Source organism: Perognathus longimembris, chromosome 15 (genome assembly GCF_023159225.1).
Source record: "Perognathus longimembris pacificus isolate PPM17 chromosome 15, ASM2315922v1, whole genome shotgun sequence".
Classification (NCBI taxonomy): domain Eukaryota; kingdom Metazoa; phylum Chordata; class Mammalia; order Rodentia; family Heteromyidae; genus Perognathus; species Perognathus longimembris.
The window spans coordinates 41,755,300-41,826,490 of NC_063175.1; the positions used below are offsets into that span (position 1 = coordinate 41,755,300).

Sequence of the window (71,191 nt, forward strand, 5' to 3'; positions counted from 1 at the left end):
GGAGATAAGAGTCTCACAGACTTTTCTTCTCAGGCCAGTTTTGAACCATGATTCTGAGATCTCAACCTCCTGAGTAGCAAGGATTACAGGCATGAGCCATTGTCTTGACACTGATAGGTTTGAGTGTGTGTGTGTGTGTGTGTGTGTGTGTGTGTGTGTGTGTGTGTCCAAAGGCACCTAGCAAAGAAGGAAGAAAAAGGACCTATTTGGGAAAAGATTACTGAAGTTTTATTTTCTGTCTACAACTAGTTCTTTTGACTCTTCCCCCTTCCTAGCCAGTGCTGATGTGCTCGTGTGTGTGTGTGTGTGTGTGTGTGTGTGTGTGTATGTGTGTGTGTGTGTGTGTGTGTTTGAAAAGCATAACAGATTAATTTTGCAAAGGTCAGAAGAGATGACTCCCACCCACAGTTGGCAAGTGTTAACCTTGGGGGGAAGCGGGCATTGACATAAAAGCCCGGGATCTGATGATCTTATCAAATCAGCACAGCAGGAGGGTGGCTGAGCAGAGCAAAGCCGGAATCCCCTGAGCCAGCAGCCTTTCAGCTGGCTGGACAGCTCAAATAACACTTGGGCTAGTTAACAAAAGACGCCAAGTGGGAAGGTGTTAGAAGCTGGAGTGTGGAAATTTACCCAACATTGTTTCTTTGGCAGGGAAGGGGACTCCATCTGAAAGCTGCCACGTTTCTGGGGCTCCTCTGTGGACAGCTGAGCAATCTCAGTGGAGGCGGCATGGATACGTGGGAGAAAGAGGATGCTGTTCACGTCAAAGAGTCGGAAGGACCTGGCCCCGCAGCGGAGCTGCCCTTGGACTTGGGACAACAAGTGTAACTTGCTGTGGAGCTCTTGAGAGGCGTGTGGCTATCTCCATTTTTTTTTTCTCCTGATCTTCACCAGACTGGTTTGAGTTTTTCTAGAAAGACATACTGGCAGAATCTGAAAGAAACTCCTAGAAGTCTTTAGAATCCCTGGACTGATCCTTTCCTATGGCTTAGAGTACAGAAGGGGGCTGGGATAAGCAAGCACTGAAACCACTCAACTAATGCAACATCTCTGCAAACCACCCCAGCATTTCCGCCAGAAAGAGCCTTGGAACAAAGGATTCAACTGGGGAGGGGGACCGGAGGGGGCACTTTTGAATGCATATTTCACTCTGAAATTCTTGTTGATAGAAGATATCAACTTTCCCTAGATCTTGGCTTTTCCTTCTAAAATGCAAGCTTTGCAAGAAGCATGAGCCGTGCCAAGCACACAAGTCGGTGTCAGCCTTCTGGGTGCAGGTGAGGAAAACTGCTCTCACCACCAGCTGCACAGCTCGGTGAGCAAGAACCCATGCTGACCCCTCAGCTGTGGGACTGGACAGCATGAGGCATGCTGGGGAAGCCACTAGCTGGAGCTTGGCCATTCCTGACTGCCCCTTCATGACACGGGCAGCCACAGGCCACTGAGCCAACAATGGCCGAAAAAGGCGATTGTCTTGCCAGCATCTATGGGTATGACCTTGGTGGGCGCTTCACTGATTTCCAACCCCTGGGCTTTGGTGTCAACGGGCTGGTGTTGTCAGCCGTGGACAGCCAGGCCTGCCGGAAGGTGGCGGTGAAGAAGATCACGCTGAGTGACACTCGCAGCATGAAGCATGCCCTTCGGGAGATCAAGATCATCCGGCGCCTGGACCACGACAACATCGTGAAGGTGCATGAGGTACTGGGGCCCCAGGGCACCGACCTGCAGGGTGAACTATTCAAGTTCAGCGTGGCCTACATCGTACAGGAGTACATGGAGACCGACCTGGCACGTCTCTTAGAGCAGGGCACGTTGACGGAGGAGCACGCCAAGCTGTTCATGTACCAGCTGCTCCGCGGGCTCAAGTATATCCACTCTGCCAATGTGCTGCACCGCGATCTGAAGCCCGCCAATATCTTCATCAGCACCGAGGACCTTGTGCTCAAGATTGGGGATTTCGGGTTGGCAAGGATCGTGGATCAGCACTACTCCCACAAGGTATGTCTGATTGGAATGGCTACTGACACCGGCTCATACCCATACCCTCATACGCATGTCCATACCCTCCTCCCAGGATGTGTTCTCAGCTCCATATTAATGACCAGCCTATGGTCAATGTCTGGGGAAGGCTAGAAGGTGTTAGAAAGATTACTGGGCCTCAAAAGGTTTTGCTTGGGGGGGGAATCTGATTCCTATTGTTGGATGTATCACATGGCTATTATTGGTAATTTCAAGCTATCTGAGTGTAAGAAGAACTCTGTGTGTGTGTGTGTGTGTGTGTGTGTGTGTGTGTGTGTGTTTAGCTCTAAATTCTGTGGCTTTAAAATCGCATAGTTGGTGAATCTACCCCAGTGTCTTCTTCTCCCTGATGGCCACATGCTCATCTCCTTTTGGTGCTAGGATACTCTACACAGCTTCCTATTTTATCATTGCTCCTTTCATCAAAGGTGACCCATACTGCATCTCTCTCACTCCGTCTGTGGAGAGTGGGCACAGATGGCTAATCGGACACAGTAATGCTGGCTATGTTATCAACTAATGACTCAGCCCTCCCAGATCCCATGCAGCCCTTGATCCTCAGAGTGAGAGGGCAGCGGGGTTCTGCGAAGATTCCCCATGGTCAGGGATCTTCCAGCTACGCAGATCAGAGCTGACCCGGACACAATGGGGGCTGTGCGTGTCGTACGGACTTTTCCTTCTCAAGGCCCAGGCCTCCTCCGTCATGACCTCTTTAGGAACTCTGTGAGTCCTCTAACAATTTGTCACTTCCACACCCCTGCCACTCTAGAGTTCCTCTGAGACCCCCAAGGTGAACATATCACCAGGCACCACACAGTGAGCTGGGGTGAGAGTTGTAGCCTTCTAGTAAAAACTTTGTGTCTTTAGGTTTTTTGTTTTGTTTTGTTTTGTTTTATTTATTTACTTTTTGGTGCCAGTCCTGAGGTTTGAACTCAAGGCCTGGACACTATCCCTGAGCCTTTTCACTCTGTAGTAGCCTGGCATGCTACTACTGAAGTCACAGTTCTACATCCAGCTTTTTAGTGGTTAATTGGAGATAAGAGTCTTACAGATATTCCTGCCTGGGCTGGCTTTGAACTGCGATCCTAAGATCTCTGCCTCCCGAGAAGCTAGGATTAGAGGTGTGTGCCACTGATGCCTGGCCTTAATTTTTCTTTTTTTAATTAGAACAACAAGCACTAGGAAGCAGGTACAACATGAACCCATGGAAAGTGAGGGTGACTCTGACCTTGAGCATGCTTCGGCTCTTTCTGAGGCCCTGTTCTGCTGCTTTCTTCCCTTGGAGAAAGGACACAGATGCCCCGGATGCAGCAGAAGTGGGAAGAAATCACAGGCAGGCGAGGCACGGCGTTCTTCCTATCTTCACTGGCTGGAACTTGGGCTCCAGCCCACATTTCAGGCTCCACATCAGCCTCACTACCTCTGGCTCATCGGTGCCACAAATTACTTTGCCACCTTCACTGAGAGAGCTTGCCCTCTCCTGTGCACCTGCTCCTGCAGCCAGGCGCTCTATCAAAACTGACAGCCAACCCTGCAGGCAGGAATGTGCATGATTTAAAAAAAAAAAAAAAAAAAACCAATAGGGCACAGTGGTGCATGTCTTGGATATTTTGAGGAGATATAAATTGATCAATAGAATTTACCAAGACAGGAGAGAAGAGAAGAGAAGCAAAGGTTGATCAGGACACTGGTACGAGAGACACAGTAGGCAGCTGGGCTGAAGAGCGTAAGTGCTGCTGTTGCAGCTCCAGCTACTGCTACTGCACCAATATGGGCTTGGGGGCGGATTTTTAAGGGTTAGTGGGGTGTTTTGCTGATTGATCTCTCTCTCTCTCTCTCTCTCTCTCTCTCTCTCTCTCTCTCTCTCTCTCTCTCTCTCTCTCTCTCTCTTTGTGGACCCTAGTGACTGGCTGTCTCCTTCGTTTTTTTTTTTTCAGATTATGGTTTAAATTTTGCACACGTAGGAACAGCTTGAGAGCTTGGTTCTCATAGCTGCATTCCATCTTGCCCATTTCACGGGCTTAACTCACGTCCTCATTCACCTGGCCATTCGGCACCCTTGGCTCACCTATATTTTATCCAGATGTTGGTATTTCACCGTCTACCATGTCTCTTTAAAATGAGAGCTTCTTTCAGGGTGCCTACCTGGAATCCCAGACTCTCAAGAGGTGGAGGTAGGATGAGCAAGGTTTGGGACCAGCCTGGAAAAAGCACAGATTCTGTCTGGAAAATAAAAAGGAAAAGGACTAGCAGTGTGGCGCAAGTGATAGAACACTTGCCTGGCAAGTGAGGTCCATCCTTCATATCACAAATAAACAAAAAACACCAGTAAAGAACCAAGTAAAGATTTGGATCAACACAAAGTAATAAGTGGGAGAGATTGTAACTACTGGGTAAATATGAAAAGGATTTCCCCTTGTATTTTAACTCTCTTCAAACAGAATTTCATAAATGATTTGTTAATGTTAAAAAACAACAACACCAGTACCTTCTCTGTCTTCCTAATGCCCTGAGTTGTATCTTCCTTTCATCTTTCTTGTCAACCAATCCAAAGGCTTTAACAAAAATGAGTCCTTATTCAGTAGCCCACCACATTTATATCTGGGAAACATAAATACCACATTTTGCACCGGAGTAAACCAGTAATTTTGGGATTGTAACACTAGGGAATGATGCAGTACCTCTGTACTGCAAGTCAGGGATGTGGTATTCCTATTGACAGCGCTAGCACTGTCTTAGATGTCTACTCACCACCACCACCACCCCGCACAGCCTCAGTTTCCCCAGATAATAATCCATGCCCTCTGTGTCCTTCTTGGCTTGTGCTTCAGGATCCAAGTGGATCATGAATGTAGAATTCATTGGAAAGCAATAAGGACTACTTCATTCCTTTTCTGAGTGTTTGCTGAGCTCAAGCCCTGTGTGGGAGGGAGCTGGGGAGGGAAGAGGCTGTGTTTCCATTGTTACCCTGCCACTTCGGGGGGGGGGGGCACTTCTCATATACCCCAGTGCAGAAGAATTAGATGTTCTGATGCCCTCTTGTTGGGCTCTCTTCAATGGAATGAGCTGTGGAAGGTTAAGATGAAGAGAGACTACTTCTAATGCTGTAGATGTGCAGGTCATCCCCATGCCCATGGGAATGGCATCAACACCGGCTCCACCCTGCTTCCCTCCTCAGATACTTCCTGCTTTAGCTTCTTGCCCCCTTCTCCTTTCCCTCCCCCACCCGTGATGATGAAAAGGCTTTGTTTTTGGTGCTTTTATTTATCTTATGTGCATTTAAATCCATTCTCATTTAATCCTCTTAAAAAGTGCCAAGCACCTGGGGCAAATGGTCCCTTTGAAAAAGCAAGGAAAAGGTTTTCTCACACTTCCGCTGGCTGGCAGTGGCCGAGGGGGCCCTGAGAAACAGGGCCCCTCATGTCTCCCAGAGGGACTGTCCTGATGCCATCTTCTTCGTCAAGTCTGTCTGGATTCTGGATGGAAATCAATCCTCTCCACTCCTCTGTCACTTTTCCCCATCCCATAGCCTGGATCTCCTCACGTCAGTCATAACACCGTAACACCCCTGTCATTGGGGTATGTGTCTCTACGCCTTTTGTCTCCCTGGCAGAGAGTCCTTTGCTTTTTGAGGGTTTCATGTTGGCTTACCGTGGCTGGACCTCCCCCTCAATTGGTTTTGTGAACTTTCCTGAAAGATAGCAGATGGGAGGCCAGGTAAGGACTGGATGGGCCTCTTGGTCAGGCATGACCTGTCCAGGAGTAGGCAGCAGCCTAATTCTTACCCACCCCCCTCCTTATAGGTAGACAGTATCTCTCCTATGCTTCCCCCTTCCTCTTATCGGCAGATAAAATGTGGGGTGAAGAAGATGTCAAGAGAAATGGTCTTCTTGTCTCCGATGAGCCTCTGGCCTTATCGGGGCTGTAAGACATTGTCACAGGGGCTGGGAATATGGCCTAGTGGCAAGAGTGCTGCTTCGTATACATGAAGCCCTGGGTTCGATTCCCCAGCACCACATACATAGAAAATGGCCAGAAGTGGCGCTGTGGCTCAAGTCATAGAGTGCTAGCCTTGAGCGGGAAGAAGCCAGGGACAGTGCTCAGGCTCTGAGTTCAAGGCCCAGGACTGGAAAAAAAAAAAAAAAGACATTGTCACATAACCTTCTAGGTCTGTGTCCCTCTTCCTAACCATATTGGGAGGTCTTGGTTTGGGCAATAAAGGCTGTATAGGTGCAAACAGGGTATGGCATTGGGGTGGCAGCGGGGGGAGAAGCTCTGATGGTTCCTTCTCTGCAGAGGCAGCATGAGAAACACTGGCACCTGTGTCATCATCACTCAGCTCCCTGACTGCTGTGACCTTGGACAAGTCCTTTTCCTTATGTGGCCCCTTGCTGAAATAAGAAGTCTGCACAAAGACATCACAGCCATCTTGTCCATTTCCTGTATTTCCCAGGTGGTACAGCTGGAAAGGGAAGAGCCCTGCCCCAGGCCATGCAGCGAGCGCCGAGCGTGGGCTTTGATTGTGCCCCCACTTCTCAAGGGTCTTAGCTGCCTCCCAGGATGGCCAGTGCCTCTCTGCTACGTTCCTAGGCTTCTGGTTAGGATGACATGAAAAGGAGAACACCAACATGCTTTCAGATGTCCCAAGAGCTAAATCACTAGCAGAACCATTTGCCCAAGTCGATGTCATGGTAAGGGCAGGCAGACACCAGGCCATCAGCTTTCCCTCCACTGATTTGGGCCCAGCTCTCAATACCAGGGCCCCGGGTGAGCCTCAAGGCCCCTGCCTGAGGCTGACATCCTAGCCCTAAGCCCTGCTTTGAATCCCTTTCTTCCTACCTCCTCCGCAGGCACACTTATTAGTTTCTTTGTTGCTCATGTCAAGAAACGGTGGCTAGATGATCAGAGTGTGTGTTCCTTTGGGTTTAGTCCATTAGGAAGTACATAATCTTAAAAGAAAAAGAAATCACTGAAAATTTCACTCTGTAGCCAGATGCCAGTGGCTCATGCCTATAATCCTAGCTGCTTGGGAGGCTGGAATCTGAAGATTGCCATTTGAAGTCAGCCCAGGCAGGAAAGACCAGGAGACTCTTATTTCAGATTAACCACCAAAAAGTGGACTCATGGCCCAAGTGCAAGAGCACCAGCCTTGAGTTAAAGCTAAGGGACAACACCCAGTACAAGGTCCAATACTGGTACACAAACACATGAAAATCTTTCCTGTGTAAATGCTAAGAACCTTCAAGAACACTCTGAGGAGCAGACAGAGGGCCCAGGTTGTACACTGACATTCTGACGGGAAGTGCTCGCAGATGCCGTCTTCTGTTGTCCCATCCTAGACCTACAGATTCACAAGCTCTGAGGACACTTCACTGATTCTTAAGCTCTTGACCTCTTAAGGACCACTGATCTGAGGAAATGGGGAGGCTTGCCCGTGGGCAGAAAGCGGGGACTCCTGGTGTATTTGCTGCTGCCTGTAGTGTGGTCCTCACACTTGAGCACGGTGAAGATGCTGTGGGTGAATTTGGAGCAGGTGCTTTAACTGGAGGGCAGCTAATGAAAGGCTATGGAAGCACAGACTGCTTTGTAGGGCCTCCTTCACATCGCTATGGAAACTGCTTATTTCCCTGGCCCAGGTTTGGTGGAAAACTACACAAACCAGAGACCTACACAAAAGGAATGTTGGTTCCGTTTAGGTTCGATTTCAACAGATGTTTGAAACTCATTTTGAACAACATATCCTTTTTATTCTAGTATAAACGAGTGCACTAAGATATTATTTAAAAAGCAGAACATTGGTTTCACAGTTGAGTGAGAGGGAGCATCTGAGGGCTCAGCAATTGACTGTAGTTCATTCCGGCTGCAGTTTGATCTAAGGCCCCAGAGGAGGCAGAAGAGCACATGAGGCTGAGCGCAGACGACGGCTTGCAAAGTCTTGTGGGAACTCTGGCTAGCAAGGCTTATGCTAGTTTAATATGGAGTCCCCTCCCTTCTCCCTGCTGAGCCTGCCTTTCATGGCTCAGTAGGCCTGGAAAACTCTCCATCTGCCTGAGAAGGGCTACCTCCCCGCCCCCCAGTAAACCCAAATGCCTGTGAGGGTGGCCTAGAGGAAGCATGCTGATCTCTGTGGCTGAAGTAGAGTGTTGAGTTTATGATCTGGATGCTCTACACAGGGCAGCTGGCAAAGCCCAAAGTTCAGGGAGCGGGAGAGACTTATTCAGGACCTGGAAGATGACCCAGACCATCTTGTTGGAACTGTGAGCAGTCCAGCCACCCACAGAGGCCCTGAGAAAATGGACCCCTAGGAGGACACCTTGCTGACGGGCCAGCTAGCAGGAAAGGTCACTTTCTTCTTAAGCCGCTAAACGTCTTATTCCAAATCAGTGGAGCTGAAAAGATTTATTTATAACACTGTGAAATATCCCCTTTTAAGAGGGGGAGAAAATATGGCCTAAGGGATTAGAACTGAGGTTGTACTAGAGAGTCAGGTGTCCCTAACTTGGGCAGACTTGGAGACGCTAATTTCCTTGGCTTTCGGTGCCTCCCTGCCTGCTTCCCACTATAGAAGCAAGGCCCTGGGAAAGACAGCTCGCGTCGCCCTAGGCTTCATGGGTGCCTCCTCTACCAACTCTCAAACCACCGCACCCAGGCACCCATCCTGGGAAGCCCCTCTACTGAGCTCCGGGGCAATGTTATACATCTTTTTTGGTACTTTTGGTCAGAGACTGGAATTTGAACTTGGTACCTGATGCTTTTGCTCATTGGCTAGTGCTTTACCAACTGAGCCAGGCTTCCAGCCCTGATGTTATACACCTCTCACAACTGCTATGGGCCCTGGCACCAGCCAATTAGGACAGAAGCCAGCCAGAGTCCTCAGAGAGGGTCCTGGAGGTGGCTTGCTTGCCAGGAATGGACTCTTTATGCCCAGAACAAAGTGATGAGCCAGGGAGTCAGGAGCTAGGGGCAGTAGGTATTTGCCAACCTTACCCTAGGCCAGAACTGTTCCAGTACACACCAGCCCTGCATGGCTGCTGCCTCTCCAACAAAGCTCCCCCTTTCCACTGGATGCCTGGCTTTCCCTGGGGACCAGCACTGCTTAAATGCTTCAAAGGGCTGGATGGCTCTCTCCTTCCTGAGAACTCCTTCTTGTGAATGCCACCTGGTATTGATCTTTCAGCGTGGATGCCACTTGCTTTGTTCCGTTCTAGAACATACTGCATGCTGGGACTGAAGGGAGCTAGTATGTTACAGAGTGCAGGCTTGCTGGTCACAGATTCTTTGTTATCTGAGAGTATCTTGATTTTATTTATTCTCTCTCTCTCTCTCTCTCTTTCTCTTTCTCGCTCTTTCTCATGGTACTGGGCTTTGTTTGAACTCAGGGCCTCACTTGCTAGGCTGGTGTTTTACCACATCCCTAGTGTGGCTTTTTACTAGTTATTTTCCAGATAGCCTGATCTCAAACTGTGATCCTCCAGACCTTAGCCTCCCAAGTAGCTAAGATGACAGACAATGAGGCACTGGCATCCAGTTATCTCTCTCTTTAAAAAAAAAAAAAAGTTGTCTCCTCTGGATATGAAATTCTGAATTTATGAGACTTTTTTCCTCTGTTACTACTTGAAAAAAAATATTGCTTTATTTTCTGTCCCTGTTGAGAAGTTGGCTTTCATCTGTATTGTTTTCCTTTCAGGATAATGCATCTTTTTTCTCTGGCCATTTTCAGTTTTTCCCCTTCATCTCTAGCTGTTGATGGCACAGTAGTATAGAACAGAAGGCTTAGGCATTGAGGACCATACTGACAGGATTTTCCTGACTTCTGTGGCTCTCTTCTAGGTCAGAATCACACATCTTTGAATTCCAAGAGACCAGCCCTTTTCTCTCCCAGTCCATTTGCTGCCACCCCACTGGCCTTGTGAGATGACATCCCTGACTTGTCACCATTCCCTGAGGGATTCCCTAGCCATTGCCCGCTCTGGTCCACACACTGCTCCCTCTGTTCCCTCATCCCTGCGGATTCGAGGTCCTGATCTGATACGGCATGTTGATGATGCTTTCAGCTGTTCCCCAGGAGGTTGTAAACCACTGAGTATCCCTTGCTGTTGTTCCCATCCAGTTAAGATACAAGACTCATCCCATTCATCTCTATATTCCCAGCACCTAGCTTCCTATCTAACCCATAGTAAGTGCTCCATAAATGCTGATTGGCTCATGGACAAGCCCCGCCTCCAACTTCCTACTGAACACAGTATGGTTCCCCAGAGCCTCCAGGATAAAGCTTAATGCCCTGTCCTTGGTCAACTTTCACCCTGGATCTAGTCCTTCTAAACCTCTACTGGCTACAGCCCCTTTATCTCTCTATACAGTAATATTCAGGCACTGTTATTCAATGCTTGATAGACCTTAACCTACTTAATCTTCCTGACAGGAGTTAACCTACTTAATCCTCAAAACAAACTAGTGTATTAGCTGCTATTGTAACCCGGTAAAGCTCAGAGTCACTTACCCGCTGTTCACCCAACCAGTAAATGACAGAGCCAGCATGTCTGGCTTAGGAAGCCACAGTTTTCATCGTCCATTCTGCTGCTTTGGTGGCTATGTCGATGACAGTATTTCCAGGGCTCACACCACCTTGCCTGCTTGCCCATTGTCTTCCTTGTCTGATTGTTTTTGCAATGTGTTTTCCAGAAGGAATCCTCTGTGACCAGCAGTCCACAGTCAGTGGGAGTGTGGCATCTCTGCTGTGGAAATGACATGGTGTTCATGCTGTTGCAGAGCTTTGGGGCAGGATTTCACACGATGGGCTTGTAGTGAGCTTGTAGCCAGCTGACTTCTGTTGATTCTGTATCCCCTGGTTTTACATTTATATGCCTAATTTTTATGTATTTATTTTTAGCTCGAGTGCAGGGTTTTTTCTGTTCTTATCCCAGGAAAATGTCATCTTCTTGGTTTCAGACAAATTCCCGAGGAAATCCTTTATCTTTATCCAATCACATAACCTTGACCTTCCCAGCTTTGTAATTTATAAGACAGTCTTCTAAGACTTCGCCCAGATTGCTAGTTAGAATGAATGTACCAAGCCAGGAGTCAATGGCTTGGGTACTTACAATCTTTGCTACTTAGGAGGCTGAGATCTAGAAGACTGCATTTTGAGGTCAGACTAGGTTAAAAAAAATTCACTAGACTTTATCTCCAAAAATAAATAGCAAAAAAATAAATAGCAAAAAAATACTGTCATCGACATAGCCACCAAAGCAGCAGAATGGACGATGAAAACTGTGGCTTCCTAAGCCAGACATGCTGGCTCTGTCATTTACTGAACAGGGCTGAACGAGTGTCTATCAAATAATGTCTGTAGAATCTCCTTATTCCACATTGAGGTCAGCGGTCAGATGAAACAGAAGAAGGCCCATGAGCCTCATGGCCATGGAGAAGACCAGAGTTGAAAGCCAAGAGCGCCAGCAGAGGCAGGAACGTGCAGCGCAAGCACAGGACGCCACTGGGAGGCACTTACCAAGCCAGGAAGGACCTCCTGGCCCACCCAGAGACCCCAGATTGCAGATGCAAGGCCCTGGGAGAACAGAGAGCCTTTACTCAGAGTGTCCAGCCTTTGCCCAACATCCTTCCTTCCCACTGGAGGCTGGCACTGTCATTCCACACCTGCAGGCTTTGTTTGGGGAAGATGGCAGGTGTGAAGTCTGTTATCTTCTTGAGATAGATGATTACCCTTGGCACCCAGCTCGGGGGTGGGGTGGGGGGGTAACACCACTGTCTCAATGACAAGTGATTGCCACCTTTGTTCACAGTCAGACAGACAGGGGCCCACAAGTTTCGCAGTAAAAAAAAAAAGAGTGGCATCAGCAAATAGCAAAATGCCAATTAACAAGAACTTTTAATTATCTAGAGCAGATATTAATTATCAGACCCAAGGCTGAGACAGTCGAGGAATAACTCAGAAACCAGCCTGTCTACACACCCAGGCAGGGAAGCTCAAAGCAAGGAACAGGAGGCTATGAGGGAGGAAACAGAGAAGGAAGGGAGGTGGAAGAATGGCAAGTAGGCAACCGCAGAGGCCTGACAATACCGCCCCCCAACCTTGTGAGCCCCTTACACACGGCTCTCAACTCCCCCAAACAGGTAACTTTTCCTGAGGTGATAACACAATCTGTTTTTGGCTTCATGGGGAGCAGAAAAACACAGCAAAATAAGAACACATCAGGAATTTCTCTTGATCTCTGTTCTTTTTTTTTTTTTAACTTCAAATTAGTTTCTAGTCTGAACATTCTGTAGAGCAGCCTGCCAAATGTAATTCAAGGCTTCCACACTCCTACCTGTAGCCTTGTACCACAATAAAAAGTTAAGAAAGAAAGACTTGGTTCCTGAGGAAGCCATTCAGTCATCAAAAATTAAATTCTGTACCCTGGGTGCGATGTACCAAGAAGGCAGGAAATTGCATGAGGATGTTTTAGAGATATTTCCAGCAATAGGGGTTGAGATGCAACATTTTTTTCTGCTTAACTCTTAACTAGCCAGAGCACCATGATTCTTCCTGAGTGGTACCAACACCCATCTCTTCCTTACATTCTTTGCTACATTCTGCTTCCTCTTTTTCCTTCCTGTTCTTTCTCTGGACAATGGATTTTCTTTCAATGTGGCTCCTGGAGAAGGATGTAGAGCTCAGGAATGTGCAGTTTGTGGCAGCATGGAATGACTCTGCACCAGGAGAATCCCCTTCCTCTATCATGGCCTTCAAATCCCAACTACCAGGTGGCTCTGCTTCCTGGCACATCCATCTGCCCCAAACCTGCTCAGGCTCGCCACAGAATTCCTGCAATCACCATGTCCATCCTCTGAGTCTTACCACCCTGCCCTTCCTCCACTTTGCTGAAGCCTCTCTTCTAGCCAAACACAGCTTATGGAATCAACCATTCTTGGTGTTTACAGCAAACCTATCTCTAGAAAACCTATCTCCAGAAAAGGCACATGGAAAAGTGGACATGGGCAGAGCTCTCAGGGAAGTACCTGCCCAGCTTCTGACTCTTCTACAAAGACAAATGGAATAGTCTCTGCATGGATTTCCAGAATAGAAGGGAAAAACCTGAATGGATGCTACTGGAGAAAGATGGTGGGACCCTTTTTTTTGTACACAGTTGGCCTCCAACAAACTTCATTATCTGTTTGTCAAATCCACAGCAAGTCGGAGGCAGCAAACTAAGGACTAGACAGACACTCTTCCAGCAGAGAAGTGACAGCTGATTGCCTGAGCAGAAAGGAAATAGATAAGCATAAAAGTGGATGTAAAATTACCATCATAGTGCTCAATGGCACATATATTGTACTAAGGACAAGATGTGCTTGCATGGGTGGTGCATAAACCCCGGCAGTTTGATTTTATTATTTGATTCCTATGATATAGAAAGAGCGTATACTGTTCTCTCCTATTCTACAGATAAGGAACTAAGGCCTAGGGGCTGGTAGACTTTCTTTCTGGCCTTGGCCCCAGGGCTCTTTTCCTGAAGATATTTCCATGTTCCTAAGCACTCTGTGTCTATGCAGGGGCTTGAAGAACCCATGGCCAGATGTACCGGAGGTCTTTTGGGCCTCTGTGACCTTATCCTAAAGTTTGTGCTGTTTTCCTTGATTTGCATGCAAGGGTACCATCAGTCCCCATAGGGATCTTGACTGCTCCTCAGACCCACTGAGTTAGGATAGGCTGAGGCTCCCAGGCCTGAGTCACAGAGAACAGTGCAGAACATAGCTGCCCGGACCTTGAGTCTTGCAGTGCAGATCATGGCTGTGAGCTTCCTGGGAAAGCTGCTGCGGGTGAGCTTTGTAGCTGAATCCACAGATCTGAGAGGTGGAGGCTGGCCAGCCCTTGCCCTGCAGGCCATACACCGAATAAACCACCCAATCTTCTGGCCAGGAGCCAAAGCACCAGCTGTTGCGGCACCCATGACACAGCCTGAGAAATCAGGTACAGACACAACCCTTTTTAGTAGCTGAGCTTGTTTACCCAGGTTGTGAGTGAGAACCTGCTTAATGAGGGTAATTACACACATAGACACTTGTTGACAGCAGTAAACACCAATGCTAGCTGACAGCCTGGGGGTTAAGGACCTTGGGACTTGCATGGATATTGGTCTGGTATGGCGTCCCATGCACAAACATGGATTAGACTCATGATGTCCAAGCAGCTGGAAAGAAGAGAGTGGATGTGAAGGAAGCATGAAGGAAGGTTCAGACACCTGATTCTGCAGTGTCGAACAGGGCAGACTTACTTGGGAACGTGTCAGACGTGCAAGTTCTCAGATCTACCTGAGAACGGAAATCAGAAGGTCAGAAGCTCTGGGGGAGGAAACTCGGCCATCTGAGTTTCAGCAAGCTCAAGTTTGAGAATTCTTAAGGGGGTGCACACATGCCTGCTCAGACCTGAGAATGAGCCCAGTGGCTCAAGCCTGTAACCCTAGCTGCTTGGGAAGTAGAGATGAGGCAATGAGGTTTGAGAAGAGCCGAGAGGCTCCATCTCAACCGATAGCTGGGTGCCATGGTATGCTCCTGTCACCCCCCAGCAACATGGGGCATGACAGCCCGGGCCAGCCATGAATACAATGACCAAGGCAAAAGGGGCTGGAAGCATGGCTCAAGTCATAGAGTATCTGCCTAGCAAGTATAAGGCCCCGAATGCGGTCCCCAGTACTGCCCCCCAAAATAAGACCTGGATTTGTTTATAGCTTTAACACACTCAGTATCACTGTGTCTTCTTGAAGCTTTACCCATCTGGGAAACGGGAAGATGAATTATGATTAGACCAGGTGTGGTTGTCCCATGACTGTTTCCAATCCCAGCTTCTTGGGAGGTAGAAACAAGAGGATGATTTAAGGACAGCCTGGCACAATTTCTAAGGCAGCATCTCAACAACAAGCCAGGATTGGTGGCACACACATGTAAGCTCAGTCACTCAGGAGATAGGCATAGAAGGATCAAGATCTGAGTCTGGCTGAGGCACAAAAGCCTATCTGAAAAACAAACTAACAGCAAAAGCCCTGTTCATTAGAATATAAGATGCCCCATCCCTGGACACTTTCTGTCAGAAACTGGCAATAAATAAGTTTTTTCCTTTAAAAAAATTATCCTTATTATTATCTTTTAGTGGTTGTACAAAGAAATTGCCATTCAACAAAGCAATATATGAAAACAACAATGTCCACTCCTTTCAACAGTCTCACCTACCCTTCTCAATCCTCACTTTCTCTTCTCTCACTTTTCTTAATTTTGCAGGATATACAATGAATTCTTGATCGTATTCCCCTCCTTTTCCTCTTCATTCCTCTACTCTTTTCCCCTTCCCCACTCCCTACCCTTTTCAAATATCCATTTCCTGGAGTTTATTTTGTTGGACTTTGATGTTGCCTTTCTAAAGAATTACACTGTATGTAATTCTAAAGAATTACTCTATTACACTATTACTGCCCCTTGAGTCTGCCACATTTCAGTTAAAATATTTGGCTATACTTGCATAGCATCCAATGCATTTACTTGTATATTTATTTACTGTGGTGCCAACAGCTGGAAGAAAATCTACCCATAAAGATACCTGGCCCTTTACAGAGTCTCTGTAGGAATGCCTTGGGCTACTCCATCGCTGTGAAAATGGTTAAGCCACAGTTCAGACATGGATTGTTGTACGTATTATAGTTTGCAAATCCAAACTCATGGGCAGTACTGTGTGGGTAATGGAAAAGCTATGGTCACTACTCTTTGTGGAGCCATCTGTTGGGAGTGGGCAGGAATGACCACTTGGAATAGTGGAATGGGGAGCAAAAGGCCCAGCCCCTCTTCATAGCTTCCCCCTCCCCCCATCCCAGCATTCTCTCCTAGCAGCCTTGCAGATGTATTGCCAAGTGGGGAGATTGAAATCCCTGCCTGGTCTCAGAGATGGCTGGGAATGTGATTTCTTAGCTGTTTCTCTAGTTTGGGTGCTCAGTGAAGTCATCTATGGGAGCAAGATGGCCAGGGGAGGAAATCAGAGACTTGTCCCTGTGACCAAAATCTTACCAGCCATTTGTGTAAGGGGAAGAAAACACTTCAAAACCACATTGGCTTCTTGGGTCAACACAATGCACTTTAATGAGAGCAGTTCCATACACAGGCACTTGGTAACAGTTGTAAACACAAATGGTAGCTGACAGCCTGGGTGTCGAGGACCTTGGGACTTGCGAGGTGTTGGCCTGCTGTGTGCATCTTTTCTACTTAGGAAAGCCAAGATCTCCTCACAAAGCCTGGCATGATCTCCAGGAACTTTGCCTCTTCCTGTTAGATGTGCCCTGCTGTGGACAGCTTCTGAAAGTTTCTAGAACGCTCTCCTGGGTCTGCCTTGCCTTTTCCCTCTGGTCAGGGCCAGAGTTGCCGCTGAGTTCATGAGGCTGAACCTGGCTCCAGTCTTGTCACCAGTGCAGCCCTGCCAAGGGCCCTAGCCATGTGACGTAACAGTCATGTGACTGTGTCTCTATAATGTGTGCAAAGGTGTTACGTTGAGAGCAGTTTGGTAAAAAAAAGTAGTCTACTGCCATTTTCACGTCCCCCTCCCCTCATGAGGTAGAGGTGCTGGTATGGCCTGGAATTTGGGGGTTTTCACTAAGAGGAGGCAGCACTGGAGCTCATATAGTGTAGGAGCCAGATGTGTTTACACAAATTGCAATTAATGCTCTATACATTCAACTTCCTGCAGCAGTTTTGGGGTACCAGGAACTTGTAGGAATCTTCCTGTGGCCCATTGAGCCAGCTCACAGGGCTCATAACCCAACTAGGGCCAGCCCTACCACTCAGAGAGAGTGACTACAGCTAGGAACCATCAACAACCTGGGCCCTGTGTAACAATTCAAGGGGAGTTTAGTCACCACATACAAAAAGAGGAAATATCCCCCACACTACACAGCTCCCACACAAATAATATTCAACAAGATGCTCAAATTGGATGACAACCTTGCAAATATATATTAGCAATAACTCTTTTTGTCTGTGTATGTGTGTGGGTACTGGGGCCTGAACTCAGGACTTCATGCTCTTGCTTAGTGATTTCTTTTTCCTGCTCAGGACTGGTGCTCTCCCACTTGAGCCATACGTCCTCTAACATACTTTTGCTGGTTAACTGGAGTTAAGAATCTTGTGGGTTTGTCTGCCTGGGCCAGCTTGGAACTGTGATCCTCAGATCTCAGATTCTTGAATAACTAGGATTCCAGGCATGAGCCACCAGCCCACAACCCAAAAATGAATTTTGAACCTGAGAGAAACTTCTCAAATATCAATCATATTGAAGGATCAAACACACTGTGTATTATCTTTTCAGTTTTCTCCCAGTTATCTTTAAATTCTCTCTGCAGAAAATGCTATTACAGAATTGTCACAGGAGAGATGATCAAAAAGTATGCACTACGCTCACATGTGTTAACTTGCAGTTTGCCAGGCAGCTAATTAGTGAATATGTGATTTTGATGAATTCTGTGATGTTTGCAGTATTTGTTGGCTTTTTATGATTTTTGAACGTGCTGCCATTACTTTTCTGATTCAAAATACAAATTCACTCTGTGTTTACTATTTGGTTTTATGTGTGTGGCAGTGCTGGAGCTCGAACTCAGGGCCTGGGCTCTGTCCCTTAGCTTTTTTGCTCAAAGGTGGTGCTCTACTGCTTGAGCCTCGGTTCCACTCCCAGTATCTTTTTGGTGGTTAATTGGAGATAAGAGTCTCATAGCTTTCCTGCCTGGGCTGGCTTTGAACCTTGGTCCTCAGATCTCAGCCTCCAGAGTAGCTAGGATCTGGGATGTGAGCCGAGGGTGCATGACAACATTTGATGTTTTTAAAGAGGCCCTCAAGCCCAAATTGTCCCTGTCCTCCTTTCTCTGTCTTCATTCTGCGACTGCCTACCCTCCGCCAGTGAGGACTGTCACCCGGGTTATCCTGTCTTTGCAACTGAGTCACCGCAGCAGGTTCCTGACTTGTAGCACCATAGACAGGGCTGCACCCACTAAAAATACTTAATAAGTACCTGCATCAGAAAATAACAGAGCGTGGGGTTGGCGATTTCCTGGGACAGGTGGCCTGGGCAACCGCCCAGCATGTGGCCATTTAGAGGTGGTGCACATGTCAAGGCCTCTGTACCTTCTCCAGAAAGAGACAGGCTTTGTAGAGAGAATGTCGCCCCTGCTTAACAATATCCTGGCAGGTACTCGGTCACCATAGTGAAAAGACCCTTCTGGAGGTCAGCATCAGCCAGTGAGTGAGCCAAAAGCCTATGCCCTCCCAGCCGAGGAGGGGGGCAGGGAGGAGGGGGGCCTCAGAGCTGCTCCTCCAGTCAGCCGGCCCTCCTTCCCGTCACATGCAGTTCCCACCCTGCCCTGCCTCCTTTTCCCGACCCAAACGTTCCATCCTATCTCCAAACCTATGGTGAGCGTCGCTGGCCTTGCTGATGGTCTTCAGGGTGACAGCTGCCAGCCCTCGGCCTCCTCTGCTTGCAGGGCCCAGGCACACCGCGGCAGTGGACTCCTGCACACGGCGAGCGGAAGCCCTCATCCACAAGGGCTGCATGCACTACGCAGGCGCCTGCCCCCTGTTGACATGTAACTGGACTGTGTTATCCTTCATTTCCCATGGTCTGGCCTAAAGACATCTAGTCCCTACAGATGCTCCTATTTAAAAAAAAAAAAAAAAAAAAAAAAGAGGATATGTGGTCCAAGAGATTTGGTGAATGGCACAGGCTAAAGCCTCAACTAGGAGATCTTCAGACTTTATAAATAAATGCTGGTGCCAGCCTGTCCCAAGAGTATTTGAGATCACGCCCTATTGCTTATTAGCCTCTTTAGGGTACGGGCACACAGTGACCTGCAGGTGAGATTCCTGACCCAGGACAGCCAGGCAGCCAACATGAGGATGAGCAGAACTTTCTCTGGCTCTTTCTTCCACTCTGTGCAGACAGCTACTTCCTCCTGATTGGCGGGGCCTGCTCGGGCTATTCTCTACAGCAGCAGCCTCGTCCTCCCCCACATCCCAGGCTTTCCAGGCAGACTCTGCAGAGAAGGACCTCCCTGGGGCCCATGATGGTCCCCTCTCGCAGCCTCTGAACACATAAGCCACCTGAGGTCCTAAGATGTATGTCTCACCCCTTCCATGCCCAGGTTCCACCGGATTCTACTCAGGTATAAGAATGCCCTGATGAGGTGCCTCTCCTAGGCCACAGAAGCCATCTGGGCTGTCTTTGGGGAACGCTGCGGGTTAAACCCCAGAGCCTGCTGAGAAGTGGGGAGTCCAGAGGCGTGACTTCTGTTCCGAGTGGGCTCTGAGCTGAGGAGGAGAGGAAGGGAAGAGCAGTTGGGAAAGCTGCAATGTTGGGGGGCAGGGAGGTGTGCACTGGGGTGTGTCCCATGAGGCCTCAGTGAGATTGGTGGGACTGTCCAAGATCTAATGAACAAAAACAAATCAGCACATGGCAAAGAGTCCTTATTATCACACCATTGCAAGAAGGCTCTATGTATTTATGGTTTTGATGGTCCTGGGGCTTGAACTCAGGGATTGGGCACTGTCTCTGAGCTTTTGTGCTCAAAGCAGTGTTCTATCACTTGTGCCACGGCACCACTCTGGCTTTTTGGTAGTTTATTGGAGATGACAGTCTCAGGGACTTTCCTGCCCATGTTGGCTTTGGACTGGGATCCTCAGGTCTCTGCCTCCTGAGTAGCTAGGATTACAGGCATGAGCTGCTGACATTGGGCTGGCAAGAAGGCTTTTGGATAATATCGTCTGTCTCTCCACGGTGGCGGTGTCAGGGGGGAATCCATGTAAGACCTTGAGTCTGACCTCAAATTTGGCCCAGGACCCAAGCAGCCCAGAAGCCTCAGTTACCACAATTCCATTCTATGAGACAGAAATCCACACCCTGCCCCTGGTGAGCCTCTTGATTTCCAAGGACCTGAACAGAAACGCTGCCTTAGTCCTGTGGTGTTTTTTTTAAACCAATCAATTCAACTCGAAGATAATTTCGTCTTGACTAGAGGCCATTTCCTAACATTCCTGGGCATGCTGTTGAACAAGAACTTCAAGCAAACCATCATGGTATAGCAATCAGTTCTTTAGCTGGAGGTTTTGTTTTTGTTTTTTATGCTGGTACTGAAGTTCAAACTCATGGCCTTGTGCTCTCACTTGACTTTTTCACTCAAAGCTACCACTCTACCACTTGAGCCACAGCTCCATTTCTGGCTTTTTGATGGTTAATTGGAGATAAGAGTCTCACAGACTTACCTGCCTGGGCTCGCTTCAGACCTCGATCCTCATATCTCAGCCTCCTGAGTAGCTAAGATTGCAGGCATGAGCCACCTATGCTCACCTTGCTCTCAGCTTTTTGTTCCTACATTTTAATGAGATCTCTGAGAGGAAGATTATCTGGGTGGGAAAAGAAAAGTCAGATGCTGCCCTCTCCTTTGGAGGATGGAAAGGGGAGACTTATGGCTCAGATGAATTTCTCTCAGGTTCCCCATGGAGCCTCTTTGTACTCTCTCTCTCTCTCTCTCTCTCTCTCTCTCTCTCTCTCTCTCTCTCTCTCTCTCTCTCATCCCTCTTTGGAAGTATATGGCTCACATATACAGGGATCTGCCTTGTTCAATGCTAGAACCCAGTCTCAGCCCTGCCAAATCTGTGTTTCTTTTGGTTGTGTCATTGACTTCTCTGTATCTGTTCCTAGGTCTGTTTGATAAGTAAATGAGATAGAAACCCTCAGAACAGTGCCTGGATCATTGTTAGACCTCCATAAATATTAGATATTGTTTGATTTTTTTTTATTTTCCCTAGATCAGCTGTCTAGGAAAGACCTCCAAAGTTACTTAAAGATTCATCTCATCTTGAATACAACTAGAAATTGAAAACTTACAAGTTGGGGGTTATGGGATTTTTGTTTACCTTCTCAAAGCAGGGGAATGGAAGATCTCTGAGACGCAGGTTCTCTCTCAAGTGTGGAGTCACCTTGGGAATTCTAACAATGACTGGTGCCTGAGTCTCATCCCAGATGTTCTGGGGCAATTGGTGTGGTAGATGGTCAGGATTGTTCTGAATTCCAGCTTTCCCCTTGTCACTCAGCAAGACAACTGTGTTGATGGCCTGGTGGTGAGTACATCTTCCCAATAAGCGCCATTTGCTCATGCACTGACCCCTTCACCATTAAAATCTAAATCACTTTAACCAAGCAGACCTCCTCTCTTAATGATTGCTATTGAAGCTGGGCTTGGTGATAAGTATGTATAATCCCAGTTACTAGGGAGGCTGAGGTAGGAGGATCAGGAGTTTGAGGACAGCCTGGACTACATAGTAAGCCCCTGTATTTAAAATAAATTTTAAAAAGGAAAGGAAGATGCTGTTGACTGTGATATAGCACCCTAGGATGCAAATGGCCCACAACAGCCAAACCAAGCCTCTCCCTCCTTCACCTCCTTAACCAGCCCAGCCACTGGTCCTGTGAGGGTGGTGGCATTAGGATTGCTGATTCCGGTACAGCTCTTAAACAAACAAAAAACACGTGATCATGTCTCAGAACTGTCAGAGGATTTGGAGTGCGTGATGGGCTCAGGAAGGATGGGGGCTGGAGCTTTTATCTGTGCCTGTGATCTCTAGTTGAATTAGGAGACAACCACATTTCAACAAAGTGCTTTTTAAAAAGCAGCCCAACTCCATCACTCCCTGGCCCTGCTGTTTAAGAGGAAGGGGAATCGCATTATGCTAAGTGAAGCAAGCCAGACACAAAGGGATAAATCCAGTGTAACTGCATTTAATGGAGGGCTAGAGAGCAGTCAAGACTCGGAGAGGCAGGATGGTGGTGGCCCAGGTAGAGGCAGAGGGAGTGGGGAATTGACATTTACAAGGGACAGAGTTGAGTTTACATGACGAACAGCATCCTGGTGATGGATGGTGGTGACAGTGGACAGTATTGGGAGTATACTTAATGCCACCACCAAACCAGTAAAGGCCAGCTGTAGTGGCTCACACCTATAATCCTAGCTTCTTGAAATGCTTTAGATCACAGTTGGAGGCCAGCCAGGGCAAAAAAAAAAAAAAGTTTGTAAGACTCCATCTCAACCATTGGCTGTTCACAGTGACACATGTCTATCATCTCCAGTGACAGAAAAGCCAAAGTAGGAAGATCACAGGCCAAGCTGAGAATAAAGCAAACCCTACCCTGAAGATAACCAAAGCAAAGGAGCGGTGGGAGGTGTGGCTCAAGTGGTAGAGTGCCTGCCTGGCTAGCAGGAGGCCCTGAATTCAAATCTCAGTAATCTCCTCCCCCCCAAAAAAAAAATATATATTAAGATGGTAGCTGGACACCGGTAACCCAAGCCTGAAATCCTCACTACCTAGGAGGCTGAGAATAGAGGAGAGGGGACCTCTGTTCCAGGAGAGCCCAGGCAGAATGTCCTAAGGAGTCCGTCTCACTAGAAGCTACGTGTGGTGGCACATACCTGTCACCCCAATCACAGTGGGCAACAAAAGTTAGGAGGATTACAGTCCTACAGTCCTGCCTAGGCAGGAAGCATGAGTCTATCTTAAAAATAACAAGCACACAGAGAGAGAGAGAGAGAGAGAGAGAGCGCGTTTGGAAGCATGGCTCAGTGGTAGAGTGCCTGCCTAGTAAGCATGAGGCCCCAGTATTTCACACACACACACACACACACACACACACACACACACACACACACACACGGATCTGCCGGACTACAGGAACTTGCATGGTTTTTTGACTGGATGACTGGGAATGAAGTGGTGAATTTCAGTGGCAGGACCTCTTAGAGTGGGGAGTGGGGAGGATGGCCCTGGAAAAGAGACCAGCAGATCAGACCATGTGGGAAGTTCACGACAGGTCTGTGTAAATGATTTAGCTGAGCTATTTCTTTGCCTTTGCCTATTTGAGCTGCATATATAGACTGTGCCAGCTGATTTACTCTCGATTCTAGTATGAACTGTGCTTTTAAGATTGTGTTTTTGTCCTTTCATTGGACAGATTCCCTGCTATGTGCTTTTATGAAAATGAATTTAATAGACTGAGCTTGGAGTCAGCAAGAAGCAGGCTATTTGGCTGGGCTGTTATTCCTTTTCTAAAAGGTTTTTCGGGTACCTCAAATGTATATTGGCACGAATAAGCATTATATTCTCAGAGAGGGAGAAGATCGTGGAACAGGGGGCCATATATTTCTGCTTAAACTGGGCCTCTGGGAAGGTGATGCTGTTCTAAATGGTCTTTTGAGAAGTGTCTGTGATAGCAAGAATTAACCTTTGTGATTGGTCCATCTGCTGCTCCTCTGCCTGCCTCTCCTGTCTGCCAGGCTCCTCATAAATTCCTGGGCAAGCCAGCATATTAAAGCTCACCAATGGCCTTGTGGGTTCAAGACTGAGCCCCTCAAAAGGCAGCTTGATCAGATTAATAAATAGACTCTGAATTTAATCAATCAGGGTCCCCATCTTACAGTTTGAGATGCCATGCTTAGAACATGTAGGTACTAGGAACATGGTATTGACACCTGACCCCATGAAGCTGACGGTTCTGAACCTCTGCCTGCCTAGAGGAGCCAGTCCCCACCTTGGAGAGCCCTGGAGGTCTCTCCTAAGTGTGGGGTAGTAGAACTCCTTAGTTAGATCAAAGCCTGGTGTTCAATCCCAGACATGCCACTTGGAGCCTGTGTGAGCATGGGTGTATTGCTTACCCTCTGTGTGCCTCCATTTCTTTCCCGTAAGATGACTATAATAAAAGCCCTACCTCAGAGGGTCAGTTGAGGATCAACTGAGCTGATCTACCTAGAGCAGTGGGAGCAGTAGGCTGAGTGGCTCAGTATACGTTAGCCTGTCCTAATTCCATTGCGGGTTTCTGTCACATGTGTTGACTTTCATCCTCCCCAAATCTCAGCAACAAGCATAACCACTCCTGCACGTCTGAAGGCAGCTCTCCTGCCTGTCTGTCCCTCCGTGTTCTCCAGGCTAGTAGTACCATGTCTCCCCACTCCCTGCCTTTGTGCAGAGCCTTTGATTTCCAGGAGGTCTCCAGGGAGCCCAGACCCCATAAGAATCACAATATCCATGCCACAGCCCCATTGTAGGTGGGTGGGTGGCTGGGTAGATGGATGGATGGATGGATGGATGGATGGATGGATGGATGGATGGATAGATAGATAAGGGATGGGTGAATACATAAATGGATGGATGGATGGAGAAATGGATGAGTGGATAGATAAATGGATGGATGGATGGATGCCTGTGTGTATAAATGGATGGGTAAAGAGAACAGGCTGGGGGCAGGTGGGGACATGGAGGGGGAGAGCCTAACTGGTGTCCACCCACCCAGAAATGGGGCCCATCCTGTTGGAGTATCTTTGATCCAAGCCATTCTGAATCCTCTGGCAGGCAGCTGGGCTTGGGAACTGGCTCCCTGATTCCTCCGCAAAGGGAATGGGCAAGCTTTAATTATATCTTCTCCCAAGATCTGTTGGGGCCTTGATGATGCTGCACATGGGGAAACTACTGCTAGATTATTTCCCAAACACCTTTGAAGTCTTCCAAAGCACGGCTTCTTGTGGGGTCCACGCCACTGGAAAGAGGTAGCAAAAGTGGTGTAGTAGGAGCAATAACTACAGAAGGCCCCCCCAAGAACCCCATGGAAAGATCTAGAAAGAAAACTCAACTGTCTTTCATCCCCAGTGGTGATTCTAGAACCTTTCTGAGCAGGGAACACCATGGGGTGGGATGTTGAGGGACCAAAGACACTTGGAAGGAACAAGTCTAGTCCTACTGTCTGTTGCACACTGAGCAGAGGTCATGGAGAATTGCCTAAGTGTGGGAGGCTTCATGACTTCTACAAGCCTCACAGGATAATCCAGCCCCAGCTGCCTTCGGACACCTGCATCAAGGCAGTACCTGCCCTGTCCAGGTGGGTCAGCTCTGATCCCCGAGACGGAGTTGCAAACAGGATAGAACAGCTATTGGAGGATTTCCCCCTTGTGCTAACTTGTGATGAAATTGAGCCTGGATAGTAAAGTGTTTTCCTTTCCTAGAAAGCTCTGATTTCCACCCCATCGATCTGACTGAGACTTTTCCTCTGGTTGCAGACCACTAACATGGAGGGTGGGGTGCAGAGCTTCTCCCCCTCAGACCGTCAGGTCTCAGCTTCTCACTGGTCTCCCTCATCCCACTAGCCACCCTCGGACCCCAGAGGTGGAGCCTTTGGTTTATTTCCTCTCATCTGTCCTTCCCAGGGCTCCGCAAAAGACACTGCAACCTCCCAGACACTCCGCTGCCCTGTGGCTTCCAAAACAATCCCCTTTGCATTCTGTATAGGAGACAAGGAGCCACATAGAAATGGCCAGTGGCAGACACAAATTCAGCAGGTTCTTGGTCTTTCTTGAAAGGCAAGGTAGAGCCAGGAAGGAACTTACTTAGCTTATATCTCATCCTGGTCCATAATACTAGCCCAGAAGCATCCTCCAGGATAGGTGTTTCCAAAGGAAGCCCTGTGCCTTCACTTTTATCCAGTCATAGATCCTACAGACTCATTCTAGAACATTCCATTCCAGAAAAGTATTCATTGTTTTAGTTTTCCTCACACTATCTCACCCTCTAACTGGAACAAAAACAATAAGCCAAGCCCTTGTTTATAACCTGAGCACCTAGAAGTGATCTGCAGATAGTTTGGCTTGTCTCTATAGTTTTCAGAATCACATTTAGACTCCTAACCAAAGACTCTATGCACAGCATGGGTGAGTTGCATTGCTCTAAGTGAAGGAATTCAGACACAGAAGGCTATGTTTAGATGACATACTGCACAGGGTACAACTGGGGGACAGGTTGGGCATGGTGGTACATACCTAGAATCTCAGCACTCAGGAGGCTGAGGCAGGTAAATCCCCTTCTGCAAAGAACCACAAGGATCTCATGAGTTTCCCCCACTCATGCTCTTGAGCCCCACAATCCAGGCTCAGTCATCCTAACTAGACCTCTGTTCACACGAGTGCATCCTTGAAGGTCAACAGGAAAAGATCAAGAATGAATGGGACTCTGAAGGATGCCCTGTCTCTTTGGGAGAGACTATTGCAAGAAGCATTTGTAGGAAGAAGCATTGTATCTGGAAATAGTGAATCCATGGAACATGGCCTTTTGTTTTCCAGGGTTATCTGTCCGAGGGGTTGGTGACAAAGTGGTACCGTTCTCCACGACTGCTCCTGTCCCCCAACAATTACACGAAAGCCATTGACATGTGGGCAGCTGGCTGCATCCTGGCAGAGATGCTCACTGGGCGAATGCTCTTTGCTGGTAAGTTGCTAACTGTGCTCTTATGGGGTGGAGGGCTGAGCACAAGACACGTGGGAATCCCCACACAGGCCGACTTGTCTCTGCAACGATTTCTTTGGCTTTTTTGTGTTACTTCTCAGAAGCACATTACTATAATTGCAGGCAGAAATTCGGTAAAAGTTAACATAAGCCCTTTGAACACAGAACTTTTTCAATTAAGTAGCCACTTTGCTATGGTATGGATGTTTGTATCCCCGAAATCATATTCAGGAGCCCTAAATCTAACCCCAATCTAGGAGTATTAAGTGATTAGGCTTTAGGGACATGGTTTGATTATGAGGGCACCACCCTCATCAATAGGATTATACTCGTTAGCTACTCAGGAAGCTGAGATCTGAGGATCACAGTTTGAAACCAACCTGAGCGGGAAAGTCTACGAAACGCTTATCTTCAAATAACCACAAAAAAGCCAGAGGTGGAAATGTAGCTCAAATAGTAGAGCATCAGCCTTGATCAGAAAACCTAGGGACATTACTCAGGCTGAGTACAAACCCCAATACTGGCACGTGTGTACACACACACACACACACACACACACACACACACACACACACACAGAGCCCTTCATCCCTTCCACGATGTGAGGATGCAACAAGAAGACACTGCCTGTGGGGAACGAGCCCTTTACCATACATAGAATCCACTCGTGCCTCGATCTTGGACTTCTCAGCCTCCAGAACTGGAAGGAATAAATATTGGTTATTTATAAGCCGCCATATCTATGGTATTTTGTTATAACAGCTTCAATAGTCTAAGACACAATTATATTCTCACACCTTGAACTTGACAGCTGAAAACTGCCATCTTACATTTTTGGGCTCCATTCTCTCTCCTCTCTCCCTCCCCCCCCCCCCTTTCTACCCCTTTTCTCTCCCTGTCTCTTTCCCTCTCCCATCCTGCAATCACATTAAGTGACCTAACACATTCCTAGTCCATCAGGATGTTTTAGTCACTTTGTCACGAAAATCCTTTCTCTGCTTAGAGAGACTAAAAGGACCCCATCGGGGTGGACTTTGGTACTGTAGGTACCTGCTTGATAAGCAGTCACAGCATTTGAATAGATGTTGTATCATAGGGGACATTGCGGGAGACAGAAGAGAGCTCAACTTGGGATACCAGCTCCGGAAAGCCTTAGGTCCCCTAGGAGCCTGGGGTGGGGAAGGGCCTTCTGCAGGTGAAGGTGGCTCTGAAGGCTACACAGGAAGGAAAGGCATGGCTGAGGGTTTAACCTAGCAGAGGCGAGTGGAAAGGCTACTTGGCTAAGAAGAGGAACACAAGTAAGGATGTTCTGGCATCCAGGCGCAGGGAGACAGCTCTGGCTGGTACAAGCAATGGCAGATCACTAATGCTATGGGGGCCAGTGGTTGCCTAGAAGGTGCGATGAGTTACCAAGACACACAGCTCCTTAGGCACACAAACATGAACTGTCGCTCACTCCCACATCTAGCTCAGTGCTTGGTATGGAGAAGGCATTCAGTATATCATTACTGACTGAACAAATGAATGAACAAATGAGCGTATATATAAATGAACGAATGCTTGGCTTCATCCTATCCGACCACACTTCTCCCGCAGACCTGCTGACCTTCCTCCTTCATCACAAGGCAGTATGCTTATGGTATATCCCAAATCTAACATATTATTCCTGATTTTTCTTCCTCCTGAGCATTTTCTGGGTGGGACCTCCCCTTTGCAAACTTCGGGGGAAGGCTCCTTCCCAGCCTTCCATAGACAGCATGCAGAGGCATATGGGAAGCTTTGCCCAGGCGACGCCCATCTCCATAGCCCTGGCTGACTTCATCCACGCGAGAATGGCCAGTTCTGGAAGCACAGAATGCCAGGGGAGTGGCCGGGGCTTGGAGACAACTAAATTCAATTCATGCTTTCTACATTTGATAAAGTCAAGCCTCAGAGGCAACAGTCACACACAGAGTTAATGACAGAATGAAAACAACTGCACGGCTCCTGGATCTCAGCCAGGAACTGCTTTCTGGTGCCCCTCCCGGGCCAGCCAGAGGGACTTGGGATTTCTACAGATACAACCACTAGGGTGGCAAAGTTAACCATGCAACCTTTGCCTCCCCCAGGGGCTCACGAGCTGGAGCAGATGCAACTCATCCTGGAGACCATCCCTGTGATCCGGGAGGAAGACAAGAACGAGCTGCTCAGAGTGATGCCCTCATTCGTCAGCAGCACGTGGGAGGTGAAGCGGCCCCTGCGCAAGCTGCTCCCGGATGTGAACGCAGAAGGTACCCCAGCCTGACCACCCTGACCGCCCAGCCAGCTTCCCAGGACGAGCTGCGGCTTTGTCACGGGGCATGAGGCAGTGTGTGGTCTTTGGATAGACACCCCAAGTCTCATCCTCAAGAGCATGACTTTTCCCTAGCTAGAAACCATCACTTGGTGGTTGATTGGAGATAAGAATCTCATGGTGTTTTCTGAATAGGCTGGCTTTGAACTGAGATCCTCACATCTGCCTCTTTTGATATAGTTCCAAGATGGGCTGCTTAGGGGTGCTGTCAACTAGAGGTGAGCCCCATGAACCTCTGAGTACACAGCTGGGGAGATTGTGTGGCCTTTTTGTTCAGCAGAGAAGGTGAGGCTAAGGGCCACCAGGGGATCCTCTGGGAGGATGGGTTTGTGGCTCTTTTTCCCACTGATCGCTTTTTTTTTTTTTTGGCCAGTCCTGGGCCTTGGACTCAGGGCCTGAGCACTGTCCCTGGCTTCTTCCCGCTCAAGGCTAGCACTCTGCCACTTGAGCCACAGCGCCGCTTCTGGCCGTTTTCTGTATATGTGGTGCTGGGGAATCGAACCTAGGGCCTCGTGTATCTGAGGCAGGCACTCTTGCCACTAGGCTATATCCCCAGCCCCCCACTGATCGCTTTTTAAGTTGTGATGAAAAGAGAACGCGAGTTGAAGCTGACTGGTGAAAGGTAAGGCCACCTGGCTTGAGTGGATATTTGGTCAGCTCCAGGATGGAGTCTCAATGAAGCCACAGGGCACAGGAAGTCCCCAGTGCAGGCATCAAGCCACCCACACCTGGATTTTTGTTTTTAAGTAAGGATGATAGTAAAGATGGTGGCACCAATGCTCGGGACTTTAACTTTCTCTAATCCATCCAAAAGGTCTTGTGTAATATGAGGGGAAGAAAGAAAGGCCAGAAGCTCCAAGAATAAAAAAGACTTTCCCAGGGCCTGGAGCTAGGTACTGCCCTTGTGTGCCTGAATCTTCTAGGCCTGAGAAATCGTGAGGTAGAACCTCTTCCAGATCTGCAGCCTCCGATTTGGAAATTCCTGTGATCACCAGCAGTGATCGGAGCCTCTGCTACTTATCTAAGCTTTCAGCCTAGGGGCACCGGTCCGGTCCTCCTGGGGTGCCTATGACCTTCTGGAGCCATTGACTTCCTGAATCATTGATGACTTTGCCTGCAAAGAGATCCGAGGCTGGTATAAGGGGATACGTTAGCTTTGCAGGCTGGGGTCCACCGGGGAGCCCTGCGCTGAGGCTTTGAGATCAGCTTTATTTCTCCCTTGCTGTGTGAGCTGGAACATGAGCGGCCAAGTCATGGACTAAGTGGATCCTGCAGAGACTCCAGCAGCTGGAGACCCGGATGTACTATGCTATGACTTAGGACAGAAATCGCAAGACAGAGTGGCCTCCTGGGTCAGGAGAAAGAACTGTGGTCGCTGTGTTCAGCCAGCACACCCTGATACCTGTCTACCCCTCCACTCTTAATGCACTTCCATGCTGAATGGCAAGTGGCCACCACCCAAGGCGTCTGAGCGTCTCCCTCCCAGGTTGCCATGGCCCAAACATCACAGGATCTAGCCACTGAAGGGCTGTAGCACAGCCCTTCTTAGCACAGCAGGGAGCTTCCACCTGGCTGCTTAAGGTTGTTTTTGATTTTCACTTTTGTAGTACTCCCACTTGCCAGGCAAACAAATGTGAGCCACACCACCAGTCTTTGGGCTTTTTGTTTATTTCTCAGATAAGGCTGAGCTAACTTTGCCCAGACTGTCATCAAATCTTGATCCCCCTCTTTCCATCTCTGTCTCCCAAACAGCTGGAGGTTTGAATAGAGATCAAATTGTCCTGTCAACCCTCAAGCCACAGCAGGTGATGGAATGCGCTCTGGCCTTAGACAGATCCTATCCTTTCCCACCCTCCATCTTTTTGTTGTTGTTGTTGTTGTTGTTGTTGTTTTTGCCAGTCGTGGGCCTTGGACTCAGGGTCTGAGCACTGTCCCTGGCTTCTTTTTGCTCAAGGCTAGCACTCTGCCACTTGAGCCACAGCGCCACTTCTGGCCGTTTTCTGTATATGTGGTGCTGGGGAATTGAACCCAGGGCTTCATGTATGGGAGGCAAGCACTCTTGCCACTAGGCCATATTCCCAGCCCCCACCCTCCATCTTTATATTTATCACCAGGACTTCCTCGTGCAGGCTTCTCAGACCCACTCCAGTAGCCCTCAACCCCTGACAAAGGGAGTAGGATGTGAAGGACCCCGCAATGGTGCCACCTGTGAGCTTTGTCCCATGCCACCTCCAGGAGGTGTCCCAGGAGTACCCTGATTGTTAGTGGAGCTGGCACTGACTTCTCTCCCACTGTACTACTGCTTCTCACCATAGACACGAGCTGTCTGTTAGGCAGACTAGCCTGCCCCTCCTCTCACCAGCCTTGGGACCTTGCACAAATCATAGTATCCCTCTCCATCTCTCATTCATCTCCTCCTGCTGTCAAGGAGGGCAGCATCGGCTCCTCTCTGTCACCAAACTGTAGTGAGGATCCCATGAAGAAAATGAAGAAAATGGCTGGATGCTTTGGTAGGAACACAGAGGCCCACATGCCAGGCAATGTCACGAGGGTGAGAAATCTCAGCATGGCACAGGCCACAGGTAACCTTTGTATCTGGCTTTGCTCCTCACAGCCATCGACTTCCTGGAGAAGATCCTCACCTTTAACCCCATGGACCGCCTGACAGCCGAGATGGGGCTGCAGCACCCCTACATGAGCCCATATTCGTGCCCCGAGGATGAACCCACCTCACAACATCCCTTCCGAATCGAGGATGAGATCGACGACATTGTGTTGATGGCTGCCAACCAGAGCCAGCTCTCCAACTGGGACAGGTGTGTTTCCGGGGACTTCCAGGCCTGGTGTCCGGAGCTACTTCCTTCCGTCTGCCCATCTCCATTTGCCTTGATCCTCCATCACCTTTCTCTGTCCTGCAAATGGTATCTCCCCTCAGGTCCAGCCAAACTTCCTGCCTTTTTCCTGTCCCAGGACACTCCTTCAGGTCTGTATGTGTGCATTGGGAGCTTCCGCTGTGCAGCACAACTGCTCAGCTCTGTGCCCCAAGCCCACAGAACACAGGGTTTAGGGAGTACAATGAGCACGCATTCCTAAGGACCCACTCTAGGAGCTGGAATTTTTCCCTTGCTAAGTCACCTACAGCAATGCAGGGCAAGAAAATAATGCAGACGTTATCATTCCAAACCACATTCTCATCTGTCTCATCATTAGCACCTCCTGAAAGTGCCTGGAAGGGAATTAAAGCACAGAGAGGTTGAGAGACTGGCATCGTGTCACACATTGAACAGGTGGCCTATTGTGGGGCCCTTTCCAATCAAAATCCATGTCAGACACCACTGGATGATTATAGAAGTCTTTCCTGCTAAACTGGACATAGCCTCTTGATTTTCAACACTTAACAAGGGTCCCTGGAAACCACCAACGAATTAGTGTCATGTAGAAGACACATTCTTAGTTGATTTTTGCCTCACTACATAGTGATCTCATAGATCTGCTCCACTCCTCTGACGTTCTTAGCTGTCAGCTAATTCTCACAGGAAGTGCTGGCCAGCCCCTGGCGGCTCCAGTTAGAAACAGCAGTAGAGGGCGGCTCAGCCTCTGCCACTCCAGAGACCAAACTGGGAGCCCCGCAGCCGTGGGAATGTGACAGCTCATTACATAAGTGACAGATGAGCAATTTCTCCTTTTTAGTCACTTGACAGATGATAGGTTTCAGATTGAGGAGATGCCAAGGGAGGACCAGGACAGCATTGCTATTTCGGGGGCAGCTTTGCTAGCTTGTTTTTGTTGTCGTCGATTGTTGTTGTCAAGTGTTGCCAGCAAATAGAGATTAATGAAGACGCTTCCGCCACCCCCATGCTGGGCCTGCCCAACTGGGATCCCTGGGCTCACAGCCCCTCCTGCTCCACTGCACAGAATTTGGGGGCACAGGACATGGCTTACTTATCATGGCTGTGGCCTAGGGCTGGGGCCGGGGGAGACTGTCTCGGGGTTCCCTTGGTCACTGTCCATCAACCCTGTCTGTCACTGAACCTGCTTTGGTTTCCCATGAAGGACACGATGCCTGCATGAAGGACAAAGGCCGTGTTGCTGTGGGCACCCCTTTATCTCCTGCCCTGCTAGTGTCTATAAAGCCAGGCAAGCAAGGCAAAAGTTTGCTGCAAGAACAATGGATAATGGATATCCAGCTCTTGGCGTGTGTCAGCCAAAGGCTGTATTTTCACTCTTTCTTCCTCCTAGAAAAGTCTGGGAACCACTCCTGCTCTTCCAGGGCCTCTGGAAGATAGGAAGCCCCCAGGCCTCCCCCTGCCTCTCTCACTGCATTCTGGGAGCAGCAGCTGACCAGGGGCTGCTGCCTTCTCTGTGCTTCCTGATTCCCCTGTCCACTCTGCACATGGCGCCTGGCACAAGGAGGAAGCTCCAACAGAGCTGCCGCCCGCCTGCCCGCCCATCTGCCCTTGGTTTGTTCTTAGCTGACTGACTTCACTGCCCATTGCTGCAGGACACTTGGCCGGGGGCAGAATCCGAAGGATCTTTGGCCTTCTCAGATGGTGTCTGTGATGGGTTTGCAGGCCCTGCCCGCTTTACCTCAGTGTGCCAAGCTCTCCGCTGCTCCATATCTGGTGCCAGACCCTAGGTCCATTAGGGCACAGGTTCTCATCCCTATAGCTTAGGACCCCACCCTGGATCTAACTGAATCAGAACTGGGGTAGGAGACAGGCCTGGCACTTGACTTTGTAATTCCCCACGAGACTGGAAGCTGAGCGAGAGTTGAGAGCTCTTATTTCTGCCTTGCCACTCCACTTGGGGCAGAAGGTCCAGCCATGGTGTTAGAAGGCTGCCACCTCTCCTAATCATTTTAACCACATCCTCGGTGCTGTGTGTGGCCATGGAAGTTTGAGGAGCTGACTTAGATCAGATCCTCTAGAACGTTCCATGAGGGCCGAGATTCTTTGTTCTTAAGCACATGTCTAAAAATATTTGCGGGGGTCTGAATGGCTGCCAAAGGAATTCTAGGGTTTAGGTGAACAGTCAGAGCCCCCCCTAGCAGAGTCCCGAGGTTCAGCTACCCCTGCACCACCACCCTCCTCCCCGCCTGGATGGGTGCGGAGCCAGATGCGGGAGGAACTTTTGGGGGGGGCGGGTAGTGGGAAGCAGACTTGTCCGCGATCGCCTGGGATTAGGGGACCCCCTGAGGGCACCTAGTGTCGGCTAACCACAGCCTCTCCTTTGCTGCTTTGGCAGGTACCCCGTGAGCCTGTCCTCCGACCTGGAGTGGCGGCCGGACCGGTGCCAGGATGCCAGCGAGGTGCAGCGGGACCCGCGGGCCAGCTCGGCGCCGCTGGCGGAGGACGTGCAGGTGGACCCGCGCAAGGACTCGCAGAGCAGCTCCGAGCGCTTCCTGGAGCAGTCGCACTCGTCCATGGAGCGGGCCTTCGAGGCGGACTATGGGCGCTCCTGTGACTACAAGGTGGGGTCCCCGTCCTACCTGGACAAGCTGCTGTGGCGGGACAACAAGCCGCACCACTACTCGGAGCCCAAGCTCATCCTGGACCTGTCCCACTGGAAGCAGGCGGCCGGGGCGGCCCCGACAGCCGCCGCGGTGGCCGCGGAGCCGGGGTCCCGGGAGGACGAGCCGGCCAGCCTCTTTCTGGAGATCGCCCAGTGGGTCAAGAGCACTCAAGGTGGCCCCGAGCGGGCCAGCCCCACCCCGGACAGCCCTGAACATCATCGCCTGTCTGCCTCGCCCCGGGGCCGCCCAGCTCCCGTGGATGGGGGTGCCAGCCCCCAGTTTGACCTGGACGTGTTTATCTCGCGCGCCCTGAAGTTGTGCACCAAACCCGAGGACCTGCCGGATAATAAACTGGGCGACCTCAATGGTGCGTGCATCACCGAGCACCCTGGCGACCTCGTGCAGACCGAAGCCTTCTCGAAAGAAAGGTGGTGAGCGCAGAGGGGGTTGCTCTAGGCACTGCTAAAAGGAGAGGCCACCTCCAGAAAACCGGGCCTGGACACACACGGGAGGCCAGCCCTCTGGGAGCCTCCACCACCTTCTGCTCCCCCATCTCTCTGCTGCCTCGGGGTGAGCAGAACCTGTGAAGGATCTGAGGAGCGAGAGAAATGTCCATTTCTTAAACTGCCTTAATAACTAGCCTTTAACCTCTGGGAGTGGGTGGGACGGAGCCTGGGGGGAGGGGAGGGTTAACTGGTGGGGGGGGGCAGGGGAAAGGGAGATGGTGCATTTTCTAAGTGGCCCTTCACAAGGAAGAAGGGGTCCTAGACAGTCTGTGGCCCCCACCTGCCGTGGCAAGGTACAGAAGCAGCGTGCAGGCAAGAGTTCTGAAGCCACCTAGCCTCAAGTGACCGCCGAACGAGAACGACACTTGGGCCCAGTGGCACAGTGACTTGCCTGTGACCCCATGCTAGTCAGTGTCAGGCTGAGCTCCCCACCTCCTGGCCAGTGTCTGTACACATTACTATGTCTTCCTCTGCTGAGATCACTGGCATTTGGGTCAGAAAAATGTGGTCAGGTATTGATACATCTCTTCCCTTCCCACTGCCATCGGCCCACACCATAGTTCTTTTCTCCAGAGCAATGCCTGTATTCTGAAATTGGAGACTGAATGGGTTACGTTCTCCTAATGGCCAAGCACATTTCATCTGCTACTTCCTGTATCTGCCTCCTCCCTGCCAGCTCTGAAATCTTTGTTTCAGAGCAGAGCAGAGCAGTTTGGGGTCCATGGGTTATTAGTCATTTTCCCAGGTGTGCACAAACAACCCCCTCTAGTACGCCCTATGCACTTTCCTGACACGCGTGAAGACACAGCCCTTGTTCTTCAGTGGATATCCAATACGGGTGAGTCTGAAAACAGCAATTCCCCCAGCCCACCCCCAGTCCCCACCTAGCATACCACGCACACACACAGACAGACACACACACACACACACACACACACATACACACGCACACATCCTCTCCAAGCCTACCTCGGACTGAATGTTCTCGGCACAGATTGCTTATTTGGAAGAAAGCAATGAGGTGCCTGCCATAGACCAAATGTGTTAGAAGGGAAGGTTTCACCTCAGACCATCTTTAGTTAATACTAACCTTGGTTTTGAGCATCCATTTAGCCTTGACTAAGAGCAGGCTCTAACGAAAAGTGTTGGAGCGGGCACTGGTGGTTCATGCCTGTAATCCTAGCTACTCAGGAGGCTGAGATCTGAGGATCATAGTTCAAAGCCAGCTTGGGCAGGAAAGTCTGTGAGTCTCTTCTCTCCAGTTAACCACCAGAAAACCAGAAGTGGTGCTGTGGCTCAAAGTGGTAGACCACCATAGCCTTGAGCAAAAGAGCTCAGGGACAGCACCCAGGCCCAGAGTTCAAGCCCTACAACAGACACACAAAAAAAAATGTGTTGGATATGTAGCAAGTTTGGGACAAGAAACCCAGAACAATAGGTGGGTACAAAAGGAAGGGTGACAACTTCAGGGGTCAGCATCACCATGGAGACCCCATGACAGAGAAAGCAATGGTGTCCCTTTCAGCTTAGGCTAAGATGAGCTTGGAGCCTGCAGGCCTTCTGTGGTAGGCCTTCTGAGGTAGACACGGACAACCTGAACACTACCTAGACCCTGAACACTACCTTTTCTGCCACTAGTGTCCATGCCCTCCCCCAACACCCCAAAGATACCCACAGGAAGTCTGACGGATCTGTAGGGCGAAAATCCCCCGAGGTTGGGCTTGGGCTGTGTTCACTCTCATATCTCAGCACCTTAAATCTCATCAGCAAACTATGATTTGTACATTGAAAATGGCAACAGGTGAGAAACTTATATTTAAATACAAAATTAATCATGCTGACCAGTTTTTAAGTGAAAAATATGTAAATAGAAAATAGACATTTGCTTTTTTTTTTTAACACACCACTTCTCATGTGCCATTTTGTCTGCAGAAGGCAGCTTTACATTTTGGGTAAAGGAGCAGGCTGCTGACCTTGAGTTGGAGTTCATATGTAATTGTTATTACAGAGGAATTGTTATAACGACTTATGTTTTAAAAATATATTAAACATTAATAAACTTGATCAGGACAGGCCAAATAAACTATTGGAATAGATTCATTATATATTACTTGTTTTCTTTTTGTTGTTGTTTTTGTTTTGGTACTACAGCCAGCCACTATCCCTGAGCTTCTTTTGCTCCAGGTTAGTGTCTTACCACTTGAGCCACAGCTCCATTTCTGGCTTTTTGGTGGCTAATTGAAGGTAAGAGTCTCACAGATATTCCTGCCCAGGCTGGCTTTGAACCACAAGCCTCAAGATTATAGGGGTGAGCCACCAGCACCCAGTTCATTATATATGATCATCTTTATTTGTGTCTTAACTTATGCTGTGGATAATTGGTTGGAGCCAAACTAGCTTCTCTCTGCTGGGGTTATTCAAAGGGAGGAGAATGCAGACAAGAGAATGAAGAAGGAAATACCGTTATTTGTTAGAATTCTTTTCAACAACGTGGCAACCCTCCTCCTTGGTCTGAGAGGAAATTATACCAGGCATTAAATCAGACGTCAGCTGGAGTGGTCAGAACAAACCAAAGGAAAGCCAAGCTCCAAAGCTGTTTCTCTGTTGATCTAGAAAGCTCTGTATGAAGAGGAAAGAGGTCAGGTGACCCCACCTTTATAGTAGCAGTCATACCACACAGGTATGACTGCCAAACAGCATTTTCTCTCCTCAACACCAAATGTCTGGTAGAAATTTAGCCCAGTTAATACCTGACCATGTCATAGTTCTGCCTCCCTTTTATTCAATAAATATAAATATTGACTTCATTTTGAAGATGGAAACCCAGAGCAACACAGTCATTTCCCCCAAGCTATCCTGTTCGTTACTGGCAGAGCTGGAATTAAAACACACCCTTTTCTGGATCAAATTTATCTCCTGGAGTCTACCTGCAGCACAGATGCTGGGACTGAGATGAGAGGAAATAGATCCATCCACTCTGATCATGGGAGGAGATGGAGCACAAAGGTCAAGAGCTAGCCCACCGTGCTCCGTTCACTTTCATCTGGGGCCCCGTATCTTTGACCGCCTGGAGCCCTGGCACTGACCTTAGAAATGGTGTTCTGCCTCTCCAGACCACTTCTGCCTATCTGGGGAACTGATCTGTGTTGTGAGAAAAGAAATGAGCAAAGAGGGGCGAGGCAAAGTTCATTTGATTTCCTGGGGGGGTGGGGGGGAATCAAATCCTATGTTAAAGACTCAAACACAGAAGGAGGGAGGACAGACTCGGGAAAACACCCAAAGAGAAGAACAAGAAGCCACTGAAGGGCACAAGTTCGGGCTGGGGTCATCCTGTGGGGGCTGCAGGAGGCAGAGGGGGATGTATACCCCAGGTTCTTCCTCCTCCAGCAGGTCTTTGGTTGATGGCTGTTCCCCTGGAGTATTGCTTCCTGGGGGCCTCTAGGCTATTCTGCAGCACAGCAGACTCCAGTGACTCGGCAGAGAACACAGGTGTAGGCGAGCAGAAGCTAGCCTTGCATGCACCGAATGGCGAAAGATTCAGAAAGAGCACCCACCACTACAGGGGTCAGCAGTGGAATGGGATGTGAAGGGGGTCCAAATCCCAGGAAGAGAACACACACTTAACACTGCAGTGGTCTCCCTGTCCAGTCATGGTTTTCTTAAACCTTCCTAGTTCTTCCTCCCTGCAGGAATAAGAATTGATCACAGGGCAGGTAACCTTGCAGTGAGCACAGGTGAGAGGAGTTGGAGGTGGTTTTTGTATGTGTGGCACCTGGCTTTCCTTTTCCACTCCCCTAACTGCCTCGAGTTCTCCAGCCATCTCCTGGCCAAGACTCAACCACTCAGCTCTGGGATTAGCAGTCCCAGCCCCTTCTGAGAAGTATTGGTATCTAACCAATGGGGTCTTTGTATTCTGGCCTGCAAGTTGCCCTGAGCTTAAGTGAAAGGACTGTATGTTCTTCCTGGATTTGGGGGCTATGTTGATACTTGCGATAAGATTTTTTTTTTTGCCTCATTAAATTTCATTAAGAACTTCACTAACACCACTGAAAACCATTCCTCATCTCAACACTTGTGATCTTGGAGTTCACATTTACCTAGGGTTGACTGCTGTCTTTTTCTTAATCTGTGCAACCTCCAGTAACTGATCTACAACCCCAAAGCACCCAGACACACAAATCATGGCGCTACATCAGGTTTCTAAATACATCTCATGGTCAGGAACCCAAACACAATCTACCAGAGGGCTAGCCTGTGGCAGACGTCTCTTTCTGTGCTCCTTCACGAGGCTCAGCTACACTCTGGGCCGCAGTCCACTTCATCAAAAGGGATTAGCTATTTCCTCTTTGAAACCAGAGAGAGTCATCTCCGTGTTGGCATGGTACCAGTCTCAAAGTCCCTGCAGAGGGATTATCTGAGTCCTTAAGCTCACCTCTCCCCATCAGCCTGGCTTAGGCTTAGTTGAAGTTGACCCACGTGGAGCAAGGAGCCTCTATGGAAATTACTGAAGACCTGAGGCCATGTGGCTATTTATAATGGAGATACTAGGTTCACTGTGCCTCCATTTGTAAATATATGCTTCATTACTAAAAATATAGGACTAAAAATACATGCATGCTAGGGCAAGGCTTCTAACCCCTGAGAGTCCTTGTTTTTTTCTTTTGGGTTGTTGTTATTTTATTAAATCATGGTCTGCCTGGGAGAACTGAGCTGTCAACAAATTTGCAAGCTCGCCCATGGCTTGTTCTGTCAGCCTGGCTATTACCACTGGGACAATTGTGCCGCTTGCATGACAGATTGCTTTAGAAAGCAATTGTATCCAACTACCCCAGAATGTGTATAAAACAGAGCCAACAGCAATGGATTCTAAGGCCTAGAATGTTCTCTGGTTGGGTAGCTGCCTATGGAGGGCCATCTGAAGAAGAGCAAAGTAAGAGATGAAGATGTCAAGAGCCAGACTCCAACTACTCCAACCCTTCAGAAGATGGCAAAATGCCTTGCACCTGTAATCCTAGCTATGCAGGAGGCTGAGGCCTGAGGAATGAGCATAGTTCAAAGCCAGTACAAACAGACAAATCCCAGAGACTCTCATCTCCAATTATCCAGGAAAAAAAAAGGCTGAAAGTGGCAGTGTGGCTCAAGAGATAGAGCATCATCGTTGAGTGAAAAAGCTAAGCAAGAGTGTGAGGCCTCGGTGCAAGTCCCAGTACACACACACACACACACACACACACACACACACACACACACTTACAGAGAGAGACCAAGGATGCAAGGCTGTTGGTGTAATTAAATTTCCATCTAAATCTGAACAGAAGCATTTATCTAGCCAATATATGTCCCCTGGCCACAGGAAGAAAAGCCACAGCTGTTTCTAACTAACTGGGTCTCACTAAATTAATTATGTTACCACTGGATAGCTCATTCAATGCCTTCAAGAAGTTTTAATAAAATCAGGGGTATTAGAATGGGGAAAGCTCATATTAGGAATCTAATGCTTCCCTCTAGAGATAAAAGTCACAGGCTCAGAGAAGAGATGTGACAGGTACAGGGTCACTCAGCAAGCTGGTACCTCCCTGGTTTATCATCTCAGGCGTTTCCTTCTATAGCATCATTTTTCCATCTTTTCCTTAGGACCAGAAGCACTCACTGTGGTTGGCAGTCTGTTTCCCATCTTTCTTCTCCTCAGCACAAGGCGCAGAGGAGGCCTGCAAAATCACTCTCCATCCGCATGCTGGTGCCTAACCCACCCATCTCCATTGAGGATAACCATCTTTGAACTAGATGTATAAGTTGAAGAATATGGGGTTGTATGCATTGCTCAAGTGGTAGAGCACCAGTGTAACAGGCACAAAGCCTTGAGTTCAAAGTTCAAATCCCACTAAAACAGAGAGAGAGAGAGAGAGAGAGAGAGAAATAATCTGATATCTGCCATTCTTCTTAATCAAAACCTATCTACAGCCAGTCACTGGTATACTGTAATCCTAGCTTCTTAGGAGTCTGAGAACGGAATTGCACTTTGAGGCCACCCAGGCATACATAAGAGACCCCCTTCCTCAACCCATACCTGGGCCTGCCTCACATCCCAAGCTACACAGGAGACTGAGATCAAGAGGATCTCGATGCTAGGCCATCCTTGGCAGAAGTCTGAAAGATAACATCTCCATAGAAGGGCAGCTGGATGTAGCGGCACATGCCCATAATCCCACCAACAACAGGAAGCCTGAAGTAGGCAGACGGAAGCTCAGGCACAAGCTTGAGAGAGAACAAGAGCACAAGTTCAAACACTCAGAACTACTAACAAGATAACAAAAACAAAACCTTACAATACAATATTTTAAGTAACTAAAAGCATTTAATTACAATACCCTTTTGAGACAAGTCTGGAGGAAGCTCCCAATTGGAACCATCCAACCCAGTAATTAACAGCTGTACATGGTTGCCGGACAGGTGAAATGTAGCTAGTCAAAATTGAGATGTGTAATTTAGGGAAGCAAGGAAATTTTAAATCTCCCTCCTAGATTTTCTGAGTAGAGCCTTAGAAATTAAACTACTCAATTAACTACTCAAAAAAGCAGGAAGTGACACTGTGGCTCAAAGTGGTAGAGTGCTAGCCTTGACTAAAAGAGCTTAGGCATAGCATCCAGGCCCTAAATTCAAGCCCCACCACACACACACACACACACACACACACACACACACACACACACACACACACACAGAGAGAGAGAGAGAGAGAGAGAGAGAGAAAATAGCAAAATGCTAGAGAAGTGACAACAAAGGGAAAGGGAGTTTAGAGGTGCAAACTATGGTATGGTAAATAAATGGAGGAATAAGTGGAAGATAAAGTTGTTACTGTTCTGTAGGGTCCTCTTGATATTAAGAACTGAGAGATGTTTCTGCTGTTTTGGGGTGCACAGAAGGAAATTTTCATCCATCCACTCACTCTCAGTTGCCTTCAGCATCTTTATGCCAAAGTAGCCTACTTTGGAGTAGCATACTCAGATCTGCTTAAGCTAGAAATATAAAATATACACTGAGTTTCAGATTTAGCAACCTCTCCAAAATATAAAATACTTCATTCATAACCAAGTTCTAGCGGCTCATGCCTGTCATCCTAGCTTCTTCATGTAAGCCTGAGAGTTGAAGATCATGGTTTGAACCCAGCCTGGACAGAAAAGTCCAGGAGAGTCCATCTCCAATTAACCAGCAAAAAAGTAGACTGGAGGAATGGTTCAGCTGCTAGAACACTTAGAGTAAGACCCCAAGTTCAAGCCCATGTACTGGCACAAAAAGAAATTACCTTATTCATAGCTTTCATGTTGATTACATTTTGAAATGACAATACTTCCAATGTTATAAGTAAAATATTACAACTGCCTTCTACTATCTCCTTTCAGTGTGATGGGCTGGGATGAAAGGTAAATTTTACCTGTGGCTTGCATTATACTGTTACTGGGTGGCTTTGTTCAAGAATGGTATAGGCTGGCTACGGCTGGCTTCCTTTAGTCTCTCTTTTTTTTTTAAGGTCTGAGACTGGAAATCGAAATTGGTACTTGCTGCTTCATTCATTGGCTGGAGCTCTCCCAACTGACCCATGCCCCCAACCCCCTTTTGTCTGTTTCTTGTTCTTTGAGAGAAAATCTTGTCATGTTACAAGTTGGCCAAGTAGGCCTTGAACTCACAATCCTCCTGCCAAATGCTAGGCATCCACCATGTATTTCGCTTCAGCAAGGTCTTCATCCTCTGAAGGCCCCATGTAACCTTTATGGGATGAGACTTTTTCAAGTCAGTCATAAAAATGGTCTTCAGGATTGCTTGCAAGTTCACTTAAACAGTCCTAAACAGCATCCTTAACCACAACAAAAGACATATTTACTAGACAGACACAACAGTGTCCATCAACAGGACCTTGTGTGAGGCACTTCCCTGAAACCCGTGGGGAGCCAAGAGCCCGCACCCACACCTTGCGCAGAGGGGCCTAAGTCTCATCTTCTGCTCATCTTCTTTCATTCCACCCCAAGCTCTGAGCCCAAGCATCCTTCTGCTTCCTCTGAGTTTAGCAAAAATCAATCACTAAAGTCACCAGAACAGAGTGGAAATCAAGATGACCTGCTTAGCAGATTATAGGTAATTTATTTTATCTCCAGTGGTGCCAGACAGTGCATTTAAATATGAGTCTCTAGGCTGTGGTTTATTTATTAGACTTGACAGTAAGCTCTGTCTGCCTTGAGCATGCAGGGGAAATTTCAGCCTAGAGAGAAGATTTTTTTGCAAGTAGAAAAAGCCCTGGCCCAGGATACCCACGGATTCAAGGTGGAGAGAAGCTGACCGTTCTCGTAGAGCTTACCTCTGGCTCAAAGATGCAGATCAAGAGGAAGGAGACATCTCTCAGATAACTCATGATTACAAAGATCCACAGATAGGGTAGATTGTGAGAATGAAAATTCATCCCTTACAGACCTACTAGAACTTGGAGAGACACCTAGAGCTCGAGTTCTGATGAGAGTGGCAGACAACTCCCTGTCCCCAATGACCAAAACTCTCTGTAAAGACACCCTGCTCAACCATGAGAACCACTTCTTTCGTTCTGATGGGTGAAGACCCTGAGGAAATAAAACATAGTATTTTTGTAAGTTGTGTGTGGTAGTGCATGCCTATAATTTCACCACTCAGGAGGTAGAGGTAGGAGGATGGGGAGTTCAGGAAGCCAACCACTCCCCAACCCCAGCCATTCCATTGAGATGGCATGCTAGTCATGTTGGCCAGGTGAGTCCCTTACCTGCTCATCGAGATTCCTAGTAAGGCCAGAGAGAAAGGCACAGTGCTCAGACCAACTTCGAAAAGATGGACAGGGACTGCATGAGACTATGAAAGCTCCCCAAAGAAAGAAATGAACAGGTGAAATAGGCACCAATCACTAGAGGAAGGGGTGAGTTTCTACAGGGACTGGACTTTGGGAAAATTGAAGGGGGGTGTTGTTTCATTTGTTTTGTTTCTCTGGACAGAAAAAAATTCAAACATTTCACCCAAGAGAGAGGAAGCCAGGACAAGCCAGCAGCAAGCCTGGCCCTAGGGCTGAACCTTGCAGGAAACTGGGCCTAAGGATGGCTGTACACAGGCCTGGCTGTGGCCCCTCAGCTTGACCACGCCTCTCCCAGTTGCGTTTTCCAGTGTTGCCTCTCTGGCTTGGCCCAGTCACTCACCAGAAGCCCTTTATGGATCTCCATTGGTGGTAGAAAGCCTGAGATGATTATTTCCCATTTCTCAGGCCTGATAGCCTGAGAGGTAGGCCAGAGCTAGGTCAAGGGCAAAGGTCAGCATGTCTTTGGTTCCTCTTAGCATGAATTAAAAGGAATTTTCATTGAAAGGCCACTTGATTAAGAGGGTGTCACTGCTTTTCAGGTTCCTGGGTAAGAAAACTGAGGCCCAAGGTAAATGGCAAAATGAAACTGAAACTTACGTGATCAGAAATGCCCACTAAACACTAGCGGGCAACTTGCACCAAGTCATGACCGCATGAGTGCCCAGCTGTGCTCCATTAGGAATTCTGGTTTCTTCCTCTGAATTCTGCCTCTAAAAGCCCACTGCTTTGCTGCCGTCGCTGCAGGGACTTGGTAGGGAAGCCTCTTCCAGTGACTGTCTGACTGCCAGAGGCTCGCTTCCTCTCGGCAAAAGACAGAGCAGGCAAATGGACTCCCAAGTGGGCCCTCCCCACAGGCCTCCAGACAAGCCACAGCCTGCCCTCCCTTTCTGGACAGTCTCTATTGCGCAGGTAAGAAATAGGTCACTCCTTAGCTTTTCTAGAAAGTCTATTGCTCAAAGAGAAGAAAGGACCATAGGATTGGGCTGTGTGAAGCGGTCGCTGGAAGTTTTATGATCCACAGCCTGGCTGTGTGGCCGGTTACCCCGCCATGCTGCCTGTGCCGGCTGCCCAGAGGCCTCTCTACTTGGGAAAATCAATGCAGTCATCAGAGGTCATGGCCAGAGTAGAGCCCAGCAGGAAACATTCACCTTTAACACCTCTGGCTGCTTGCTGGAAGAACTTCCCAATTGCACTGTGTAATTTCTGTTTCCCCCATCTCTGTGCACACTCCTCTGGGGTGGCTACTGGCTCAAGTCAATCAGCTCCATGTCTTCCCACAGCTCCTTCTCTCACCTGCTCCAGCCCAGCCTCGGGGAGACATTCCATCTGCACGAGCCTGTAGGACGATGGAGCCCTACAGTCATTCATATTCAAGGGCCGGGCTGCCATTAGAATCTCGCTCTGAGTCTTCTACTCTTGACAGACAACTTCTCTTCTACCCACTGGGTCTCAACCATGCCCACAAATCCAGATGCTGCCGACTGGAACAAGGGCCAGGCCTTCTCCCCTCTGTCTAGCAAGGGGCTACCGACAAGGTAAAGCACCAAGGAGGATTGTCCATGGGGCGGGACATATGTCTGGGTTATGATCCAGGACCATGCAGAGATATCCATTTGGGGGAGTTGCTTGTTTGGTAAGGAGCTGTTCCAAGGGTCTTGAAGGCACCCCATGATTCCACACTGCCAGGGGCCCGGCTCTTCCCCTCCCAGGCCTGTGGCACCCTGGGAACAACCTCATCTGCACACTGTCTCATGAACCAAAGGCAGGAAGTCATGGTAATAGAGAGAAGAGCTTTGAGTAGCTGGTCTACTTCCCACCCTTTCCTCTATGCCCTTCCAAAGGCAGCCCTTCTCCACAAATGCACCACCAGCCTCTGGCAGGACCTGCCAAGTCTGCTTCTCAGTGTTCACTGCCTGGTCCCCTGGCTCTCAACACTGAGAACCAAACATGCGATGGGGTAAAAATCAATCAGACTGAGCGTTGGCAACTAACTTTGACTCATTAGACGTCTTGGCTTTCATTACTCTCCTTTCATTACAAGTGTCCCAGGCCAGAGGAAATCTCACTTCAGGGAGTCTCAACAAAGCAGGTCCAGCAACGAACCCCCAAAACCAAGCTGAAAAAAATAAGGGTGGAAAGCAAGACAGGAAATTCTTCACTATAGCTATTCTGGGAAGACAAGGGAGGAGCAAGCTTCCTTAGCCCTGCCTTTGGAGATACTATAAGAACCCATAATTGTATGGGAGAGGAAGAATTGGGGCAGGGGACAAAGATATACTAAGCTACGAAGCCACAGTCAATCTAAGGTCAAATGTAGGCAAATTTCTATGTGCCAGTGGCTTATACCTATAATCTGAGTTACTCAAGAGGCTGAGATGTGAGGATCACAGTTCAAAGCCAGCAAAGATAGGAAAGTCCAGGAGACTTTTATCTCCATTTAACCAGCAAAAAGCCAGAAATAGAGCTGTGGCTCAAGTAGGACAGTGCCAGCCTTGAGAGAAACAGCTAAGGGACAGTGCCCAGGCCCTGAGTTCAAGCCCCACCACTGACAGACCAAAAAAAAAAGTCAGTCTTGCTTGCATGCAGGATAACCTAGTCCCCATCATCTGATGACTACTCCTGCATAGGGGGTGCAGTCTCACTGTGGGGTGACCTGCCTGTAGGACTCATTGTTCCTGGAATCCTGAAAATATCTTAGTTCCTGTCACCTTGGTGCCTTCGCCTTGAAGGGAGAAGATTACCAGCTTCAGAAGAACACTTCTTAAATAATTCACATGTCTCTGTAAAGAGCCTTAGGAATGCAACTCGCAGGAGACAGATATACAGTGCTGGCAAAGACACCACGCTTTTAATTACCCATCGGGCACCTGGGTGAAAACAGCCTCTAAATCCTTATTATGCTTCTAGTTCAGGGAGCTCTGATAAGAAAGGTTCTTAGCTTCTTCTTGCTGGGGTATGGGGCCAGGGAATGAACATTGTTGAGGAACCCTCAACTCTACCTTTGCTCTTGTGTTCCTATCCTGCATTTGGGGAGGGGAGGGAGGAATGTCAACTATGAAACAAAGTTAAGCAATGCTAATTAAAGGTTGGAAAGGCACACCTTGACACCTTGTCGGAGATGGGGATAATGGTTTGGAACAGCTGGAGGAGGTGTGTTGTTTGGGGATAGCTCTAAAGGCTAAAAGAATGCTTGAAAATAACCACTGAATCGGTAGACAAGAGGAAAGTGAGGAGAGTTCTGAGGCTTAGGAGGGAGGCAGAAAAAATGGCATCTACTCTGCTAGGATGTGAAGACAGAAAATGAAGCTCTTGCACTGTCCAGCCTGCAAGGCTAAGAAGGAGAGGGGATGGGCTGGGGATATAGCCTAGTGGCAAGAGTGCCTGCCTCGGATACACGAGGCCCTAGGTTCAATTCCCCAGCACCACATATACAGAAAACGGCCAGAAGCGGCGCTGTGGCTCAAGTGGCAGAGTGCTAGCCTTGAGCGGGAAGAAGCCAGGGACAGTGCTCAGGTCCTGAGTCCAAGGCCCAGGACTGGCCAAAAAAAAAAAAAAGAAGGAGAGGGGTGAGCACCGGTGGCTCAGGCCTGTAATTCTAGTTACTCAGGAGGCTGAAATCTGAGGATCACGGTTTGAAGCCAAGCCAAAGTCCAGTAAAACTACTCAGGAAAGGCTGGAAGTGGAGCTATGGCTCCAGGAGTAGAGTTAGCCTTGAGCTAAAGGATCTCAGGGAAAGCACTCAGGCCCAGTGTTCAAGCCTCATGACCCACAAAAAAAGAAGCCTGGGGTTGGGGGTTGGGGGTTGGTCCACACTTGAGGGGTACATGCAGAGGGCTGCATAAGGCAAGGGCTGGGTGTTCATGAGATGGGATGGACAGGCTGGTAGGCAGAAAATGAACAGTAAACCTAGAGGCGCCAGGTGCCGGTGGCTGATGGTGATAATCCTACTTTCTCAGAGGGTTGAGATCTGAGGCTTTCCATTCCCTGGGCAGGAAAGCCTGCCAGTTCCATGAGTTCCTTATCTCTAGTTAACCACCAACAAGCTGGAAGTGGAGCTGTGGCTCGAGTGGTAGAGTGCTAGCCTTGAGAGAGAGAGAGAGAAAAAAAAGCCCAGGGACAGCATTTTGACCCTGAATTCAAGCCCCAATACACCCCCCCCCCAAAAAAAAGAGGAATAATTAAGATCCACACTTTTCGGGGTGGATGGCTCTAACTCCCTACAAAAAGGCTTCCCTGGCTACAGGAGCCCCAAGCAGGCCGCACTCAGGATGAAGTAAGTGCCCACTGTGGGCACCGATCACCAGCCCCTGCCCCGCAGGAACTCATAGCCAAGCGAGGGGGTGAGAACCTTACCCACGCGGCTGCCCCTGTGCTCCCGGGACGGACCGCCTGTGTGCCGGGGGCCCAGTGGCAAAACCACATCTTCACAAGGGGACTCCGGCACTTTCCGTCTGTCACTCCAGGGAAGGCATGGGCCCCAAACTGAATCAACTGCTAGGTGATGGAATTGCTAGGAAGTGTAAGGATGTTCGTTACAGGGTGGAGGAGAAAGCGTCAGAGTCCAGGCACTGCCAGGCCTGGGGAAAGGGTAAGGAGACCCGGCGGCAGAGTAGCATCGTGTCCCCCACACCTGATGGGGATGGCAGGGAGCAGCAGGCAGCCCTGCAGCCTCACTCCACAGGCCAGACTTGCCTAGGCTGGATGAACCTCACCCCACCACCCCGAAGGCTTCTTCCTTGGAGCCCGCCAATCTTACAGGCAGGGCCTGTAGGATGTGGCCTGAGCACTCAAAGATGGGCCCAAATATCAAGAATACCCCACGCAGGTGAAGGAGGGGGAAGGAAGCACCAGGGCTGCAAACACATTCCTTGGAGAGGCTCAGCCAGGCTACACAGGCCAATACAGGAGTGTCCTTGGCAATTAGAAGATCTCCACCCGTCAATCACTGCACCTCAGTGGAAAAAGAAACCCTCCCGTCACAGGGGCTTTCTAGAGGGTGCCAGAGAAACAGGAGATGCCTCAAAGAGAGGAGAGAGGGCAACTGGGGGAGTTTATGGAGAGATTAAAGCAGTGGGAAGAGGGCTGGACACTGGTAGTTGATGCCTGCAATCCTAGATATTCAGGGGGCTCAAGTGGTAGAGCTCTAGCCTTGAGGATAACGCTGAAGGACAGCACTCAGGTCCTGAGTTCAAACCCCAGTAGGGACACACATACAAAAAGAAAGAGAAAGGAAGGAAGGAAGGGAGGAAAGGAGGGAGGGAGGGAAGGGAGGGAGGGAGGGAGGGAGGGAGGGAGGGAGGGAGGGAGGGAGGGAGGGAGGGAGGGAGGGAGGAAGGAAGGAAGGAAGGAAGGGGGGCTGGGAATGTGGCTTAGTGGTAGAGTGCTTGCCTAGCATGCATGAAGCCCTGGGTTCAATTCATCAGTACCACATAAACAGAAAAGGCTGGAAATGGTGCTGTGGCTTAAGTGGTAGAGTGCTAGCCTTGAGCACAGAGAGGCTCAGCCATAGAGCCCAGGCTCTGAGTTCAAGCCCCAGGAATGGCAAAAACAAAAGAAAGAAAGAATTAAATAAATAAAAGGAAGGAAGGAGAGAGAGAAAGCTAGAAAGAGAAAGGAAGGAAGGAAGAACAACAGAAAAAGAAAGAAAGTGAAAGGAAGGGAGGAAGGGACAGAGGAAGAAGGAAGGAAGCAAGCAAGCAAGCTAGGTGCCTGGGCTCATGCCTGTAATCTTAGCTACTCAGGAGGCTGAGATCTGAGGATTGCGGTTCAAAGCCAGATCAGGCAGGAAAGTCCATGAAAATGAGACTCTTATCTCCAATTAACCCCCAGAAAACCAGAAATGATGCTGTGGCTCAAAGTGGTAGAGTGCTAGCCTTGAGTGGAAAAGCTCAGGGAAAGCACCAAGGCCATGAGTTCAAGCCCCAGGACTGACAAGAAGAAGAAAGAAGGAGGAGGAAGAGGAAGAGGAGAAGGAGGAGGAGAAGTAAGAAGAGGGAGAGAAAGAGGAAGGAAGAAGAGGAGGGGGAGAAGGGGAGGAGGAGAAAGAAGGAGAAGGAGGGAGGAAGGAGGAGAAGAAAAAGGAGAAGGAGAGAAAGGAGGAGGAGGAGGAGGAGGAGGAGGAGGAGGAGAAGGAGAAGGGGAAGGAGAAGGAGAAAGGAAGAAGAAGAAGAAGAAGAAGAAGAAGAAGAAGAAGAAGAAGAAGAAGAAGAAGAAGAAGAAGAAGAAGAAATGATGCAGAAGGGAGGAAGAGGAGGGCTCAGAAAGTAGGCAAAGACAAGCTTATTCCTGCAACAATATCAGACTTTGCATTTCCCTCATTTGACTACAGCCCCCCAGGGCTTTCTTGCCAGTGACTTAGCGTATTAGTCCATTTAGTTTTTGTGCATTATCCCACAAAAGCCATTGTCATAATAAATGGTATCTAACCATACTCCCAAAGCTTCCCAATTTACAATCTGCCCTTCTAGAAGAGCAGGTGTATATGTGGACTCACACAGAAGGCACCATGGGAAAACAAGAGGTTCTAGGACAGGGAAAGACATGGGTGAAATGCTGCACCTTGGAACCAGGCACCTGCGGGGAGCCATCTAGGCTGGTCATCTCCCACCCTCGCTCTGTCTCCAGCGGCTTCGCCTCTACTGTGCCCTGTACACATAGGCCACAATGGCCCACTCTCACCTCTGCTTCTCTGGCTGCAGACCTGGCAGGTGAAGCCCAACTTCCCTCTAAATCAGGGGAGACTGAGCAGGAATGGAGAGATGCTGCGTTTATAAAGGGCATGCTTCACTGCCCCCGTGATGTGAATTCAGTGCATGGCTCTGGGAGCCACGAAGACAGTAAGAAATGAGGGAGCCTTCAGGCCAAGAGAGAACTGACAATTCAGCAGATATTGGCTCAAAACGATTCCTGTTACTCAGAGCTTAGGTCAGGCCACCTCATGTCTGGGATCCCAGAAAATGAAAATCACATTTTCTCGAAGAAGGAGAGTCTATCATCATCCCCCAGGGGCGGGCGGGGCGGGGCTGAGGAAACAAGAAGCATATCTCAGCCCTAGGGCAGCTCAAAACAACCATCCCTCTGCCCTGCTGAGAGAGAATCCCCGGGTACCTCAAACAGAAGGAAGGTCAAGTCAGTGCAGGATGAGAGGCCCCAGGGCGGGAAGCTCAGTGTCTCTTCATGACCAGCCAGTGGGTCCATAGCTGGGCTGTACAGCTAGACACCAGGCTGAAGCCCTGGAGAGCACGGAGGTTTGGGAGAAGCTGTGAGAGATTGGGGTGGGGTGGGGACTGAGCCTTTCTCTGCTGCCAGCCTTCTTCCATTTCTTTCTCCTCAAATTCAGTCATTTTACTTCCTAGCTGGTTGAGGTTTAAGAAGGTGGTCAGGAGCCTCCGCAAATGAAGCAGATGTTGAGCATGAGGAAGAGTCTGGAGGCTCATGAGCTTGAAAACAGCTTGGGCAACATAGCAAGGTGCTGGGGAGGGAGAGAGAAGGGAGGGAGGAAGGGAGAGGAGGAGAAGAGAGGGAAAGCGAGAGGGAGAGGACAATTGGATTTCTATGGTTGGCAGCAGAATCCTGAAAGATAGAAAAGTTAGTGTCCAAATGAAGTGGCCCTCTGTGTGTTTATCTTCCCCGCCCCCCCCCCCCCCGCCCCAGTCCCCTTACATTGGTGGTGGGGACGGAATTCAGGGCCTCGAACTTGCTGGCAAGCCCTCTCCCACTGAGCTAAATCCCTAGCCCCTTTATCTCTCTTTTGGCAAACTACTTTCCAGATCAGTACCATAGGAAACAATAATGATTTTTTTTGCAGATCCGAAAAATATAACTATAGATTGTTTTCATTTGTAGGGGTGGCTCTTTCGTTTCTAGAAAGAACATTCAGGAGTCACTTTAATAAATCAAGGTAGCATTCCAATTCTTATAGAAACAAGTGAAAAGTCTCCGTTTTCTCAAAGCGTTTAAGTTTGTTTTAGAAATAATATTCCATTTCGGAATCTTGCAGTTTTCCAAAAGAGTTTTTAAGGCAACTTGTATAATTTAATTAAGGTCCTTTGACTATTTTCACTGTAGTCATAAGTCCAATATATTCAATATCCTTTTTCAAAGTCGTTCAGTTTTCTGGCTAACCAAGCAACTTAAGTACTTCAAAAGCTCTTAAACATATAAACAAGTGTCCTTTTACATATGTCAGTGCTATTTACAGATAAGATTTCCCTTGCAGTTTTCAGCTTTAAAAAAATCTAAATGAATAGTTCCGTATCTATTAGCCAAATTCTCCAAATGGTTTTGGGTTCCGTTTGTGTCCCTACTCATATTCTTCTAGCCTACCTTTTGCTTCTGGTAGCTGCCATTGTAACCCTCTCCCAGCAGGTCTGGCCTGTAGTGTCTCTTAGCCTCGGTCTCTTTTGCTGTTTACCCTGGTACTGCTGCTCAGACATGGCCCAGCATCCCTGGAGACTGCTCTCCATGCATCCAGGTGCAGACTCAGAAGTGCAAGAGATTGGCCACTCTACAATGGAAATCCAGTGAGAAAAACAAGCCAGTAAAGCTCTCCACCATTCCTTAGACAGGCCAGTCGAAAACACATCCCACAAGATTCTTCCAAGAACCCAGCAGTAACCAACTCATTATGTATCCAGTCTTATTATTTGATTTCTATTCCTTGTGATCCTTTGTTAAAATAAACTACCTGCCCGCAAGCTCCATGCCAGCTCTGCTTTCTAGGGGAAAGTCAAGGACAAATTCTAACATGCACAAATTATTTGTCTGAGACACATGCCAATATGCACAAATCAGTCCCAGATTTTACACAATAGCAATACTGTGGGGTTTGATTTGCTTCATAATCTCTGCTCTCAATTTTAAATCATTCCCAGCTTAAAAAAAAAAAAAAACCCAAAGCTGCCCTCACAAAGCACAGCCAACTGACTGGCTCCCAGCAACTGAAACTCACAGGTCTCGAGGCCAAAGTCTGAAATGAGGGCATTGGCAGGTCCATGTTCCCCGTGGGACTCTGGGAAATATCCTTCATTTGCATTTTCCTTGCTTGTGGTAGTAGCCAGCAATCTCTAGCATTCCTTGGCTTGTAGCTGCATTATTCCAACCTCTAGCCCCGTCTTTACACGGCCTCTCCCCCTGGGGGATCGTCACACAGCTTTCACTCTGTGCTTGTGTCTGAACTTCTCCTATCTCATAAGGACACCACTCACATTTGATTACAGCCCATCTGTCTAATGACTTCTTCTTAACTTCGTTTGCTATAAAAACCCTGTGTCCAGGTAAAGCAAATGTGTGAGACCCTATCTAAATAATAATAACTAAAGTAAAAATGGTTGAGGATGTGACGTAAGGGTAGAGTGCTTGAACACATGCATGGATGGATTCAAAAGCCCAGTATGACCAAAAGAACAAAACAAGTTCCCCAATCTTGGTTATTCTGCTAATGGCAGCACAGATGGACTAAGACCATTTCTTGACTGTGGTCTGCCCAGTCTGGGGACCCACAGTCTGTTTTCTGTATTGCCTCTCTTGAAATTTACCGTCGACAGCCACGTCCCAGGTAAGCACTGAGAAAATCACCTTTCTGCAGATTCTGCAGGTTCAATTGCTACACCCGTCCCCCCCTTGAAGGTAACTTTATAATTGACCTAGGTGCTGCCTCCTACCTCTGGGATTTCCTTCACAATCAAGCTTCCTTAATATATTGGGTCTATTTGTGTCAATCCCAGGGACCAGAATCCTCAGCTAATTTCATCTTGTAGCCTTTCTGGGCCTGGAAATTTCCATTTCCTAGCAGTTCGCCTTGGCCTTGGAAGACCATCTACCTCCTTGGCTCTGGTTTAAGGATATCTCAGTTTTCCGTAGGTCCAAAATGTTGATTAGGAAATTTTGACAATTACCACCAGGCTCAGCTACACCCCCACAGTGAGAGACACTTGTGTCTGCTAGAGGGTGGTTAACAGGAATTGTTTACAAGAGATCTGCCTAGTTAAAGGATGTAAGTCCCTGTTTTAGAAAGGGAAATATAAGCCGGGAACTAATGCTCATGCCTATAATCCTAGCTACTTAGGAGGCTGAGATATGAAAATTGAGGTTTAGGGCTGGGAATGTGGCTTAGTGGTAGAGTGCTTGCCTAGCATACATGAAGCCCTGGGTTCAATTCCTCAGTACTGCATAAGCAGAAAAGGCCACAAGTGGCACTGTAGCTGAAGTGGTAGAGTGCTAGCCTTGAACAAAAGAAGCTGAGGGACAATGCCCAAGCCCTAAGTTCAAGTCCCAGGACTGGCAAAAAAGAAAGAAAGAAAGAAAAGAAAAGAAAATTGAGGTTTAAAGCCAGCTAGGGCAGAAAAGTCCATGAGACTATTTTCTTTTTTTTTTATTTTTTTTTTTTTTTTGGCCAGTCCTGGGCCTTGGACTCAGGGCCTGAGCACTGTCCCTGGCTTCTTCCTGCTCAAGGCTAGCACTCTGCCACTTGAGCCACAGCGCCGCTTCTGGCCGTTTTCTGTATATGTGGTGCTGGGGAATCGGACCTAGGGCCTCGTGTATCCGAGGCAGGCACTCTTGCCACTAGGCTATATCCCCAGCCCCATGAGACTATTTTCTAACTATCCAGGGAAAAGCAAGAAGTGGAGGTGTGGTTCAAGTGGTAGAGTACCAGGCTTGACCCAAAAAGCTAAGGGACAGTGCTCAAGCTCTGAGTTTAAGCTCTAGTATAGGCGTATGCATGTATGTGTGCATGTGCGTGCTTACTACTTCTATTGATAAAGATTTTTCCTTTTAACAATTGAAGTCAGAAAGCAAATAATTTTTACACCATGACAGTTTTCATGTATTACAGTGAGATTGATTTGAACATGTTCACACACACACATACACGTTCTACATACACACATTCTACACAAAAGTTTTAAGGCACACTTACATTTATTTATTTGCCAGTCCTGGACCTTGAACTCAGGATCTAAGCACTCCCCCTGGCTTCTTTTTGCTCAAGGCTAGCACTCTACCACTTGAGCCACAGCGCCACTTGTGGCCTTTTTTTCTGTATATGTGGTACTGAGGAATCGAACCCAGGCTTCATGTATATGAGGCAAGTGCACAGAGAGAGAGAGAGAGAGAGAGAGAGAATCAACTTTTTTATTAAAAGAAAAACTAAAACAAAAAATTTAGATCTGACCATACTTAGTTATTTCATGTCTTAAGTCCCTTCTGGAAAACCATAGAGAATGTTTACAACCCAGTGTGACAAATGGAAACACAATTTACTTGCTAATCAGATCCACACAAGATTGTCAAGAAAGGAAATTTAATTATGCTCTGTTCTGTGTGTGTGTGTGCGCGCGCGCGTGTGTGTGTTCCTCCTATTCAAAGTAAGACGGTAAGAACTCTTGCTGGCAATTGGTTTCATTCCAGAACTATTGTTTGAAACACAAGATCTAATATTTGTGTTAATGTCAAGATTTAGAAAACACATTTTAGATAATTGTAGAAAATGAAAAGAGGGCTTATGCTGGGATTAGTGTATTCATTTCAGATTGCTGCATCACAAAGAACCACAAATTTAGCAGCTTAAAACATCACCCCTGGAGGGAAGGGGAAAATGACAAAAGGGGTGACATGAGTGGAGGCGCATCATACATTCTAACCTGATTGGTGGAATGTAACCCTGTGTACAACTACTGAAGGATACCACAAATGTAATTTTTTTAATGGCATTCCCCTATTACTTCACACGTTCTGAAGGTCAGGAGTCCAGGGGCATCTTACCTGCGCCCTCTGTTCAAGGTCACAAGACTACCTCCTCCTCTGGAGGCCTGAGTGGAAGAGCCACGTCCACGTTCCCCCCCATCGGCAGAACATCGGCTTTGCTCGCTGTCTGCTGGGAGTCATCCTCAGATCAAAAGCCCCCACGGGTCCTAGTAGCTGCCTGCCACTCCTAACTCCCAGGCCCCAAGTGAACTCATGTTGGTTAGTTCACCTGTTCAAGGGAAGTAGCTGTCAGACCGCGCATGACCTTTAGGAGAAAGCAGGCGCCCCTTCCAGGTGTCTTCTCCCAGGGCAGTCACGTGAGGCTGTAACAAGCCAGCCACCAGCTGGGCCTCGGTGGTCTACGCCTGCAATGCTAGCTACTCAGGAGGCTGAGATCTAAAGAGCGAGGTTTAAAGCCAGCCTAGGCATACAAATCCCAAGAGTCTTTTCACCAATTAACCAGCAAAAGCCAGGACTGGAGACATGGCTCAAGTGGTAGAATGCCAGCCATGAGTGAAAAAACTGAGCAAGAGCTTGAGGCCAGGAATTCAATCCCAGTACTGGCACGTGTGGTCGGTGCATGAGCATGTGTGTGCGTATGTGCTTGCTTGCACACACACACACACACAGAGTTAGACATAGCAATGTCTAGCCATATGACATAGCAATACAGCTCTTGGTGTATTCCCCAAAACTCAGCAACAATAATTCAAATACAGCCTCATATACCAATGTTCATAGCAGCGTTATTCATAATAGCCACAGGTGAAAACACACTGTCCATAGATGGATCTGTTTTAAATGGAGTACATACCATAATGTAAATAAACCTTGGAAACAGTATTTTCAATTTTCAAAATAGTCAGATACAAAAGACAATATATAGTATAATCCCATTTATATGAAATAGGATAGGTGAATGCGTAGAGACACAAGGTGGGTTGGTGGTGGCCAAGCATGGGACCTGTGTTAATAGGGAATGGAGAATAACTGATTAAAGGGCATGGACTTCCTTTTGGGGTGATAAAAATATTCAGTAACTAGATAGTGGTAATGGTCTTCATGAATAAACTAAATGCCCCTGTGTGTTTTAAGTGGCTAAGGAGATTGATTTTTTTTCTGTGTGTGTGTGTCTGTGTCTGTGTCTGTGTGTGTGTATCTATCCCCCAAGCCACAACTCCACTTCTGCTTTTTTTCTGGTACTCTGGAAACAAGAGTGTCACAGACTTTCCTGCCTGGGCTGGTTTTGATCCTTGGTCCTCAGATCTCAGCCTCCTGAGTAGCTAGGATTACAGGTGTGAGCCCCCAGCTCCTGCCTGCTATTTTATCACCACCTCTGAAAACATACGTACACTACTGGTAAGGTCTGGCCACGGAGTATGACAGTGAGGGCAAATAAGCCAGCCCAAGACAAGAAAGGGCACAGTCCCCAGCAGGGAGGGAAGGTTGGGTGGGGCGGGCCATCTCAACAGTCCAGAAATGCACCTGAAGCCAAAGAAGGCGGGGTGCTTTCTACTCCCCCACAATAAATGAAGCAAGGATCCTCTGAGGAGGTCAACAGTGAAGCCATATCCACAAAAGCTTCCACAAATAGCTATGCAAAAGCTAATGGCGCACATGGAAAACTTCCCCCCTTTTCTGGGAACATCAATACTCTCCTCCAAGCAACAGCAAACCAAAGTGCCCCCACCCCCCCCCCCTCTCTCTGCTGGTCCTAGGGCTTGAACACAAGGCCTGAGCTTTCTTGCTCAAGGCTAGCGCTCTACCACTTAAGCCACAGCTCCACTTCTGGCAAAATCCCGGTATTAATAATTCCAAAGTGGCCTGGAAGCCTTAAACCAGCTTGGGAGGCGAAAAGCTGAGACACTGTCGCCCTCCTCTGGTCACTGAGCAGAACTGCCTTTCTCCCTCTGCCTGAGGAGAATCCTATCCCCAATGCTGCCGCAATGGAGACAGGCTTGGCTGGGCCCTTACTCCATGACCAGCTGTGAAGGCACCTGGTCCTTTGCTCCCCACCCACCCCTCCACTGGCTACCTGGACCCTCTGTCTTCCCAGGCAGTTCAGAGGCCCATGGGACCCTGCAAATGCCCCCCCCCCCCACTTCTTCACTCTGCTTGAAAGACACATCCCCGGCTCTTTCCCACAGAGAACACTATTGTTACCCTCTAATACTCAATTATCCAACTCTAAATTGACTACTTCAGAAACCACAGGGCAGGCTGGAAATATGGCCTAGTGGCAAGAGTGCTTGCCTCGTATACATGACGCCCTGGGTTCGATTCCTCAGCGCCACATATATAGAAAAAGCCAGAAGGGGTACTGTGGCTCAAGTGGTAGGGTACTAGCCTTGAGCAAAAAGAAGCCAGGGACAGTGCTCAGGCCCTGAGTCCAAGGCCCAGGACTGGAAAAAAAAAAAAAAAAAGGAAAGAAACCACATGGCTCAGTTCTTTTATATATGGCTTATTTCTCTTCGCATGACACCTTCGTCAATGCCCTTTCAAAAGACCCCAGGAAGCGTTAGGTGTTCGTTTGTGAGATGGCATCATGCTATGTAGCCCAGGCTGGCCTTAACTCACGATCCTCCAGCCCCAGCTTCCCGAGAGCCGTGATTGCAGGCCGCTACCACCACACGCAGTTCCTAGGAAGCATTTACTCTTTTTGTTTATGCTATGCTGTGGATAGGGCTTTAAACCTGCTAGGCACGTGCTGTGCCAATGGATTATATCCCCTTTCGAGTTTTACAAAATACTAACACCTGGGGAGGGGACACAGAAAGGGAGGGAGAGAGGGTGAACAAATGCAGCTGTGCTATTCACATACACAATGTAGAAAATGACTATATAACTTGTGGGCAGGGATGGGAGGGGAAAAGTGGCAGAAAGTGAAAGAAGGGGTGACATTGTCCAGAAAAAGAAAAAGGAATGTGTTCATTACCTGATTTACGAAATGGTAACCTCTCTGTACAAGACCTTAATCATAACAATAAAATTATACCAAAAAAAAAAAACCCACTAATACTTGGACCTGACTTCTGACTTCATAGGTCCAGGCTGGGGCTCAGGTACTGGTATTTTTAGGCCCCTGCAGGTGAGTCTGATGTGATGTGGTTGGGGCTGAAAGCCATTGCTGCTTTCAAAGCAGGCTCGTGAATTAGGGGAGGAGTTTAGCATGCAGACCCACAGGCTGCCTGCCTCACCCCGCACACTCATTCGGAAAGTCCAGCGGTGTGCAGCTCTCCCCTCTACTCTAGGTGGAGATTGATGAACCCCAACCTGGCTTGTGGTTGCCAGAAATCCTTGGGAAGCCATCTCCTATAGAGCTCGGGCCTGTGTTGCTATGGCCTCCCCGCCCCCAGCTGCAATGGTTGATGGGTATAAAAGGCTCTCCCCTCTGGTTAGTAAGGAAACCGGAAAGAAAAACAAATTGTTACCTTAAAAGACAGCATGGAAGCTGGTGGCTGGTGGCCCATGTCTGTAATCCTAGCTACGCAGGAGGCTGAGAGCTGAGGATCAAGGTTCAACTCCAGCCTGGGAAGGAAAGCTTGTGAGATACTTATCTCCAATAAACCAGCAAAAAGTTACACATAAAGCACCAGCCTTAAGCAAAAAAAGCTAAGGGAGAACACCTTGGTCCTGAGTTCTAGTGCCAGTACTAGCACACAAAAAAAAAGAAAGAAAAAAGGAAGGAAGGAAGGAAAGGAGGGAGGGAGGGAGGGAGGGAGGGAGGAGGGAGGGAGGAAGGAAGGAAGGAAGGAAGGAAGGAAGGAAGGAAGGAAGGAAGGAAGGAAGGAAGGAAGGAAGGAAGGAAGGAAAGAAAACAGAAACAAGATTCAGAGGAGAGGCTCCTGATTTTTTATGATAGTAATAACCATTTTGACACTTCGCTATGAGCTGCTGGGTTCTAGGCTGGTCGTCTTTGGGGAAGGAATTACAGGAATGGACCATCTGTTTCTTGTCATTGCACACGGTGAGTGGGGGAGGCTGACAAATCTAGGCCCTGGGCAGGCCTTAGCCTCGACTGCACATGCGCAGTAGCTTCACACCCAAGCTGAGCCCTGAGAGACTGCATGAGGGGTTCACCCTCAACCTTGGCCAGCATGTCCTTCACTCTGCCTGCCCTTCCGTCCGTCTGGAGATGGCTGCCGCTCTGGGGGAGGCTGAGGAAAAAGGAGGGAACTTTCATTCCTCGGTCCCCCACTAGTCCTATCCCACACCTGCCCCACCATCTCCCCACCCTACAAGTCTTACTCAGTAGTTGCCTGGCCCCGGGCCAGCTCTGCCCCTGATTTTGTCCCAGCTTAATAGGAAAGTCCCCTGACTCTAAAGCAACCCACACCTGTCTTTTCACTCTCATTGGTATTCAAACTGTAGTGTGTATTTTACACACCTATGGAACTTTGCAGGGGGAGTGAGGGTGGATAAGATTGCTGGGAATTCATTTCAGTACCCCACATATACTAAGCATTTGCTCGGCTACTGAGCTACCGGGCCCCAGCACATTTACTGTAGACTAGCCACGTTAGAGAACTTGATGGTCACCCTACAGAATGCTGTGTGCTAGAGGCTGAGGATACAATGTGAATATCCTGAGAAACAGTACCAGGCAATCACTACACTACTCCAAAGAATATAACCTTACAGTGCTGTCTGTTGGAATGCCAGAGAGAACAAGAATCTTAGAGAAAACTATAAGCAATTATTAATTTTTTTGGAAGTAATAGGGTTTGAACTAAGCCTTGGGTTTGCTTAGCAAGCACACTATCACTTGAGCCATGCTTCTAGCCCTTTCTACTTTGGGTTTGTCTTGCGGAGAGCATCTCGCACTTTTTCCCAGGTCAGTCTCAGACTGTGATTCTCCTACCCCTGTCTCCTGATTGGCTGGGATTATAGGTAAACACCACAGCACTTGGTCCTAGAACGACTGAGTGGAGTGGAGACCAGTCAAGGTCAGAGCAAGAAGAATAGGTCACGTGGGGTGGCAGCCACCATCTGACTCTGGGCAGGGATTCCCCATTGAAACAGTTCTTCACCTGAACACATAGTCTAAGACCTCAGGCTAAGGGGCAAGAAAAGGTACAAGGCTGGAAACCTCTCCTGCCTGACCATGAGTTTTGAAGAAGCAAAGAAAGCTTTACGTCACAAGGCTGCCCGAAGAAACGAGGAGTGAGCGCTGCACACCTCCATCCCGGCGAGCTGTGGCTGCTTCCGGCCCACCTTGCCATTAGCTATAACTGCTCAGAGAGCACCTCTCTTCCAAAGAGCCTTCCCCAACAGCCAAAGCAGAGAGCGTGTTAGCTATGCCAGCCCTGAGTGTAAACGCCGTCTCTCAGGCAGTGCAGTTGTTAATATAGAACACCTCAAATCCCCGGATAGGATGCAGCCTCTGAGAGCCGTGAGTCTGTAAGGAGGTTAATTATAGATCAGATGAAGTGAAATCTCTGGAGTCTAGAAGTTACTTGTCAAATTGCAAGGACCTTAAAAGGAGAGAGGGGTGAGAAGAGAGAAAGATTAAAAAAAAAAAAAAAAGAATTCTGACTGAGTTCCTGGTATTTGTTGAAATATAGGCTTATTTGATGTGCATGTGGAGATTTCTTTCAGGGTGGAAAGCATATTGACACCTCTCTCCCTCTCTCTCTCTCTCTCTCTCTCTCTCTCTCACACACACACACACACACACACACACACACACACACACACCTGTAATCCCCAGGTTTATTGGAGATAAGAATCGCCATGATAAGAGTCTCATGGACTTTTCTGCCTCAGTCTAGTTTTGAATCATGATCCACAGATCTCAGCCTGCGGAGTCGCTGGGATTACAGGTGTGGGCCACCAGCACCTGACTTGCCCAGGTCTTTTGAACCAAGGCACGCACAGTGCTGAAGAAGTTGGTCAAAGGAAGATGCTTAAATTTGGTAACGAAGGATATGCTGTTGAGGAGGAGGTGTGTGTGGTGAGCTTAATGGCTTCCTAGCCGATCTTGGGTTAATATTATAAGCAACACACTTGGCCTTCTTGCAGATTCTGAGTTAATAAAATGAGCATATAAATGTTAAGAGAATTCATGCATTTCATTGTTCTAGAAAGGGCAGCAGCATGAGGTACAGAGAGTTCCATGGGCAGCCTTCAAACCCACTGGGACAGGCTGAATTAATTACCCAACTCAAGAGCACAAAGTCCATACTGAATAATAAATGTTCAAAGCTGACCTCTAGGGAAAAGAAGAGAACAAGGAAGTGTGCCCAAAAAGCCTAGGTGGGTGGTGATATTTATGGTAGAAAGGAAGAGATTAAAGTGGGTTTTTTAAATTTTTTTATTATTATTAAGGAGTTGTACAAGGGAGTAATAAGTCAGATAATGAGTCCAGTGCTTGACAATGTCACCCCTTCTTTCATTTCCCCCCACTTCCCCTTCTGTCCCTGCCCACAAGGTGCATAGTCCATATCTTGCATTTGCCAGTTTGTTTATTTATATTATTTTGCCATGCTGGGCTTTGAACCTAGGGCCTAGTGTATGCTAAGGAAACATTTTACCATTGAGATGTATCCCTAGCCTATTGCTTGTCCATTCTGTTGTATTCTTTTGTATTCTAGTCTATTTGGCAGTTCTGGGGTTTGAACTTAGGTAGGTACTCTACTACTTGAGCCATATATGCCTACGCTTTATTTTATTTTTTTTTTTTGGCCTTTGTTAGTTTCTGAGTAGGTCTTTTCTAGGCCATCCTAGACTACAAGCATTTTATTTATATTTCCTTCATAGCTAGGATGACAGGTCTGTCATCCTAAACTAGCTTTTTATTGGTTAAGATGGGAATCTCACAGACTTTCTGCCTGGATTGGACTGAAATTGTGTGTGTGTGTGTGTGTGTGTGTGTGTGTGTGTGTGTGTGTGTACTGGGGCTTGAACTCAGGGCCTTGCTCTCCTGCTTGGCTTTTTCACTCAAAGTTGGTGCTCTACCACTTGAGCCACACTTCCACTTTTGACTTTTTGCTGATTAACTGAAGATAAGAAACTCATGGACTTTTCTGCTCAGGCTGGCTTTGAACCATAGTCCTTGGATCCCAGCCTCCTGAGTAGGTAGAACTATAGATGTGAGCCACCAGCACTACCATGGCCTCAAAATCTCTTCCATTAGTTAGGAAGTTACCATGAGCTGTTTGAACTTGGGAAGTGGAATAAAAGCTAGAAGTCAGTGTCTGCACAGGCTGCCTGCATCCATTCAGCTACATTGTGGACTCCAGCTCCAGAAGCACAAGTACAGAGGGCATAATTTAGATGCCCCTTAGAGTGAGGAGGACCCCATTTGATCCCCTCTTTCCCCTTCCCATCGACGGCTTGAGAAATCACACGGCCTGCTGGTGACAGTCTTGTATCAACACCAGGGAAACCAGAAGATCAAAGCTCTGGTTTCTCAGGCAGATATAATTTCTTGACATGCAAACTGAAATCCTATTTTGTAAAAATCTAAAATGCAAGGTGAAAACAAAATTAATCAATAGGGGCTGGGAATATGGCCTAGTGGTAAAGTGCTCGCCTCATATACATGAAGCCCTGCGTTTGATTCCTCAGCACCACATATACAGATAAAAGCCAGAAGGGGTGCTGTGGCTCAAGAGGCAGAGTGCTAGCCTTGAGCAAAAAAAGAAGCCAGGGACAGTGCTCAGGCCCTGAGTCCACGCCCCAGGACTGGCAACAAAAACAAATAAACAAAGATTAATCAATAGTTAGATTCAAGGATGGGACAGAAGCAGGTAGGACAAAAGTGTTGTAAATTTAAACTGCATATTCCACCACCTTCATAATGAAAATCCTTCCTGTGTGTTGCCTACGCATTAAAGGGAGGATGGAAGAATAATGCATAAAATAGTTTAGCCATCTGAACAAATAAACCATGCTTAATAGAGGAAATTGTGTTTGTTCCCATGAGTCGTAAAAATTTTATTTAGGAAATTGGATTTGCTCGCTCGAGTTGTAAAATGAGCTCACCAGCTTTTAATTTGTTTAATTCACTACTCTGCATATTGTGCAGATTTTTCTTGCTAGTCAGAAAATTTGAAGGCCCTGAGGTTGACTCTCCTCGGGTTTATGAGCAGCTAGTAAGCTAACCGTTGTCTTACTTATGCTTCTTCTAGTATACTTAAATCCAAACATGTTAAAATGTTCCTTTTATCCTATTGGAGTCATAGGGCTTCTTGTTCTGCTTTGTTTTTGTGCCAGAACTGGTGCTTGAACTCAGGGCCTCAAACTCTCACTTTGCTTCTTTGTTCAAAGCTGGCACTTTACCAGTTGAACCACACACCCCACTTCTGGTCCTTTGCTGGTGGTTAATTGAAGACAAGAGTCTCATGGATTTGTCTACCCAGCATGCTTCGAACTGCAGTTTTCAGATCTCAGCCTCCTGAGTAGCTAGGATTACAGGCGTGAGCCACCGAGCACCAGGCTTTCAGGACTTTTATCTTAACACTGTTTTTGTTTTTGTTTTTTTAATGCTTTTAAATTTGACATTGTATTTCAATCTTTCCACTCTTCCCCTGGGATAAACAGGCTCCCAGATCTTGTTGTCAAGAAAGCAATGGCTGCCACATAAATAAGCAAAGTAACACTTTTCCGTTTGCACAGCCTCACTTGACAGCCACAGTGTCTTGGGAGGTGGGTTTTCATCTACATCTTATAAACGCAGAAACCAAGGTCCTATCCCTGGCTCCAGACAACCGGTGAGTGTTGACGCCATGGCCCTGGTGTCTTCGATTGGCTGCGAGGCGTGGCGAGCGAGGCTCCGCCCCTTTCAGGCAGCTGTGTCTCTGCAGGCCCCGGGTCACATGGCTGGAAAGCTTTTCACATCACTTTTTTTAAGAGGCAGAAGCATGTACCTCTAGCAGTGTAGCCTAAGAAATGACATTTTAACCCTGTGATCCTACCGTTCTGAAAACATTTTCTACTTGCCAGGAGACATTGGGGCCATTATCTGGAAGAGCTGTAGAAAATTCATTAGCTTGAAAGAAATATGATTGCAGCAGTCCAATCCAGAAATCTAAGATGAGCTGTTAATTATTAACAAGAGATTGCCTGAAAGCTCCAACTTGGAATTATTCATGGAGCTGTTGGGAATATTAGGTTGGAATGAACAAAGTCCATTCAAACCTACTCCAGAAAATAAAAAGGCATTGCATCTGCTCTCTGCATCCAGGATACAGGATCCAGGACCCAGTAGACAAGAACAACTCAGCATTGTCATTTAATTATGATTTTGGGGGGCAGTGCCGGCAATTGAACTCAAGGCTTAGAACTTGCTTGCTAGACAAATGCTCTACTTAAACCATACCTCCAGGTCTATTACTCATTTTGGTCAAAATTCCCAATTTCAAGAAATAAGGATTGATTAAAATTGGTACACACACCAGGTACCTGTAGCTGATGCCTGTAACCCTAGTTATGCAGGAGGCTGAGATCTGAGAATCTTGATTCAAACCCAACCAAGGTAGCAAAATCCATAAGACTCTTAGCTCCAATAACCACTCAGAAAAATCAGGAAATGGTGCTGTGGCTCATGTAGTAGAGCTCTAGCTTTGAACAAAAGAAGTTTAGGTACAGTGCCCCAGCCCTGAGTTCAAGCTCCAGGACCAGAAAAACAACAACAAACAAACAAAAAAATCCCACACCAGGAACAGAACTGGGCTGTTTTTGAGGTTTGTTTATTTTTAATCTTTATTTTTAATATTGGACACCTCTGGGATCTTGATCAGACAACTTTGGCATCTGTTGCTGGGATAGATGCATATAGATTACTATTACTTGACTTACATACACATATTCATATACCTGCTGCATATGCATGTACATAACTTGCATTTGGCAAAAGTTGTGCTGTGCTGTCAACTTTGAAAGAAAGTATCTCAGCTTATTGTGTTGAGTTGAATCCTACAGAAATTAATAGCCATTCTGGGGCTGGGGATATAGCCTAGTGGCAAGAGTGCCTGCCTCGGATACACGAGGCCCTAGGTTCGATTCCCCAGCACCACATATACAGAAAATGGCCAGAAGCGGCGCTGTGGCTCAAGTGGCAGAGTGCTAGCCTTGAGCGGGAAGAAGCCAGGGACAGTGCTCAGGCCCTGAGTCCAAGGCCCAGGACTGGCCAAAAAAAAAAAAGAAGAAATGTACTCACTCCCTTACTGTAACTGAAACTGTAACCCCTCTGTACATCACTTTGATAATAAATAAATAATTATTTTTAAAAAAAAGAAATTAATAGCCATTCTGGTTTAGAAACATTAGACTTATTTTTTTTCCTGTGTCGCAGGGGTAGCAAACTATTAATATATAAAGTCTTATCTATGTGGGTTTTATTACAGAAACTAATAAAATATGCCCTAAATAAGAAAAATATAGTGATGTAACCCCCTCAGATACTGAATATTGGCATCATACATGAGTCTATCAGTCAATAAATGGTTAATGAAAACACATGCTTAGCTCACTTAAATGGCTGAAAATGTAGACTTTGGTGGCTTTTGTAGCAGTCTCAGCTAACTGGGTTGAAGAAAAGAATGGAGACACAGGGAAACTTCTGTTTGCTTATGTGTTTTGTTACTCATGTTTCTAACCAACCCCCATCAATGGTGAGTGCTCTATCATTTGAATCATTGTTGCATTTAGTTTATCAGATGGAGTCCACAGTTTTTGCCTGGGCTGGACTCAAGCCACAATTCTCCTAGTTCTACCTCCTGACTAGCTGGAACCATAGGCATGTACCACTTTCCTTGCTTATTCTGGAGATAGGGTCTAGCTAACTTGTGCCCAGAATACTCTCAAACCACGATCCTCCTATCTCTGCCTCCTAAGTAGCTGGGACTACAGGTATGCACCATCAAGCCCTGGCCTCCATATGGATTTTAATTCTGCTCCACCATTTATCTTGGGCAATTACTTAACTGCCCCTTAGTTTTCTCATCTTATGAGAATGCTAATTATACTTATGTCCTTGGGTTGCTGTGAATACTAAAAACACTTGTTAAAAAGTTCTTAGATTAGGGGCTGGGGATATAGCCTAGTGGCAAGAGTGCTTGCCTCGGATACATAAAGCCCTGTGTTCAATTCCCCAGCACCACATATACAGAAAATGGCCAGAAGTGGCGCTGTGGCTCAAGTTGCAGAGTGCTAGCCTTGAGCAAAAAGAAACCAGGGACAGTGGTCAGGCCCTGAGTCTAAGCCCCAGGACTGGCAAAAAAAAAAAAAAAAAAGTTCTTAGGTAGCTGGGCAGTGGTGGCTAGCTACTCAGGAGGCTGAGATCTGGGGATCATGGTTCAAGGCCAGCCTGGGCAGGAAAGTCTGTGAGACCCTTATCTTCAATTAATCACCAGAAAACCAGAAGTGGTGCTGTGGCTCAAAGTAGTAGAGTGCCAGCTTTGAGCAAAAAAGCTCCAGAACAGAATCCAGGCTGAGTTCAAGTCCCATGACTGACCAGTATAAAGTTCCTAGATAATAGATACATAAATATTAATAAATCAGTAATAGCCAATAAATATTACTTACTATTTTTATTCCATTAGTTACCATCAAAGAAATTCCAACACACTGACATATTTTTGTTCTCTTTAAGATGATCTTGAAGGCAAGACTTCCAAAGACAATGAGAAACTCCTAAATACAATCGCTGCAAGCCATCTGCCTGCCCTGTTGACCAACTTTAAATAAATCAAAGAGAATAGCTATCGACAGCAAATAGCCAAATATTAATAGCAAATACAACTTTGAGGGAATAATTACTTTGCTAAGAGATTAAATCGTAAGAATACAAGTTAGTTCATGGGAATGAACTTAAGAAGAAAGTGGCTGAGAATTAAGCATGGTACCTACAAATGCTTTCGATATTTCTAAAGAAAGAAAATATCTTCGGGTCAAGTGTGGGTGGGGAGAAACAGATGAGAAAAACAACCGAGGATTTTACTCTGGGTATACGCAGCTCCATGGAGTTATTCCCCCACCTCCTTTGCCCGCCTGACCCCTTGTTTTCTGATACAATCCTAAGAAGCAAGCAAAAGAGACATCCAACGAGACAGAACAGACAGAGACAACCGATGTCCCCGCAGGGCTCTTATGTGGAACCATTATCCTGCCTCTCTGCACTTAGAGTATTTTATTGGCGTAGAAGAACTGCAGGAGCTCTGGATGATAGTGGCTCTGAAAGACATTAGCAAAGGTACATGTGAGGGAAGGACTGGGGAAGCTTCCAGAACTACGTAACTAGTGGCCAGCTGTCAACGCAAAGCATTAGGATAAGCGCAGGTGGGCGAGGCGGTGGCTGGGTCACCTGCGTGCAACTCCCGACCTGAACCAGATTTGCCAATAGCTGTGCGCATAATCTTCCAGGCACCTCACTGTTACAATGCATTAGGGGTCACTGGCAGTGGGAATCATTGGCTGGAGTCATTTAATGTGTGTCTGGGGGGTAACTCCCTGGTGGGCCTTGGCCACCTTCCGTGTCAGAGACCGAAAGAGAATTCTCTCCTGCCCCGGCTTGCTCACCAACTGCCGGCAGAGCTTGGCGTTCCTTTGATCTTCTTCACTTTGGAAGGTGCATTCCTTCTTCAGTTTCAGATATGGAGAACAGGCTTGAAAAGTTGTTTTGCATGCCTGCGGAAAGTAATGCCATCCTACTGTGAAAAAAAGACCACGGAGGTTCTAGGATCCCAAACAAGGCCATACCTTGAACCTTACATTTACTCTCTGTCTTTTGTCTCTGTCTCTGTCTCTGTCTCTCTCTCTCTCTCTCTCACACACACACACATACACACACACACATACACACACACACACACATGCTTTCATGGAATCTTCTGTTCCCAGTGGTTCTGACACGAACCCAGCCCCACTCCAAAGCAGGCTGCAGTGGATGGGCCCTGTGAGGACGCATCCACTCAGAGACTAACACAGAAGTTGCACAGGGTCTTGAGGACCCAGGGGTGAGAAATCCACACCACGCTCTGCAGATGGACAAGTCTCTTCCTGTTATACAAGCTGCTGCCCCCACTACTTCCACCTGCCCCCTCTTATCCTCTGCCAACCAGAGTTTATCTAGCACTGATGGGTACTGGGTTGGGTGGGTGGATGGTTATGAGACCCTGGCTCCGGGAGAGATGTCACACCAGAAAGCTACAGGAGTCCCATGGCTATCCTACGGACTACTCCTTTTGTTTGTTTTGGTTTCTGAAACAGGATCTTCCCATGTAATCCAGGGTGGCCCCTAACTCAAAATCCTCCTGCTCCTCCTCTGAGTGCTAAGATTGCAGGTGTGCACCACCACGCCCAGCATGACTTCCTGTTTCTAACTGACAGGAACCCAAGGCATCCACATCTGAGCTCAGCAATGACGACACTGCTGCATGCTAGGAAGAGCACAGAAGCTACGTGCAGTTGGCTGGAGGGTCACTGCCTTACCTTGGCGACATGAGGGTTTCTATCCTGCAAATGGGTTAGGAGGGAATCCTGCGTCTGCTTCACCTGATTGGTAAAAAAATTCTTCCATTTCTTCCCAGCAAATGCAGCCAATTGCCCAAATAAAACAAAGGCCGAGTATCTCACACTGTCGTTGTCCTGTGGGTTGTGTCAACAAAACAACAGAGCCATCATTCTTAGCTATCTATTGCACACCTGGCCATCAGATCCAGAGTGCTTTCCTCCTCCTTACATTCGTGGACTCACACCATCCCCCTGGTGCTATGCAACTCAGTGCTTCTCCCAACCTACCTTGGAGCTTAACCTGCTTCAATACCCATAGGAATTGTCATTCTTTTGTTCCTTTCTTTTAGTTTTGTTTGGGTTTGAGTTTGTTCAGGTTAGGTTGGGTTGGGTTGGATTGGTTTGGGTTGAGTTGGGTTGGGTTGGATTGGATTAAATCAGGTTGGGTTAAATTGGATTGAGTTGGGTTGGGGTTTATTCCTTGTATTAGAATGTACTTGAGCAGCCCCCCCCCCCCGTCACCCCCCTGCACAGGGTGCCGGTCTTCTGACTTGCTACATAGATTTTCTGCCAGTGTTTCCTGGTCCTATGCAGCTCTAGGTAAGCTAGAGGAAACAGGAGGTCAGGGCCTTGTCTGTGAGGGGAAAAAAAAAAAAGCATCTAGAACTGGGAGCTTAGAGACTCAGCAGGCCTGAGGACTGACGTTCAATTTGTGAAGTATCCAAAATACTTTTTAGCATAGGTACATACACAGAATCTGCCTCCAGGCTGTACTTTGTTCATTGCTCTGTCAAGTGCTTATGTGTGTGCACAATTCAACTAACCCTGGCTGAGAGCTCACCCCCTTCAAAGCCCGCCCTTACTGCTGCCGTGCATAGGAATGCAGGTGACAGGCGTCTGGTGGAACACACACCGTGAGCAAGTGTGCACAGCACAAACACGCAGTGAGCAAGTGAGCACAGCACGAACAGGTGCAGCCAGTCCTCCTTCTACAGGCTCAAAAGCTTCTAATGAAAAACAAAAACAAAAACCACACACGTATTGGGCTCCGCTGGCTCACCCCTATACTCCTAATTACTCAGGAGGCTGAGATCTAAGGAGCCAGCCCAGGCAGACAAAAATCTTAAGACTCTTATCTCCAATTAACCAGCAAAAAAAAAAAAAAAAAAAAAAGCCGGAAGTGGAGCTGTGGCTCAAGTGGTAGAGTACCAGCCTTGAGCGAAAAAGCTAAGGGACAGCACCCAGGTTCTGAGTTTGAGCCCCAATCCTGGCAAGCAGGTTTCATAAAGTGGCTGAACACATGACGTTCCAGAGAGATTTAAGGACAAGTCCTGAAGACATTTGATGGCATTCCAGAATGTCAGTGTGAACACCTTCCTATCCTCTCCCCAAATCTGTTTCGGGAGGACAGGAAGAAGGTGCTAGCAGCTCCTAGATCAGCCCTGCCTTTCATAATCTCAACATCTCTCATCTGATTCATCCAGCTCAGGCCGTGAGGCTCCATAGAGAGTGAGGAGATAAGAAGCTGGTGTAAGTTGTTCTAGGAGTAAATAAATGCCCTGTGCTCTTCTTTCAGGAGGGAAAGACAGAACAGCAGCAGGGTGATACCTTAGCTTGCGGCTGCTACCTCCAAATCCCCGTGGCCCCAGGCTAAACACTGTAACCCATGCACTTCTTGCTCAAATGGTCTTGTGATCCAGCGGTTAATAGAGCAAATGCTGAATCCAGAGGGTCTGCTTTGGGAGCCACTTATACAGGCTCTAAGACCTTGGGGAGGGGGGGTCCCAGGTGACGACATGCATACAGTGAAGGAAACCTCGTCCCAGGGTGACTGTGGGGATTCCATGAGATTATCAGTATAAAGTGCCCAGCATGGTGTATGGCACATGGTAAGAGGTCCCTAAAAGCTACTGCCATTGTTGCAGGTAGAAGACAGCATCCGCTACCTGCCAACACCATCACTGTCATCAGAGTACATCTGTTGGCTTACACCGATGAGCATACGAAAGCCCCTTGAAGGATGGCAACCGGATACTGTGCACCCCTCCTGAGCTCCCTAACTCCCCATGCAGGTTAGTCTCTCAACAACACTCATTAAGAAAAAGCGAATGACACGGTCCTTGTTTCCTGAGCAGCATTCCACTCAGGACCTCTCGGTTCCCATCCCGCCATGATCGCAATGCTCCAGGGTTTTAGGCACCGTTGCACTTACGTCATCGAGCAAAGTCCTGGTCTGCAGGGTGATGTCTATGAAAAAGGAGCCCAGACATTTGCCCTGGATCTTTCCCAGGATGATGGTCAGAGCCTTCACGCTCTCATAGATGACTTCTGAACTCACGGGGTCATACAGTCCATACACCAGCAGGTCTAGCATCATTTTCTTGTACTTCCTCACCTGTTACCAAAATTGGGAAAACCAT

At 47.9% G+C, this 71,191-nt stretch overlaps 2 protein-coding genes across 5 annotated transcripts in view; one reads left to right on the forward strand and one right to left on the reverse strand.

Moving 5' to 3' along the window:
* The first annotated feature begins 1,062 nt into the window (after positions 1-1,062).
* Mapk4 (mitogen-activated protein kinase 4) lies at positions 1,063-34,841 on the forward strand. Its single transcript, XM_048363236.1, has 5 exons — positions 1,063-1,998; positions 26,193-26,337; positions 28,464-28,625; positions 31,302-31,503; positions 33,932-34,841. Exons 1-5 carry the CDS (start codon positions 1,453-1,455, stop codon positions 34,632-34,634), a joined length of 1,758 nt encoding a protein of 585 aa, XP_048219193.1. The 5' UTR covers positions 1,063-1,452; the 3' UTR covers positions 34,635-34,841.
* Positions 34,842-66,833: 31,992 nt separating this feature from the next.
* Positions 66,834-71,191, reverse strand: part of Mro (maestro) — a 17,984-nt gene continuing 13,626 nt past the window's right edge. For 3 of the 4 annotated variants that reach the window (XM_048363165.1, XM_048363164.1, XM_048363163.1), the window contains exons 4-6: positions 70,984-71,166; positions 68,751-68,906; positions 67,500-67,946 (exon numbers count right to left, since the gene is read on the reverse strand). In XM_048363165.1, coding sequence (XP_048219122.1) covers positions 67,740-67,946; positions 68,751-68,906; positions 70,984-71,166 — 546 coding nt within the window. In that variant the 3' untranslated portion in view covers positions 67,500-67,739. The other variant, XM_048363166.1, reaches the window with a different exon arrangement.

Bases quoted from the DNA above. Each gene is read 5' to 3' on its own strand.
- Mapk4 (XM_048363236.1), top strand. From the start codon at position 1,453: ATGGCCGAAAAAGGCGATTGTCTTGCCAGCATCTATGGGTATGACCTT. The intron at 26,338-28,463 runs GTAAGTTGCTAA...TGCCTCCCCCAG, and splicing joins TGGGCGAATGCTCTTTGCTG to GGGCTCACGAGCTGGAGCAG. The intron at 31,504-33,931 runs GTGTGTTTCCGG...CTGCTTTGGCAG, and splicing joins CAGCTCTCCAACTGGGACAG to GTACCCCGTGAGCCTGTCCT.